The 72,089-nt window shown below is 36.9% G+C and overlaps 2 protein-coding genes across 3 annotated transcripts; both read left to right on the top strand.

The window, feature by feature from the left end:
* The first annotated feature begins 21,538 nt into the window (after nucleotides 1-21,538).
* LOC147391290 (ranBP2-type zinc finger protein At1g67325-like) lies at nucleotides 21,539-51,801 on the top strand. Of its 2 annotated transcripts, XM_086457278.1 has the most exons (8): nucleotides 21,544-21,721; nucleotides 21,994-22,039; nucleotides 37,088-37,200; nucleotides 40,363-40,579; nucleotides 40,700-40,767; nucleotides 42,957-43,020; nucleotides 45,057-45,169; nucleotides 51,286-51,801. In XM_086457278.1, the coding sequence occupies exons 1-8, from the start codon at nucleotides 21,707-21,709 to the stop codon at nucleotides 51,418-51,420; spliced, it is 771 nt and encodes a 256-aa protein (XP_086313404.1). In that variant the 5' UTR covers nucleotides 21,544-21,706; the 3' UTR covers nucleotides 51,421-51,801. The 2 variants fall into 2 exon arrangements, with proteins under 2 accessions (XP_086313405.1, XP_086313404.1); XM_086457279.1 differs by lacking the exon at nucleotides 45,057-45,169 and having other exon boundaries at nucleotides 21,539-21,721.
* Nucleotides 51,802-54,561: 2,760 nt separating this feature from the next.
* LOC147391289 (plasma membrane ATPase 1-like) lies at nucleotides 54,562-68,129 on the top strand. The gene is made up of 23 exons (XM_086458573.1): nucleotides 54,562-54,766; nucleotides 54,888-55,086; nucleotides 56,265-56,354; nucleotides 56,896-57,015; nucleotides 57,129-57,227; nucleotides 57,346-57,483; nucleotides 57,627-57,761; nucleotides 60,082-60,261; nucleotides 60,429-60,635; nucleotides 60,774-60,893; nucleotides 61,247-61,366; nucleotides 61,951-62,073; nucleotides 62,174-62,278; nucleotides 62,384-62,528; nucleotides 63,538-63,702; nucleotides 63,782-64,020; nucleotides 64,124-64,156; nucleotides 64,244-64,325; nucleotides 64,453-64,613; nucleotides 65,533-65,745; nucleotides 66,109-66,291; nucleotides 66,456-66,634; nucleotides 67,288-68,129. Exons 3-23 carry the CDS (start codon nucleotides 56,301-56,303, stop codon nucleotides 67,382-67,384), a joined length of 2,898 nt encoding a protein of 965 aa, XP_086314699.1. The 5' UTR covers nucleotides 54,562-54,766; nucleotides 54,888-55,086; nucleotides 56,265-56,300; the 3' UTR covers nucleotides 67,385-68,129.
* The last annotated feature ends 3,960 nt before the right edge of the window (nucleotides 68,130-72,089 follow it).

Here is a 72,089-nt window from a genome sequence, read left to right as displayed (position 1 = left end):
TATGTTTTTATGGATTTGACACTCTAAACTCATTTAAATATTATTTCTGATATTTGAATATATTGTTTTATTTCGATGGTACATGTACATGATGAATTATGTGAGTATTAACAAGATTTGTCTCTAACAAAGACATTATTGTTGGATTATTATGATATGTCTTATTTATTGGTCATGTTAAGTTTGAAACTAATATTGTGATACATGGAAGGAACTACGTTGAATTAATGACGTATGACCGTTATGATTCTTATTAGTTTTTGCTTGATAATGATTTATGATGTGACCAATGTAAGAAATGATTTAGCTTACATTATACATATTATGATTATATTATTAAATCATGAAGTTAAATAATGTCATATGGGCCAAGTGGGAGAATGTTAGATATTTTTATGTGGCCCACTTGATTTATTTTATTATTAACTATATTCTACTTGATTTTAATAAATATTTATGGTTAATAATATTAAGTGCCAAAAATCATATTGGTCAATTAAAAAGATAGTTTCTAAATAACCGTTTACGTTGATGGAACATGAAAAGATAAAGATCCTATTTTAGACTTGGTCATTTCTCTACCAAAATAACAGAATACAATTTTCTCTCCATCAAGAAATGTGTGTCAAACTAAAGAGGTCAAGAGAAAAAAAATCAAGTTTTCTTTAAAAATTTCTTCTCTGCAAAGAATTTCTTTTCAAGATTAATCTCATGGATTAAGGTACGTCTTCTCCTAAATTATAGAATTGTGAAAATCGTTTTATTCAAAGATCTTAGCTATAAAAATTTATGTAAAATTAGTGTTTGATTTGCATAATAAAGAATTGCTTATATGAAAACATCAAATTGAAGATGAAACCAAATGGTAATCTTGTGGTCGACAATATTCTACGTAATGATCAATATGTATGGAATGAATAACACTACTCTGAAACTAAACTCAATGGGTCATCTATATCTTTTTGATTGAGATGACTTGATTGTCAAGTCGTTGGCTTTGCCTTTGTTTTTGAGACAAGAGGAGGAACATAATGGTAGCCTAATTTACAGAGCAACTAGGGAAACAAATGAAAATTTTCGTTTGTATAAAGAGAAAATCGGGTTTCACTGGTGTAAAACTTTTCTTATATAGGGATCAAAAGACATGATTAAGGAGAAGTGGTTTACTTTTCTTTGGGTTATGGTTGGCACTTTAGTTTTCACTATATGTTTTATGGGTACTATTTATTATGTGGAAAAGTATTATAGAAATTCCCAATATTGAGGGGCATGTTACACACAGATAAGTTATTATATGTTGTTTTGAATTTTAATTTATATTGGAATTTATTATCATCATCGTCATCATCATCACATGTATTTCAAGATGAGTAATAATTTTCTTACTCTCCCATGTGGCATATTCAAAATATTCTCCTAACGTGGCATGTGTTAGAACCATACATCTTTTTCCATCATCACGTGTATTTCAATTTCAATTCAAGAAGAATAATGATATTCTGACTTCCACACGTGACATACTCAAAATACTCTTTTGATGTGATATGTGCTAGAACTATAGATCTTTTTCCTTGGGATACACAATTGCTCATATTTATGGGGATGTGCATAAGTGTATCCCGAGCCATATAAAATCTATGGTTCTAGTAAATGCCAAGTCTAGAGAGTATTTTGAGTATACCTATTGGGGGAGTCAAACAATCACAACTCTTTCAAGAACTTTTTCTTTTAATGCAAATGATTTCCATTTTTCAAATAAGGTATTGGTGGCAGTATTTCCACGTGTGAATTGTGTATGAACACAAGAAAAAGTGGCTTGAGAACTATTTATGATTCTCTATGTTTTTGTTTATGATATTATAGCTAAAGTATGCATCTAATCATAGATTGTAGATTCCAAACCAAATCAGGTAGGATTGCAATCTTGTAATCCTGACCTCCTGAGCTCATTAATGATTAACCTAAGCTCAACCCAATCTTGAGTTTCTAAACTCTTAGGTGGTTGTGGGCGTGTGTGTTGGGTAGGTTGTGCTCTTTGTTTTGGTTTGTAAAGAAATTTTATATCGTGAAAAAAAATATCTTAAACAAGAAATAATTAGAAAATATTTTTAAAATATATGTTTAATATAAAAGTTGGGTTAAGCTTTGGGTTAACCACTCAACTCACTCAACTCATGTTCTACATAACTTAACCTAGGTTCGTCCATCAATTAGGTTAAGCTTGGGTTGAGCTCGAGCCAACCCAATGAAGTTACAACCCTAATCATTATTGTAGCTACGTGATTTTCGTCATTACGACGGCCACAACTACTAAAGATTGGAGTCGCCACCATTCAAGTTGGAAGTGGGTGTGAATGGTCACCCGAGGTACATTTTTCAAAAAAATGGTATTTTTGGCATTTTAGTGACTCACAATGGATAAAGGGGTGGTCAAACCTTGAGATTTGGGTAAGCGGCTCGATTGGAGAAAAGGGAAGGTGTTAGGCACCCTTTTCTCCCCGCCACGTGGCGATAACCTCTACACAACTCGGCTACTTTGATTTTTAAAAGAAAGTGAAAATTGTACCACGTGAGAGCATTTGTTTCCTAAGTAGGGATTTAATTTTGACTTGATCATAGGGTCATTTCATTAATGGAAATGACCCTTATGAACCTTAGCCTTGGGGTCCAATCATCAAAAAGGGTAAAATAAAATAGAAGAAGGGGGTGTTAGAAGAGGGAATAGTAGAAGGTAGAGAGAGAGAGGGGGGGTTTAAGACCCACCTTGTAGCTTCAAGGTTCTCCTTTCTTTTCTTTCCTTCCTTCTTCTTCTATGCTTCTTAAACCCTTAGTATAATATGAGAATGGAATTTCCTTTTTTAGAAGATAGTATGAGAGAGTGATAGAGAGGAGTAGAGAAAATATTTTTCTTGTGAGACTTGGTGTAACCATTTTTGGGAGGAGGGGAGGGGTATTTATAGTTGTTTGGAAGATGTTTAGGGGTATAATGGGGTGAAGAGTTAGGAGAATGGCTAATGGCATTGGTTTTAAAGGTGAAGGGTATGAAATTTAGAATGGAAGTGGGGGTAATTGTGTAATGAGTGGAAATGGGTAGTGTTTAGATCCAAATGGTTTGGATCTTACCCAAACCATTTGGGTTGAGTGTTTGGTGATGTGAGATGATGGGTGTTTAAGAGGGTGTTTGGTTGATTGAGTGGTGTTTGATTTTAAGAGAATGGAGGGTGTAAGAGGGTGGTTGGGAGGTTGAAGGAGATGATGACATGTGGCATGATGTGTGGATGTTAGGAGTTTAGATTTAATTGATGGGAGAGGTTGAGTGTTTGATTTAAGAGAATGGGTGTAGGTTTAGGTTGTAGAGATGGGTTTATAGGAAATGATGATGGTAGATTAGGGGAAGGTATAATGATGATAGGTTAGGGGGAGGTATGGGTTGATGTGTTTGATTTGAGAGAATAGGGGTTAGGGAGTTATGAGAGTAGGTTAGGGGAGATGGGTTGATGGTGTTTGATTTGAGATAATGGAGGTTTATAGGGAGTAATGAGGGTAGGTTAGGGGAGGGTGTGGGTTGATGTGTTGATTTGAGAGAAAAGGTGATGTGGGTAGTTAATTTTTTGGAGAAAAGTGATGGGTGGTTGGTTTGATGAGGGAGGTGAGAGAGGATGATGACATGTGTCACCTTTTGATGGTAAAAGAGTGATTGGTTGATGTGGGTTATGGTTTATGGGTTAAGGTTGTGGGTTAGACATGAATTGGATATGGGTTTGGGCTTAGGGGCATTGGGCTTGGGTTTTAGGAAGGGTTAGGGGTTTTTTGGATTGGGTTGAGGTCATTTTGGGTTGGATTTTTGAGGGTGGGTAGGTTTCAGGTTTTTAGGTGGTGTGGGATTAGGTTTAGGTTAGGTTTAAGATGAGAAATTGATTTTTGGAGAATTGAGGGTTCATGGGCCATAGGTGGGCTTAGGTTTTTTTGGATTCGGAGATGGAGCGGTGAAGTAAAGGAGGTGGTAGGTGTCCCAAGTCTCATTTTTTTTTTATTGATTTTTTTGTGATTTTTGAACTCATTGATTTGATTAGAAATGCCACGTGTTGGCAAATCGGGCTTTTTAGGCCCGTTGAAGGATTTTATCGATTTTTTGGATGTAAGCGTGGAGCAGTGAAGGTTGGGTCATCATGGGATGGGTCCGATCCCTTTGGCGGGTCCCTTAGACCATTGGGTGGTCTTGGGGGCCTTGGTTCAATGAAATTGTCACTTTTTAGCGATTCGGGCCTTTGAGGCCCGTTGTTCCATTTATTTGGAAAATCGATATTTTGAATGGGACGGGGTAAATGGGAGCATGCCGAATCCTTTTAGTGGACCTACTAACCCATTGCGGGGTGTTAGAGGCTTTGATTCTGGCGAAGATGTCATGTTTCGATGATTCGGGCCATCAAGGCCCGTTGGCCAATTTTATTGAAACATTGTTATTTTTGGGCCCTTTCGAATATGGGCCCGTTCAAATTGGGGTGTCTACAGCTGCCCTTCTTTGCAAGAATTGCGTGCAAAGAATAGACTAAACCCCTATTTGTACGAGACAAAAAACTTTGCTGAAACACGACTTCAAATTATCTGTTAAATTGATGACTTTTGTAGAAAATGGCTACTCAAGCACGGGGTCTGAAAGAGTCTTGCCTTATTAATTCCTTGATCTTGATGGCGCGAAGCTCGTGTGAGATTTCGGACTTGATGAAAGTTTGATGAGTTTTGAAATTTGGATATATTTTTTTTTTATCGTGTTTTAACAAATCGAAGTTGAGCGCAACTCGAAAGGATTTTGAAATTCTTTTGATTTTGATTTTTTTGATTTTTGATTTTGATTTTATTATTTTATTATTTTATTTTGATTTTATTTTTTTTTTTTTTTTATTTTTTTTTTTTTTTTTTTTTTTTATTGATTTTTTTTTTTTTATTGATTTTTTATTATTATTATTTTTTTTTTACTTCATTTCTAGCATAAGTTAACCATCTCAATTCATGCATTGTCCCTTGTAATGATGCCTTTGATCCTTTCAACTGTGCAAGCGATAAGGTTGTTAACAGTTGCCACCGGTCCAGGAGAGTTTTGTTGTTGGGCCACAAGTTAGTTTTCTCAATTCATGCATTGCCCCTTGTAGTAGTGTCTTTGATCTTTTCAATGGTGTAAGCAATATAGTTGTTAACAGCTGTCACAGATCCAAAAGAGAGTTTTACTGTTGGAGTCGAATCCACCAAGATCTGAAGGCAGGAAGGCTACATAGTCTGAGTCGCCTCCATTTAGAACACATTTATTGCGACAAGATCAACAGGTGCATAAGTTGCGAATGAGTCTATTGCATCAGTACTACTCTCTTGTAATATCAACATACTCTTTCGCCCTTCTTGATTCATTATCACACCAATATCTCTAGCTTGCATGTCACTAGCCATAACACTCGCAAGGCGTTCACACTGTCGATCTAAGGTAACAACCCATCGCTTTGCTCCAAATCCAAGGTCAGAGTTAAGTAGTGTTCTGTGCATACTATGAACTGCTTTGTTATCCACTTCTACATGTTCGACCCACATAACCTTGGAGTGACCATTTGGCATTTCTTGGATTACACAGCCTGATGGTCTTCTCTGACATCTTAATATCGGGCTAGGACACAAATGATCCAAGGAAACATCGACCACCATCCAAATCCTCTTGGCATGTTGTTCACAATGCCTTACAAAGAAACTCTCTCAAGTCGGAACCAGAGGTGAAGGGACTTGAAATTCTGCTGTCATCACTTGAAGGGCTCCATTGTAGTTTTCTACTACGCTTAGTGAGTCGTGATGCTTTGGATGCTGAGGTGGTGATGAGCCAGGCTACCCGGATTCATGCTTTGGAGGAACGCCTTGATTCATTTTTCATTTCTTACAATGATGCTTGATCGACTGCGTTGTATTCCCACTTTTTGTATTTTCTTGTCATGCAAAATGTTGAGAGATTAATGCAAAGAAAATAAATTTTGTATTTACTTGGCCTCAGGTGTTTCTAATGATTTGAAAACTTGAAGTTTTAATAAGTCCTAGATTTTTTATCATCGGCCAAAATAGTAGTTTTTTTTTTTTGAAATTTTATGAAATGTGTTTGTCAAATGAGTACGATAAATTCAGGATTTGTAAAACCTTTGGCTGTGACGATCTTGGTATTTTTGCCAACCACAGAGGATATAAACGTCAATTGCTCTTTTGGTTCCTTTAGAGTCATCCCCAATGCCCTGGTATTGGAAGACTATTATCTGTTTGGGTCTTAGGATTTTGGAAAGATTTGCCGTTTACAGTTTATACTCTTGCGGGCCAGGAGTTTTTTTTTTTTTTTTTTTTTAACCCTTATTGCCCCTGGTGCCAATTACAGTTTTCACCAGATCCGGTTTCCACATTTTTGCACATCGATGTCCTTTTTGGGATTTTCGTCGTGCCGGTGGCTTTGATCTTGCCATAGTCTGATTCGTTTACTCATAGCGCCCTTTCGGGTTTTCACTATGCCCTTTCAGACTATGCTTGTATCTTTAGATTTTTACATTACAATTCTACTCGGAGTCTCTGTGTCTCTGTGGCTTGGTGACTCAAGTTGAGCTGCGAGATCGGCGATTCTACTCTTGTAGTGGCACTCTTTCTCGAGTAATAGATCTGGATTCCCCTCTCGAGTTTGCTGACGACTATTCGTGGTTTGGCAACTCAAGTTGAGCTGCAAGATCGGCTACTCTACACTTTGGGTACTCTTTTTTTCGAATATCCGACCTGGATTCCCCTCTCGAGTCTTCCAACGACTAATAAGACTTTGGAGGTCCGGACCAAGTCGCAAGATCATTGATGCTGCCATTGTCGTTGGGTTGCCCTAGAACATTCCCTGATCAAAAAGGACTTTTGTTGGGACGAAACGTTGGCTTAGGCTAATGGTAGTGGAAGGTTAAAAAGATTAAGGTCTGGATGGATTTAGAGTGTTTAAGACATGGGGTTTGTCTATTTTTGTTTCGAAAAGGTGATCTGCGTCTCCTTCCAGCGTCTCTCGAACTTGTTTCGACTAGAGATTTGGGTCGAGCTCAGATCAAGTGTCCGAGTTTTTTAACTTTTTTGATTTTTTTTGTATATTTTTAGCCGTTCACAGTTTATCCTCATGCGGGCCAGGAGTACTTTGATACTTTTGCTTTGATGATGATTTTTTTTCCTTGTAGTTGTTGACTTACCCCAGTCTTAGGTTAGAAAATGAATGTGATGGTTCAAAAAGGGTTAACTAAGGTTAGATTTGTTAGTTTAGAATAGCAAAGATGGCCTTTCGTCATCTCAGGGTCAGTTTTTTAGGCGTAGTATTTTTTGACAATGTCAACATTGATCGGTTGCGGGAAGACTTGTCCGTCCATCTCCGTAAGGATCAGAGCTCCTCCCGTCATCACCTTCTTCACGATGAATGGTCCCTCATAGTTCGGTCAGAATTTTCCTCTGGCGTCTTCTTGGATTGGCAGAATCTTCTTCAATACAAGGTCTCCTGACGAGAAATCCCTAGGCTTGACTTTCTTGTTGTAGGCACGAGCTATTCGTTTCTGATAAATTTGCCCATGGCAGATGGCTGCAAGCCGCTTTTCTTCGATTAGATTTAACTGGTCGAACCGGGCTTGAATCCATTCGGTTTCATCTAATTCTGCTTCTTTTAAGATTCGGAGGGAGGGAATCTCAACCTCTACGGGTAAGACTGCTTCCATTCCGTATACCAATGAATATGGAGTTGCCCCAATCGAGGTTCTGAACGAAGTTCGATAGGCATGGAGTGCAAAAGGTAACATGTCGTGCCAGTCTTTGTATGTAATTGTCATCTTCTCGATAATTTTCTTAATATTCTTGTTGGCTGCCTCGACTGCTCCGTTCATTTTAGGTCTGTATGGTACAGAATTGTGATGAGTGATTTGGAAATCTTCGCACATCTTGACCATATCCCTGTTCTTGAAGTTCTTAGCATTATCAGTCACTAACCCGCTGGGAAGCCCATATCTGCAGACAATGTTGTTCTTGACAAACTTCAGGACATTGCTTTTGGTGACGTTGGCGTATGAAGCAGCTTCTACCCATTTGGTGAAGTAATCGATAGCCACTAGGATGAAGCGATGTCCATTTGCAGCTTTTGGTGAGATTGGCCCGATGACATCCATTCCCCAAAGGGAGAAAGGCCAAGGCGTAGTCATGTTATGCAGCTCTGAAGGCGGAGCATTGATCTTGTTGGCGTAGATTTGGCATAGATGGCATTTGCGAACATGCTGATAGCAGTCACTTTCCATTGTCGACCAATAGTACCCCATCCGCATGATCTTCTTTGCTAGCATATGGCCATTCATGTGAGGTCTACAGACTCCACCATGTACAGTCTCGATTAATCGCTTTGCTTCGGCTTCTGCAACGTATCGGAGTAAGACCTCGTGGTGTGACTTTTTGTACAGGATGCCATTGTTGATAAAAAAATTGCCCTGCCAATCTCTAAATGGTTCTGCGATCGTTAGGCGTCGCATCTGAGGGAAGGGTTCGATCTTCGAGATATCCTTTGAGGTCTGAGTACCAAGACTTTTCTTCAGGTTCTTCTACTTCGACGGGTAGACAATAGGCTGGCTCGTCCTGAATTCCAATCTCAATCGGGTCGATGACCAGATCTTCTGAAATACTAATCATGGAAGCAAGGGTAGCTAGTGCATCGGCGAACTGGTTCTTAGCTTTAGGCATGTAGGTGAATGAGATTCTGTCAAAGTGTGAGCTTAGTTCCTCTGGACACTCGTGGTAAGGGACCAGTCTCTGTTCTCGAGTTTTCCATTCTCCAATCGTCTGATAGACCACCAGGCTTGAATCTCCGAAAACATCAATCTCGTCTACCTCGAGATCTAATGCTGCTTTTAACCCTGCTATGCATGCTTCATATTCGGCTTCGTTGTTAGAGCATTGAAATTTCAATCTGATTACGATCGGTACATGGGACCCGTCTGGTTTAATCAAGACTGCCCCTATTCTGTTTCTTTTCTGATTAGCTGTTCCGTCGAAGTACATTTTCCAACCAGGTTCTTCGTCATCATCGTTTTCAATCTCGACAAATAGTATGGCTTCATCCGGGAAGTTTGTCTCTAACGGCTCATAATCAGACAACGGGTGCTCGGCGAGGTGGTCAGCGATGGCTTGCCCTTTGATGACTTTTTGGGTGACATAGGTGATGTCGAATTCTGATAACAATAACTGCCATTTCGCTGTGCGGCCTGTTAGTGCTGGTTTTTCGAATAGGTACTTCATGGGGTCCATCCTGGCGATAAGCATAGTCGAGTAGCTGAGCAAATAATGACGTAGTCATTGAGATGCCCAAACTAATGCACATCAAGTCTTTTCGAGTGTCGAGTATTTTGCTTCGTAATCAGTGAATTTCTTGCTGAGATAGTAGATGGCATGTTCCTTCCGTCCTGATTCATCATGTTGCCCTAGCACACACCCCATAGATGTTTCTTGCACTGAGATGTACATCAGCAGAGGTCGCCCTGGCGTAGGGGGGACTAAGACTGGTGGATTGAGCAGATATTGCTTGATTTTGTCGAATGCTTCTTGACAGTCTTTGTTCCACTTCTTTGGCGTATCTTTCCTTAATAGCTTGAAGACTGGCTCACAGATAGGCGTGAGCTGAGCAATGAAACGACTAATGTATTGTATTCTTCCCAGAAAGCCCCGAATGTCTTTTTCTGTATCGGGTGCCTTCATTTCCAGGATATATTTAGTCTTTGCCGGATCTATTTCAATGCCCCTTCTGCTGACGACGAATCCCAGTAGCTTGCCCGATGTTGTCCCGAACACGCATTTTGCCGGATTTAGCCTTAAGCTGTACTTCCTCAGCCTGTCGAACAACTTCTTTAAATTGATCAGATGATTTTCCTCAATGCCAGACTTAGCAATCATGTCATCTACGTAGACCTTCATTTCTTTATGGATCATGTCATGGAATAATGCAGTCATCGCCCGTTGGTAAGTTGCCCCCGCGTTCTTTAACTCGAACGGCATGACTTTGTAATGGAAAGTACCCCATGGTGTGATGAACGCTGTCTTTTCTTGGTCTTTTTCTACCATTTTTATCTGGTTATAGCCTGAGAAGCCATCCATGAATGAGAACATGTCGTGCCCTGCTGTACTATCGACTAGAGTGTCGATGTGTGGAAGTGCAAAATCATCCTTAGGACTGGCCTTGTTCAAGTCTCGATAGTCGACACACATGCATACTTTTCCGTCCTTCTTGGGTACTGGTACAATGTTAGCTAGCCGTGCCGGGTATGTGGAGACTGCAAGAAACCCTGCTTCGAATTGCTTCATGACCTCATCCTTGACCTTGAGGGTCCATTCAGGTTTCAACCTTATCAGTTTTTGCTTAATCGGCTTACTTCCGGAAGTAATGGGTAGCTTGTGTACAACGAGATCTGTATCTAACCCCGGCATATCTCTGTATGACCATGCGAAGACGTCCTGATAATTTCGTAGGAACTCGACCATTTCCTTTTTCTGTTGTGACGTTAGTAAAGCTCCAATCTTGACAATTCGTGGGTCCTCTTCAGTACCGAGATTAATTGAGTCTGTATCCTCGATGTTTGGCTGAACACCTCTTTCGTGGCGTTCTACCAAGTCTTTGATTTCTTTGGGTGGGTATTCCATTTCGTCCTCAGACTCTTCTTCTATCCCCATGAGGTCGAAGTCGAGTTCAAGATCGAAATCATACTCGTCCCTTTCAAATTCTGTTTTATCTGGGTACTCATTTGATGGAGACAGATCCCTTGAAAACTCTTTTTTTGATTTTTGAAAAATATCTATTTTTTGTAATTTTGAAAGCTTTTTGATTTTTTTGATTTTTGGAAATTTTTGATTTTTTTGCCTTTTGAGAAGTATTTGTTTTTTTGTGATTTTCTGGATACCTGAAATAAGAAGAACAATCATGCAAACTTGTTAATAAAGATAGGGAGCCCCCAAAACAGTTTTTACCCGAGGACGAGGGCTCATTATGATCCTCGGGCAAATTGATGTCGCCTAATGGCATTTTTTTTTGAGGCCTCGACAGCCTCAAGAGTTAATGGGAATTCTTCCCAGTTGTGCAATGTCTCCCCTTCTCTGAGGGGGCGGATGAGATGAGCAAGTGATTCGTTGAATGATTTGGTTGGTGGTTCGGAGATGACCATGATCTCCGATTGATTGTTGTCAGATTGGGGCATAGTCCCTCCCAAACTTGGTGGGATGATGATTGATGCCCAGTCGATACCTGATGGATATGGTGAGTTGTTCTCTTGGTTGGTAATAACCTTTGCTTTAGTGAGTTTTGGAGCAGTCTCTGATGGACTTTCATCGGAATCCCCATTGAATAAAACATCAATGCCTTCTTCAAAGGATGATTGGGACTCTACGATTGAGTCTTCTTGAACGTGTAGTGGTGCGATGTTTACCATTTTTGGCCTCTTTAAGGATGGCAGTTCTGATAAGTCGTCAGGTCTGATATGGGACTTTGGGAAGCTGACACTAATGTGAGGGACTCGGCCTAGATTCCAGATGTTCGGTTCACGATTTTGCTTTCTGGCTAGCCGAAGTTCTTTTTTTTGTCATTCATTTCTGCAATATCCCTCTTTGTGGGTCTAAATCCTAGCCCAAAGTAAGGAATATGCTTCCTGGCTTCGACCGGTGTAGCTCTTCCTCTTCCTCCCGGCCCCAACCCTTGCTTGGGTCGGTTTCCCGATCTTTTCATGACCCGACCAACCATAAGGTTTGCTCTTGATAGCTTTGCCCTTACCTTTTCCTTCCCCTTCTCGATGTGATTGACAGCCGCGAATTGGTACGAATGGTAGAGTGTTTTATCCTTCGTCATCTCTATATTAATGAATGGCACATCTAGAGCTCTCTCAGCTGGAATAAGGTTCTCCACGAATACCGATATCATCCTCTGCCCCATGATAAATTTGACTCTTTGGTGCAACGAGGAAGGTACAGCTCCGCAATGTGGATCCAAGGTCTGCCCAGTAACAGGTTGAATGTCGTTGGTATTTCCATGACTTCAAATGTTTTTTCAAATGTGTAAGGACCTATTGTGATAGGTAAATCCACCTCTCTCAGGGAATCCCTTCTCGAACTGTCGAAGCCTCGGACAACTTTATTATTGGGTTTCATATATGACCAGTCAGCGTTGAGTTTCCGGAATGTTTCAAGTGGACAGACGTTAAGCGCTGAGCCATTATCAATCAATACTCTGGCGACCATCATGCCCTTGCATATGACCATGACGTTCAGTGGTTCGACATGCCCCGTCCCCTCAGGCGTGAATTCATTCTCTATGAAAATAATAGGATTGGGGGCCATGATCTGGCCGACTGTTTGTTCTAACTGTGATGGTATCGTGGTTGAAGGTACATGTGATTTTCCCAGAACTCTCAGCAGTGCCTCCTGGTGTTCTTCTGATTTTTGCATTAGTCCCAAGATACTAATCTGAGCTGGCTGTTTGTTCAACCTGTCCACTGCATTATGCTCACTCTTGAGGATGAGCTTAACGAAGTCTGCAGCTTCCTTGTCGGTGACCTTCACCTTTTCTTCTGTCTTCTCCTCTTTATATAGCTTACCCTTCCCCTTTGCTTTTCTTTTTTCTTCATCTGTCCCCTCTTCCATTGTCTTTTCGGTTTTTGCCCCGATGTTTTCCCCATTTTCTGGCAAATTTGGGCATTTTCCTGCCCTTGTCATATGGTCGATATCTGTCACTACTGTTTCTTTCATTGTTTCGACCCCCGTGGTGGTGGTGATAGTGGTCTCATAGCTCCAGGGAACTGCCTGTTTGGAGCTATAGGGGAACGGTTTAGGTGAGCGTATGATTATGGGGGGTGGATCGGGTTTCATGTTGAGGATGAGGGGTGGCGGTGATGGTTTGGAGGTAGTGGTGGTGTGGAATGACAAGTGGTGGTGTATGGAATGACAAGTGTGGACGTGGGGATGGAGCGTATGGTACGTGAAGAGGGGGTCGAGTTGATCCTTGAGAATATGGTGGTGTGCATGGTATAATAAGGGGAGGTCGAGTTGAACTTTGATGGTTGGATGATCTGTAAGGTATGGCTAGAGGTGGTCGAGTAGTAGCGTTTTGATGAGTGGGATGGATAGTAAGGTCGGCCATTCTGAGAGGCAATTGTGGATTTGGAGGTGGATTGTTTGTGTAGTGGTTGACTGTGTTAACTGACGATATCTTTGGCTCCTGGGTTAAGTGGACCCTAATTTTTGCCCCTACTGGTGCTATCAGATCGGAAGGTTTGAAGTTGAGCTCTCTACAGATGACATTTACCCTATGCCCACTCCCTTCTCCATTGTGAGTGGGTAGAGGGTTTTGATTGACATTTTGTTGCTGGGGCGGGTTGGCAGGCCCATCCAGGATAAGGGTCTTTTTATCAATTAGGTTTTGTACCTGATGCTTGAGCTGCCAGCATTGGTCCGTAGAGTGCCCTGGTGCACCCATGTGGAATTCGCAGAATAAATTGGGGTTGTATCCTGGTCCTTTGTCAGCCTCCGAATTTAGTGGGCGTTTTGTAAGATACTCCCCCCTGAGTAAGAGTGGCAGTAGTTCTGATAATGTCATGGGTAACCTGGTAAACACTCTATTCACTCTGTTGGGTCGTGCCTGCTGGTTCTGCCCGTATAGTGGTGCCTGCTGTGCAACGGGTGGAGGGTTTGCCCTGAATTGATTTTGAGGGGGAGGATTCCATGTTGGCGGTGCTGGTGCCCATGAAGTTGTCGGCGTTGGTAGTTTCGGTGTCGGTGCGGGAATGAAGAGGGGTCGGTTCGGCTGTACGTTATTGACCTGAGTCTCTTCCCTCTTCTTTCCTGGAGGTACTGGCTTTCTCTAAGAAGGGATTCCCGTTGCTGCCCCTAGACTCGTGAAATCGAAGATTAGACCGATTCGGATTCCGTCATCGACCCTATCTGCCACTTGTACTAAATTCGAGAATGTGTTTGTGGTGTGTCCCACCAGATGAGTGTAGAAGGCATGCCCTAGTATTGAGATGAACGTATTATTCATCTCTTGTTCTGTCATTGCGGGTCTTACTTGTGAGGCAGATTCTCACCATCTCTGGGCATATTCCTTCACTGTCTCCCTCTGCTTCCTTGTCATTTTGGCCATGTCATTTCGATCTAGCCCTAAATCAGTATTGAACCAGTAATTTTGCCAGAACATTTCGGCTAAGTCTTGCCAGTTCTTAATGAGTGAGTGATCTAATCAAGAAAACCATTTGAGCGCCGGCCCGGTTAAGCTCCTTTGAAACAACTGTACCAACAACCTATCATCCTCGCCGTACTGGCACATGGAACCACAATACAACTTAAGATGCGACAGCGGACACCCTACTCCGTTATATTTTTCAAACTCCGGGCATTTGAACTTGGCCGGCAGTTGAGCATTAGGGTAGAAGCATAAATCCTTGAATCGGATTCCGCTCATAGTGTTGAGGCCCTTCATCCTCCTCATCTCTTCCTGTAGAGATTCGATCTGCTGAGCCAGTTTTTCGTCTGTTGTGCTTTTGGCTTCCGTAGCTCTGTATTCGCATTCATCGTTGGGAATGACCATTGGGGGCGGTCGATTCTGTGGAATATAGAGCGGAGGCCCTTGGTATTCGGGTACTGCAGGTGGCATCGTAGTCTGGGGTCCCTGCGGAGGTTGTTCAGGTAACTCTTGATTCGACCCAGATGCGTGCTGCTGTATCGTTTGTGTTTGTAGGATGCTGGCGTTGGCTAACACAGTACTGACTATTTTTTCTTGTCTTTCGATTATCTTTAGTAGTGCTGTTATCTACGGGTCGATACCTGATGCTTCGGTTACTATAGGTTGTGTTGGTTCGGAAGAACTCATGGTGACGGTAGATGACCGAAGAAAATAGGGAGGCACTTCTGGTTGCTTGTATTTCTTTCGTTTGGCCACCTGTGGGTACAGACAACCAAGTGTTACTATCTTATTTACAAAAAATGAGGATGCATGATGTTTTATTAGATCAGGTAAAGTTGTTTATTGTGAGTTTTTGACGAAATAGTAATTACTCGGTGCGGAGCCGGTATCAACACGGAGTTGGTAAAATATATTACAAAAGAATTACATCAGCACAGGGCTGGCATCGACACGGAGTCGGCATCAACACGGAGTTTGCATCAGCACGGAGCTGGTATCTACACGGAGTCGGAAGAACATTTTGAAAGCAGAATTATCTCAACACGGAGCTGGCATCGACACGGAGTCGGCATCAACACGGAGTTGGCATCGGCACGGAGCTGGCATCGACACGGGGTCGGGAAAATATTTTGAAAAAGTAATTTCATCAGCACGGAGCTGGCATCGACACGGAGTCGGGAAAATATTTTTTCTTTTTAAAAGTGAAATTATCTCAGCACGGAGCTGGCATCGACACGGAGTCGGCATCAACACGGAGTTGGCATCAGCACGGAGTCGGCATCGACACGGAGTCGGAAAAGTATTTTGAAAGCAGAATTATCTCAACACGGAGCTGGCATCGACACGGAGTCGACATTAACACGGAGTTGGCATCGGCACGGAGCTGGCATCGACACGGGGTCGGGAAAACATTTTGAAAAAGTAATTTCATCAACACGGAGCTGGCATCGACAAGGAGTCGGGAAAATATTTTTTCTTTTTAAAAATGAAATTATCTCAGCACGGAGCTGGCATCGACACGGAGTCGGCGTCAACACGGAGTTGTCATCAGCACGGAGCTGGCATCGACACGGAGTCGGAAAAGCATTTCGAAAAAGTAACTTCATCAGCCTGGAGCTGGCATCGACACGGAGTCGGGAAAATGTTTTGAGAAAATAATTTCATCAGCGCAGAGCTGGCATCGACACGGAGTCGGGAAACTATTTTGAAAAGTAATTTATGAGATTAATCGAGTTGGAACAACCCATGTTTTTGGTAGCCTCCAATTCAGTTATCTGAAATCACCGCCGGCCAGGCAGATCTCCAAGGAAGAGGCGGCGCACAATGGCACTCTTAAATCACCTTGTTCCTTAAATAGATGTAGTCTATCCCCCTCGTATCAACAGGGTAAGATCTTTCTAGGCACCGACTTTGATCAATAATTGCAATTGGTGCCTTTTGAAATCTGGTTTTTTTTTTTTTGAAAGAGATTGAATTCCCTTGGATTTGATTGATTAGTTGTTATCTTTGCTAGATCGCGAACTTGGTTCGAAATTGGATCTAGATCCGGGTCTTAGGCCTAGTCAAAACGGATCTAGGTTGTAGTCCTAATTGAAAAGGATTTGGATCTGGGTCTTGGACCCAGTTGGTATGGATATGGATCTGGGTCGAAGACCCAGTTTGAAATGGATCTGGGTTGTAAATGGATCTGGGTTGTAAACCCAGTTTGAAAACGGATCTAGGTCGTAAACCCAGTTTGAAATGGATTTGGGTCGGGGACCCGGTTGAACGGATCTGGGTTGTGAACCCAGTTTGAATGGATCTGGGTTGTGGAACCAGTTTGAAATGGATTTGGGTCGGGGACCCGGTTGAACAGATCTGGGTCGTGGACCCAGTTGAACGGATCTGGGTTGTGAACCCAGTTTGAAATGGATCTGGGTCGTGGACCCAGTTGGGTTGGATCTGGGTCGTGGACCCAGTTGAACGGATCTGGGTTGTGAACCCAGTTTGAATGGATCTGGGTCGTGGACCCAGTTGGGTTGGATCTGGGTCGTAACCCAGTTTGAATGGATCTGGGTCGTGGACCCAGCTTGAAATGGATCTGGGTCGTGGACCCAGTTGGGTTGGATCTGGTTTAGATGGGTACAAGTGGGGACCCGACTCACAAAATTGTTTCGAGTTGGCAAACCCGCAAACTCCTCCATTCTTTTTTATTTTTTATTTATTTATTTTTATATTTCTATATTTCTTTTGTTTATCTATTTTTTTTTTATTTTTTCTTGCTTTTGAAAACATTGATTGTCAAAATCCATTCTACTCAATTTGTCCCGAAACTTAGGATTTTCTTAAGGGTGCCGTCACCGTTTGATCAATAGTGAGTGGGCCCCTTCAAAAATGGACTGTCGAGTTCATTCAGTAGCGTTGAGTTCACTCTGGTCCGTGTCAATGGCACGGATGTAATTTATCTTTTGTTATCCGTGTCTTGGGCACGGATGAGACATTTTCTGTTTCAACCGTGTTCCCAACACGGATGACACACATTTTAGTCTATCCGTGTCATGGGCACGGACCAGAATGAAATCCAGTTTTTGGAATTTCACAGAACTGTTTCTTTTTGCCCCTGTTTTTCCATGTCCCCCTGTTTTAAGTCCCTTGCTCACTGTTTTTCTTTTCTTTTTTGAACATGATGCAACAAGCATTCCCTCCCCTTTACCTAAGGGGAGATGAGAAAGAAACAAAGATAAATCCTATGGTCTACGTGTGCCACTTTGGGCTTACAACTTGGGCTTCGAGGCCTGAATACATCAAACACGTGCAACTTTGCCTTGGGGGTCGATGTAACATTACAATTTTGTGTCCTAGCTCATCTAGTCGGGCATATGCATGAGTTTAATAGGTGGCTTCACGGCTACCCGATCTTCAAACCTCGATGCATACCGAAATACACACGTCGTTGGTTGGTGATCGGGTTTGATGTGTTCGTCCCCGACACTTGAAATAACGATCTTAAGCCGTAGAACTACTAAGCATCGGGGCTATGTACATGGGGGGTAGGGTGGCTTGGAAGTGAGGCTATGCTCGCAAGTGCATATGTGCATTCTTTTTTCATTTCTTTTCATCGACCCTCTTACAAATATGTAACAAAATGAACGAAAGTAAATAGATATTACAATCTTGATCAAGCAAAGAAAACAACTAACACATAAGCAACTAACAAATAATGTTAGTGAATAATAAAAATAAAATCTGTTTTTTTTTTTTTTTTTTAAACAACCGAGTTGTCACGAGGGATGAACCAAAGTCCCTAGTGGAGTCGCTAGCTGTAGCTACGTGGTTTTCGTCATTACGACGGCCACAACTACTAAAGATTGGAGTCGCCACCATTCAAGTTGGAAGTAAGTGTGAATGGTCACCCGAGGTACATTTTTCAAAAAAATGGTATTTTTGACATTTTAGTGACTCACAATGGATAAAGGGGTGGTCAAACCTTGAGATTTGGGTAAGCGACTCGATTGGAGAAAAGGGAAGGTGTTAGGCACCATTTTCTCCCCGCCACGTGGCGATAACCTCTACACAACTCGGCTACTTTGATTTTTAAAAGAAAGTGAAAATTGTACCACGTGAGAGCATTTGTTTCCTAAGTAGGGATTTAATTTTGGCTTGATCATAGGGTCATTTCATTAATGGAAATGACCCTTATGAACCTTAGCCTTGGGGTCCAATCATCAAAAAGGGTAAAATAAAATAGAAGAAGGGGGTGTTAGAAGAGGGAATAGTAGAAGGTAGAGAGAGAGAGGGGGGGTTTAAGACCCACCTTGTAGCTTCAAGGTTCTCCTTTCTTTTCTTTCCTTCCTTCTTCTTCTATGCTTATTAAACCCTTAGTGTAATATGAGAATGGAATTTCCTTTTTTAGAAGATAGTATAAGAGAGTGATAGAGAGGAGTAGAGAAAATATTTTTCTTGTGAGACTTGATGTAACCATTTTTGGGAGGAGGGAAGGGGTATTTATAGTTGTTTGGAGGATGTTTAGGGGTATAATGGGGTGAAGAGTTAGGAGAATGGCTAATGGCATTGGTTTTAGAGGTGAAGGGTATGAAATTTAAAATGGAAGTGGGGGTAATTGTGTAATGAGTGGAAATGGGTAGTGTTTAGATCCAAATGGTTTGGATCTTACCCAAACCATTTGGGTTGAGTGTTTGGTGAGGTGAGATGATGGGTGTTTAAGAGGGTGTTTGGTTGATTGAGTGGTGTTTGATTTTAAGAGAATGGAGGGTGTAAGAGAGTGGTTGGGAGGTTGAAAGAGATGATGACATGTGGCATGATGTGTGGATGTTAGGAGTTTAGATTTAATTGATGGGAGAGGTTGAGTGTTTGATTTAAGAGAATGGGTGTAGGTTTAGGTTGTAGAGATGGGTTTATAGGAAATGATGATGGTAGATTAGGGGAAGGTATAATGATGATAGGTTAGGGGGAGGTATGGGTTGATGTGTTTGATTTGAGAGAATAGGGGTTAGGGAGTTATGAGAGTAGGTTAGGGGAGCTGGGTTGATGGTGTTTGATTTGAGATAATGGAGGTTTATAGGGAGTAATGAGGGTAGGTTAGGGGAGGGTGTGGGTTGATGTGTTGATTTGAGAGAAAAGGTGATGTGGGTAGTTAATTTTTTGGAGAAAAGTGATGGGTGGTTGATTTGATGAGGGAGGTGAGAGAGGATGATGACATGTGTCACCTTTTGATGGTAAAAGAGTGATTGGTTGATGTGGGTTATGGTTTATGGGTTAAGGTTGTGGGTTAGACATGAATTGGATATGGATTTGGGCTTAGGGGCATTGGGCTTGGGTTTTAGGAAGGGTTAGGGGTTTTTTGGATTGGGTTGAGGTCATTTTGGGTTGGATTTTTGAGGGTGGGTAGGTTTCAGGTTTTTAGGTGGTGTGGGATTAGGTTTAGGTTAGGGTTAAGATGAGAAATTGATTTTTGGAGAATTGAGGGTTCATGGGCCATAGGTGGGCTTAGGTTTTTTCGGATTCGGAGATGGAGCGGTGAAGTAAAGGAGGTGGTAGGTGTCCCAAGTCTCATTTTTTTTTTTTATTGATTTTTTTTGTTATTTTTGAACTCATTGATTTGATTAGAAATGCCACGTGTTGGCAAATCGGGCTTTTTAGGCCCGTTGAAGGGTTTTATCGATTTTTTGGATGTAAGCGTGGAGCAGTGAAGGTTGGGTCATCATGGGATGGGTCCGATCCCTTTGGCGGGTCCCTTAGACCATTGGGTGGTCTTGGGGGCCTTAGTTCAATGAAATTGTCACTTTTTAGTGATTCGGGTCTTTGAGGCCCGTTGGTCCATTTATTTGGAAAATCGATATTTTGAATGGGACGGGGTAAATGGGAGAATGCCGAATCCTTTTAGTGGACCTACTAACCCATTGCGGGGTGTTAGAGGCTTTGATTCTGGCGAAGATGTCATGTTTCGATGATTCGGGCCATCAAGGCGCGTTGGCCAATTTTATTGAAACATTGTTATTTTTGGGCCCTTTCGAATATGGGCCCGTTCAAATTGGGGTGTCTACAATTATATTGCAAGTTAGAAGGAATTTTTTTTATTTCTTTTTTGTAATTTTAACAAAGTAACCAAGATAATTTATTCTTTTTGAGAGGTATGCAGATTGTGATCGACTACATTGTGTGCTTCGAATGTCGAATAAAAAAAAAAAAAAATTAGGTGAGTTGACCTGTTAAAAACAATTAAAATAAAAAATTTAAATTAAGCGGATCATAGTGTTGAGATCCAATTTTATCCAACTAATTTTATAATCGAACTTAGTATGATTTAAATTATTGAGAAGTGTCTTGGGAAGATTTTCAGAATTTAAAGGTTTATGGTATTACAAGTATTTAAGTTAAACTAAAGGGATAAAATAAGCACTCTAATGTTAAATTAATTATTAATGATATTGTATGGTAATTAGTTTTAAAAGAAAGGGGTTTAAGTCAGATTGTATATTGATTGATGAGTCATCAAGGAAGGCCAAATCATTGGAAAAAAGAACGATCTCAATTAGGAGATTTAATGATCATTTATTCCTCCAATTTGTAGTGGATGAATGTCTCATTCAACTACATGGAGTGGGGTCCAATCCTCCCTTTTTTTTTCCGATTTTATTCCTCCAAATTTACTATATTTCCTCCTTTACCTAATTTTTCAAAAATATCCCTTTTAATTTTATCATCTTTCCTCTTCCCTTTAACCTAAAGAGAATCTTCTTTTACCCCTTTATCCAATTTTTAATAATACCTCTCAAAATTTATTATTTTTCATTCCCTTAATAATAACTCTTTCTAATAATACCCCTTTTAATTTTATTTTATCTCCTCTAATCACAAATATGACATAGATAAAATCTAGTCTATATAATAAATGAGTGCGGATCTTATGCACTGAAGGTGAAGGATCGAAGCCCTCCTTCCACACTCCAATACATGCCACCTAAGTCGTGATCCAAGAAATTTTTTAGATGCTAATTCCTTGGATTGTGGCTTACATAGCATGTATTGGGGTGTGGGAGGAGGGCTTCAATCCTCCACCCTAGTTGTATGAGATTCGAACTCATTATAAATACAATTATAAGTTCCACTTTAGCTATAATTATGTGGGATAAATGTCCCCTTCACCTTCACTTTTAGGGTGGAGTCCACATTGCAATTAGCTTTTCCTGATTGCACTTCAAATTTATTATTTTTCCTCTCCTATTTTTTTACTAACCCTCCCATTTTATTCTCTTTTTTAATTTATCTTTTTTTAATAATACCCTTCAAATTTTATTATATTTTCTCTTACCCCCAAAGAGAATGTCTGTGACACCGGCAAACACTAGTTGTATATTATGGCGGGGCTGGTTATACCTCCACCGCACTTTATTCTTTAAAAGCTGAAGAGCTGCCGTGCGTAATCTGCCTTCCCTACCTCTCTTTCTCTCTCTCTCTGGGCGTCGCAGAGAGGGCCGCGCTTCATTAATGGCTTCTGCCAAGGTTGGGGATTCTCTCTCTCTCTCTCATCCCATTAAGAACTCAAAAGCTCGTTACTGTAGGCAAATTATGATTTTTCTTAATTTTCTGTTATACTTAGGGTTTCACCCTAGTTTTACATCTAAGGTTTCGTCTTCTAATGTGTCTTTTCCAACTTTTCTCCTCTATAATAGGGTCTTTTTGGCTTTCTGATTGCGATATTTTTCTTCTTCTATTGCTCTGGTATTAACAGTATTTGGATTTTCCTAATTTTTATTGTTTATTTTTCCGTACAGGTTGATAATCGAGGCTCCTTCGGGTCGAAAAGGTCTCGTAATGATGGTGAGTTTTTTATGTGGGTTTAGGTTTAATTGAATTGGTTATTTTATTTTTTCTCTGTTCGGAAACATTTTCACAGAGGAATAATTGCCATTTAACACTTTTAGAACGTTAAAGAACCAAACAATGTTTCTGAAGCATATAGTGAAACAGTGTCTAATGTTTATCACATAATTAACTTTTAACTGGGCATCAAATTTGGCTTATCCGATGCTTTATAACTTGAAAAGTTTCATATTGCCTCGTCGGTGTTAATGGTTATGTCTAGATATTAGTATTTGTTGTACATTTAGATTTTCCAAAAGAATCTTACTTTAGGGTTGGTGACGGGATTTCTAAGGTCTTTCCTATAACCAAATGACATGGAAAACTTACTTTTGCGGCAATTCACACCCTTCTTTGTATGCTCGTTTTTTGGACCAGATAACCATGGTTTAAACGTTGATCCTAACATAAGTATGTTGTGGGATTGTCTTGGATTGTTTAAAAATGTGTCAATTGAGATAGTCTTGGTTTTTCTCTAGACTGAAGATAGCATCGAGATGAGATTTTAAACCCTAGGGATAACATGGTCTTTTTGTAAATGTCATGAAGAGCTCATTGAGAGCAGCGTTGGTTTATTGTGCTATTTGATTTTGAGCTATAAGAGAGTTTCAATGGCAGAGTACTAGCTTTTAGATTTAATTGCATTGAGAGGTTTTGCATTTAAGGAAACAGATTTTGGTTCTTCCTCTCTGGTTGAATTTTGATATTCCCTTTGTCTACAATGTCATAATGTGGGTGCATAAATCCTCTATTCTTTGGTACATTCTCCTTAAGTTACGTGTGGGAATATACTTTTTTTTTGGATAGGTATATGTGGGAATATACTTTTGTAGATGTGAATATAATTGCACATGTTTGTTTTCACCTTTTTTTTTTTTTCTCGAAAAAGAAAAGAAATGTAATGCCAAAGTGTCACTCAATTTTTTTTCCCCTATATATCTTGCATCAAAATCATGTCTAAATCATTTGTTGTACAGTTTTTGTCAAAACCAAATACGTGTCCAATTTGACCATCTTTTCTTAGGGGTTTTTGATTTACATTCTCCAACATTAGAATTTCTTTGTTTACTTTTCATGGGATAGGGACAAGAATTTTAAGGAATTAATAGAAAATAATATCACATGGAAGGGCTTGTATAAGTGATGGCAAGTTTTGAAGTTGAAATTCACCTATGCGATAAAATTTACTAAATTGAAAAACTAAAAAGGAGGAATTTCATGTTCAATTGTGATAGTTAATTTGACTACACTCACAGGAAGTGTCCTTATTGGAATCCACCTTCATGTTCAACAAGTTACCTCACTTTTAAAGAGGATAAATCAATCAATAGGGAAACATCCAACTAAATTGTTGAAGTCAATTTTTCTTTGGCTAGGTCACAATTCTCGAATTTTTGGGCCCCTCTACCTGGTGAGTTTGTAGAAGTCCACCAAAATTACACTTTAATCATCTCTAATGAGCCAAATGGTGCTTATGTAATATCACATTTTTAAGAATTTGTTGTTTGGAGTAACCACGTTGATCCCATTTGTTAAATGCATGTTGTATCAAAGTCACCCTAGTGTGTTGGAGGGGACTTCAATGCTATTAGATTTTAAATTGTAAGTATGAATTGGTAAAATCCTTAGTAGTTTGAAGTTTTTCATTTTATTTTATTTTATTAATAGTAATGACGTGATAGATCTTCGATTTGCAAGTTAAAAATTTAAATAAGTCCAATCATGAATAGAGAGGACCGCTTTCTTACTTCCTACCTTTTGGAATTCAACTTCCCTAATGTTTCCTACGAAATGATTTCTAGACCCGCCTTAGACATTTTGATGGATATATATGGCGTGCCTCTTCTTCGTGCTTTGAGGTCATTTATTTTTGGGACCCCTCGTTAATTGATTGACTCAAAATTGGGGTGGGAGTTCTCTTATTTCACTGAGAGGCCTAGATATGTCTTTTGAATAAAAATGAAAGTTTTAACGTACCATTTAAAGGATTGAAAACAAGAACACTTTTTAGTCGTTTGATCCCAAAATGGGTTTTTTCTTGAGAAGATTGTGAGCATCGATAGGAACTAATAGAGGTGTTTTATCTCCGTGGACGTGAATCTTAAGGTTGCTGCTATGGTGGAATATCTTACATAGAGGGGTTTTATCTCTATGGACATGAATCTTAAGGTTGATGCTATGGTGGAATATCTTACATTGGCTAAAATGGAGGAAATTTGCTAGAAATGGAAATTCTGAATTAAGTGTCACAAGGAAAGCGATAAAATTACCAAATTCTTTCACATGATCACCAGTATTAGGACAATGTGGTGGTGGATGATGTAGCCGTAGATGAGGTTGATGATATCAGTAATGCCATTTGAACTTCTATGAGAAGTATTCAAAACAACATGGCTTCAAACCTATTTTGTATGGTCTTGCATTTGATAATTTTCCTTCGGATCTTTGTTTTCTTTTTGAGGGACCTTTTACGAGGAAGAAGATTCTTAACCTATTTATAAGTAAGATGGGGATAAAGCTCCTTATCTGGATGGCTTCACACTTATCTTCTTTATGAGACACTATCATATCAATAAGACTGACTTAGTGAATGTGAGTTTTACGATGTTGGCTTCTTTGATTAGATAATCAACACTATCATTACTCTTATTCCAAAAAGGGAAGGGGTTGTGCAACTCAGATTGTAAGCCAATTAGTCTTTCAGTTATATTATAAGAAACGCTCCAAAGTAAACAACCAATCAAAGAAATCCTCGATGTGGAGAAGGCCATTGAATTGTGGCATGTCCATTTTTAACTAGTATTCGACCTGATGGATTCGGGTAGGTGGTGGAGTAGAGTTAGGATCTAGTTTATCAAGATAATCAATATAAGGGGCTGGTTGGATTTGGGAAGGTTTTTGTGAGTTATCTGGAGGGTTGGGGTTATGAGAAACATTTGTTGGCTGATTTGTGGCTGCTGGAGGGTGAGGGTTTTTTATTTTGAAGGTATAAGAATTGAGTAGTATGGCTAGAAGATTGAGGGAGGGGGGGGGGGTATTAGGGGGGCTAGAAGGTTGAGGGAGGGTGGTATTAGGGGAAGGGAGGAGAGAGGAGGGGTTGGAGAAGGGGATTATTGAAAAGATTTGTATGGGGTGGTAGTGGAAGCTAGGGTTGAGAGTTTAAGGGAGCATGGGATGCAATTTAGGTATGATTAAAATTCTAGGTAGTGTTTTGAAAATTGATAGGTTTGGTGTCACTAATTGGCTCCCTAGAGGTTGAATTTTGAGGGGAATTGTGGGAGGGATGGTGGGTTTGGTGTCACTAATTGAAAATTGATAGGTTTGGTGTCACTTATTTATAGGTTTCTCCTTCTCAATGGTGTTAAGAACCATTTATTGAACAAGAGATTCCAACTTAGCCATAATTCTGGCTTCAAACCTCTCAAATGGAGCTTCTAGATAAGCTTTTTGTGACAAAATCACCTTCCCTACCCATCTTTTGTAGATCGTAGTAAGAGTTTTGATACCACTTGGCATAGCGAAGCGTGTGAATGAATAGATTCGAAAGGAATTGAGAGATTGTATTCAATGAAACACACAATACAAGAAAAATAAATTGAAAAAAAGGGAAAACCAGAAAAATAAATTGAAACAAGAGAAATAGCTAAATTCGAATTTTATTGAATGAATTATTTTCTCAAAATTCATATTTGAAGCTCCTTATATAGATAACTTCATCATAACAACTTAGAAACCTTTTAAAATACTAAAACGTACTTTTCTAATCTATCTATAACATAATTGCAACTTTCTAAATGTATCATGACTCAATTTTGATACTTCTAAGCATTTCTAATTATAACCTAAAGAATAAAAACGAATTTAGACAAAAAAAGAATAGAATTGAAAACAAATTAAAAAATAACAAGTAATAGTACTCCTAAAGTAACTATGAAATAAAAAATCTTACTAGAAGTTGAAAATTGAAATCCTACTAGAACTAGAAAATATAAACAAATCCTACTAGAATTAGAAAACTACTTAAGACTCTCTAACTAAAATTGTAGATGTCCTACATCAGTATGTGATGTAGAACATAGATGGAAGAAGATGAAATATGGTGTAGGGTAAGGAGTTTGGTCTAGGATTTAGGTTTAGGATTTGGCTTATATGGAAAATGAAAAAAGGAAAAGGATTAAGGGTTGAAGAACAGGGTTTCAAGGAAAGATTTCAGGTTCAAAAGGTTTTATTAGCCAATGTGAAAGATTTCAACAAAGACCAATTGATATTTAAAATACAAAATTTTGCAATTATGACATTTTGCACTAGGGTGTTGTAATTAGGTTTAGGGTTATGAAATAGGGTTAGGTTATAGAATATATGATAGGTTTAAAGAAGAGATTAATGGTATAGGTATTTATGGTTTAGGAAGGATTTGATGGGTTTCTTGTGGACTAAGTAGTGTTTGGATGGGTTGATTTCTTACAAATAAACGAAAAATGTAGAGAAAGATGGATTGAAGAAGATAAAGATAAAAAGAAGATTAAAGAGAAAAAGATTGTAGATTTACCTTGGAATTACCTTAATGATTTTCATGGTATCACCATGTTAAATGCATCAACTTTCAATCAAGAAAAAACTGAAACTTCTGCAATATTTTTTGTTATTCCATTCACATTCCCTATGAAATCAGTTACAATAGCCATATATAGAGTCTAGACTCAAAAATCCTAATCTTACATGACTTAAAAATTAACATTTTTGACCTTGAGAAGTCAATCCTGTGTAGAGTTGATACCTTATCCTTATTTTGGGCATGACTCGCTCGGAACTTATCGAAAAAATCTTGGTCTCATAGGATAGGTAATTGAATAATCTTTCAAACGACACAAAAATCAATGTAGTATAAAAAATTTTGACCCCTCAAAATGAGGTCTAAGTAAAAGTGACGTGAATAGTACCCAAACTTAAATCAAACATCCAAAAAAGATCCTAATTCTAAACTTTTAAAATAAATAGGATTAAAAAATGAAATTGGGCTGTAACTAATGCCCAATAACTAAAATAAAATAAAATCCTAAAACTAAAATATAGCCCAAATATGTTAGGCCCATGAACTCTGATGTCCCTATAAATTTGGTTTCCCAATACTTATAAAAAAAATAATATATATATATGGTTTCCCAACGTACCTAAATCCTCATGCAAAGTAGAAATTTGGATAGGAATCTCTAATCTCAAATGGTGTCTTTTTAATGGCGATGTTCGACATGGATGCCTAATCTCAAGTGGTATCTTTCTTTGGAAAGATCAGTGGTGTGGAAATAAATCTACATTTTGGATTTCCCTTATATTTCATATTGGATTATGAAAGTGCCACTATTGACCGTTGCCAAATCAGAGAGCAAAGCTTCACCTTTGTGGAATTTCAATCAGAGAAAGCCTAAAATTGTAGGGGAGTAGACATCAAGTCTTCCTTACTTCATAGGCTTAATTTGATCACCTTAAATGCTAAGGAGTTGGGTACAAGGGTTTGGGAATGGTGCTCAAATGGAAAATTCTCAATCTCATCTTTACTGGACAATTTGATTCACTCTAATTAACTTTCCTTTCATGTGAAAGTTTTTCCCATCTAAAGTGTTTTTATAATTGGGTTGACATATTGGATAATAATCTTACTTTTGAATACTTGATTAGAAGGGATTGGCATTTTAGAATAGTTTGACTATTGCTAGTCAAATTTTGGAGCCTTTTGCAAGTTGGTTTGTTAAATCCTTCTCTTCTCATAAGGGAAACTCTCTTTGGTAGTTGCCTTACTTTGCCATCTTCTGGTCTACTTGGAAAGAAAGAAACAATTGTAGAGCTCGTGGGTCCTACAGTCGAGTCTAATTAATTTTAGTTAATTTGAATTGGTGACTATTGAGTTAATTATCCTAATAGAGTAAGGAATTGGTAATCACTTCCAATCTTTATCTTATTGCGTCATCCCTGGGAGAGGGGTGCTCTTTACTTATTAGAAAATAAAAATCCAAGTGTGTGTAAATAGAAAGTAATAAACAAAGGCAATGAGTAACTCACTAACAAAGGAGGCATGGGTGTTGTGAAATTACCCCTGTCCTAGACGATAGAAGACGAGTTAAGTCGACTTAGGTCATCGACTCCAGATTTGGTATGCAAACCTAAGGAGCCGTGACGGTATCGTCCAACTGTCGTCCTTTCCTAGTCTATTACAATCCAAGTCGTCTTGGTTAATTATGAACTAAAAGAAAGTTACACAGGATCTAATACAGAGTATCTAAAATAGAAAATTAAACCTATCTAAAATGAAAGAAAAATAGAAAATGAAATGGTTTTAGAGCTTTGATGATCTTTTAAGCGTTTTCTCCAAAAAAAGAGAGGCTGTTATTACAATCAGGAAGTCAACAGAGAGTTGCTGTAAAATTAGAGGACTGAAGTCCTAAATTTTACCGACGCGCCATGATGACTCATCGCCGTGTAGTGACATCAGCACTTTTGGTCACCAAATTTTTACAGTGATCTCCTTCTAGTTCACTGATTAATGGATATTTTTTTTAGATCTACAAAAACTAAAAATAGAAAAATAGAAAGAAATAAAAAGAAACAAATTCACTCAAAACCGAAACTACTACACCTTTCCCCAGTAGCGGTGCCAAAATTCTGATGTAGAATGAATAGAACTTAAATTTATAATCGAACTTGGAAGGTAAGTGAGGGTCAAATACTAGGAAAGCGAGTATAATCAAACAAAGAGTATAAAATTTCTTTCAAACCAAAACTATAAAACTGTTTTTAAGGTTTTGAAGTCACCAAAATAGAATTAAAGGTTGCTGAAAATTAAACTAATAGAAATAAAAGTTAAGCTACAGACAATAGATGGAAATCACCAATAGAGAGAGGATCCACTTAGAGTAACTATTCTACCAAACTTAGCTTCTATTTTCTTTTTTAACTCAATCCAAAGGCTTGGTGTTAGCTCCTTGGTTTGGAACATTTAGTAAAGAAAAGCTTAATTTAGAAAATCAAATGTAGAGCTTCTTCACTCCCTAAAGTGTGAAGCTTCTACCACCAAACATCTAAAAAAGCATGAGAGATCTTGATCTTATCTAAACATGATCCATAAACTCTAGCATATAAGGTGTAGGAGTCCGCTATAGCCTTGATCCATAGGAGTTGGACAACCCTTGAAGTGAATAAAGTAGATTTGAGAGTTTTAGGGTTAGGGTTTTTTCTGGAGAAGAAGAAAAGAGATGAAGAGAGAGTTGTTTTATTCTCTCTCTCACTCATATATATATTAACATCATAAGAGTATTACTAATAATAAAAGAACCCTTGGAAGATTGTAAATAACCAAGAAACCCTTACAAGAATTTCTACACTCCCTCACAAGTTGGTGCATATATATTTTTCATGCCCAACTTGTTAACAATGCTATGAAAAAGTAAACCACCCAACTCCTTAGTAAGGATATCAGCCAATTGATCTTTAGTTTGCACGAATGGAGTACAAATATGTCCAGACTGCAACCTTTCTTTGATGAAGTGCCTATCTACCTTAATGTGGTTAGTTTCATTGTGTTGAACTGGGTTATGAGCTATACTGATGGCTGCCTTATTGTCACAATACAAACTCATTGGCCCATGAATAGGAAGGTTCAATTCGGTTAATAGGACTTGAAGCCATAGAAGCTCGCACACCCCATGAGCTATAGACCTAAACTCAACTTCTGGATTGGATCTTGTAACCACTGTCTGTTTCTTACTTCTCCAAGAAACAAGATTACCCCCAACAAATGCGCAATACCCAGAGGTGGAACGACGATCTGACATTGATCTTACCCAATCAGCATCTATGTAGGTTTCAACACGCAAACTACTATGACAAGCATACAATAAATCTTGTCTAAGAGTGGATTTTAAGTACCTTAGGATTCTATAAACAACATCTAAATGAGTTGCAGTTGGTGCATGCATAAACTGGCTTTACCACACTAATTGCATAAGCAATATTTGGATGGGTTAAGGTGAGGTAGATAAGCTGGTCCACAAGTTTCTGATATCTCTCAACACCAATGCAGGACTTACCATTGGACTCACGAAACCTATGGTTTGACTCAATGGGAGTATCATAAGGTTTGCAACCCATCATACCTATCTCATGAAGGAGATTCATAACAGACTTCCACTACGAGATGAAAATACTCTTCTTTGATCTAGCAATTTCAATCCCAAGAAAGTATTTCAATTGGCTCAAGTCCTTAATCTCAAACTCCTTTGCTAACTGGTATTTTAATTTTTTCATTTCATCATGGTTATTACCAGTCATTACAATGTTGTCAACATAGACTATGAGAGCAGTAATTTTCTTATTGGAATGTTTAATGAATAATGTGTGGTCAGCTTGACTCTATTTGTAATCATACCCCATCATGGCACAGTGAAACTTTTCAAACCATGTTGTAGGAGACTGTTTCAAGCCATATAACGCCTTTTTTAGTTTACATACTTTCCTTTTAACAGCTGGACATTTAAAATCAGGAGGAGGTATCATATACACTTCTTCTTCTAAGTCACCATGCAAAAAAGCATTCTTCACATCAAATTGTAGCAATGGCTAATCTTGATTGGCTGCAAGGGATAACAACACTCTAATAGAGTTCATTTTTGCTACCGGAGCAAATGTTTCACCGTAGTCAATGCCATAAGTTTGAGTGTAACCCTTGGCGACAAGTCTGGCTTTATACTTGTCCACTGATCCATTTGGATGATGCTTCACAGTAAAGATCCATTTACATCCCACTAATTTCTTTCCTCTAGGAAGAACAACCATATCTTAAGTATTATTCTTTTTAAGGGCCTGCATTTCCTCCTCCATTGTCTTTTTTCAATTTGGTTGAGACAGGGCATCGACAACACTACGAGGAATAGATATTAAGGACAAAACAATAGCAAAAACACGATAAGAGGAAGACAAAGCATTATATGAAACAAAATTGGAGATAGGATGTTGAGTACAGGACCGAATACTTTTTCTAATTGCAATGGGAAGATTAGAATTATCAACTTTTGGAGTAGGGATATTACCTTTGATGGATGGGTTTGGGGAGGATTCTTGGTTGGGCTCATGAGGACTCTCTTTAGTGCCTTTGTCACGTCGAGAATTCATAGGTAATTCTTTCTCTTCTTATATAATAGGAATCTCTCCCTGGTCACTATTATTGCCGACTTGTAATTTTTTCTTTTGTATAATAGGAACTTCCCCTTGGCCATCATCACCACTGTTATGACCACTATCAACATTGTCAGAGGGAAGAAGAAGAGGACAAGACAACTCTTGGGGAAAATACATCTCTCTACTTTTATTTGTCTCCCCCTGGAGTAATGTGTTCCAAGAGGAATAAAAATAAGTAGATTTAAAAAATGTTACATCCATAGATACAAAATATTTATGAGAAGGGGGATGATAACATTTATAACCTTTTTGATTAGAAGGATACTTAAGAAAGACACATTTGATGGCTTTAGGGTCAAGTTTGGTGCGGTCGGCTCGAGAAACATGAACAAAACACACTCACCCAAAGACTTTGGGGGGAATGAGAAACACCTTATCAGGAGAAGACAAAACCTCAATGGGAATTTTAAATCCCAAGACACGCGAAGGCATGCGATTAATAAGAAACGTAGCAGTTAAGAGAGGATCCGACCAAAACACTTTCAGTACGTTCATAGTAAATAAGAGAACTCTAATAACTTCTAATAAGTGACGATTTTTCTCTCAGCCACGCATTTTGTTGAGGAGTACTTACACAAGTGGTTTGGTGAATGATACCATGCTCACTAAAAAATGAAGCAAGACCATCAGATATGTATTCTCCACCATTATCAGATCTAAGAATTTTAATTTTTATACAATTTTTGTTTCAATCATTTTGTGAAAGAGTTTAAATGCATAATACACATCACTTTTAGCTTTGAGTAAGTAAACCCAAGTAACACGAGAAAAATCATCCACAAACGTAACGAAATAATGAAAATCACGTAATGAGGTAACTGGGGAAGGTACACATCAGAAGGAACAAGAGAAAAAGGTGAACTATTTTTGTTACCACTGGCAGGATAAGAGGTTCTACAATGTTTAACAAATTCACACATCTCACACTGAAGATTTGACACAGAAATAAAACAAAATAACTGAGGAAACAAGTGTTTAAGAAACAAAAAAGAGGGATGGCCAAGGCGCCTATGCCACTGTAATAATTCCTCAAAACGATGGCCATTCCGAACAATAGATGGAAGCTTTTAGACTGAAGTAGCAACCTGTGATGGAGGATCCAAAAAATAAAGTCCTCTTTCCTCATGCCCCGTACCAATCATCCTCTTCGTATCCAAATCCTGGAAAATACAGTGAGAAGGAAAAAATGACACTATAATTTAATGATTTCGTGATATGACTCACAGAAAGGAGGTTTAAAGCAAAATTAGGAACATGAAGAACAGATATGATAAGATGGATGGGCAATAACACTACCTTTGTCAGCTATAGAAGAATAAGAACCATCGGCAACTTTTACTTTGTCCCTACCAGAATAGATATGATAAGATGAAAAAAATGAAGACATACTAGTGATATGATCCTATGCCCCTGAATCAATAACCCAAGAGTTGTTAGGAGTGGAAGTAGATGCACTGAAGGCCGAAGTACCTGAGTAAGCGACTGCAGATGTAGAAGCCGTACTAGGAGGCTCCAATTGAGCCATAGAACGCCGAAAAGCCTCAATATCACCTCGAGAGAGGTTAGTACTATCAGATGCTGGTGTTAGAGTTGGAGTAGGCTCTAATATCTTCATTGAAGTAATAGAAAGAGCGCTTGAACCCCTTCCACTATTATAACGACTACCTCATCGGCTAACGGCGAATGAACCTCTATGTGATGGACAATCATGAAGATCCCAACAAGTATCCCTATATGGCGAGTACGACCACAATTGTCACATTTCAACTTATCTTTATCATCAACAGTTGTCCTGAATGACCACCGCCTCGAGCACGACTACCATTGCGACCTCCTCTTTGGGACATCAAGGCTAAGGCTGATCTCTCATGAATAGTAGGTTGGAGCATGTTATTATGACGACACTCCTCACGATGCAAGTAGGAATATACTGTAATTAATGATGGAAGAGACTACTTTCCTAGAATTTGAACCTTGACTAGTTTGTACTCGGAGTTTATACTGGCAAGTAACTCAAATACACGATTTTCTTCAATCAACTTCTTATACGCAATAACATCGATAGAACAATGGGTCTGAAATGTCTGATAATGATCCAACTCTTCCTGTAGACGTCGGAGAATGGAGTAATATGTAGGCAAGGGCTTATCACCTTGCCTCATCTGCCAAATATTATGGCACAACTCATACACACGAGCTGTGTTGCCTACTTCTGAATATGTCTCTATAATTGCATTCCATGTCTCCTTGGCGGTTTGCAAAAATAAGTAATTACTGCTAATGTCGGGTTGTATAGAATGGAGAACCCAAGACATAACAATAGCATTCTCTGCATCCCATCTGTCAAATGTTGGATCTTTAGAATCAGGAATTGGTAAATTACCGGTCAAATATCTCATTTTGCCTTTTTCTTTAATGTATAGTATGGCCGATTTAGACCAAGCAAGGATATTATGGCCATCTAGCTTCACTGTAGTGATCTGAAGATTAGGAGCAATACTTTGAGGATTACGCATACTCCCTTCACCATTCAAAGACACATTCGAAGACTGACTAACCTCAGACATTGTAAAAAAGCATTTTGAAACAAATAACAAACACCTTGTGAGTACGAAATACACTCCACTAGATACCCGAAATTGATGTATACTTCACCCGATGGAGAAACACACTTATTATCCTTTTTAACAACACATGACAAGCATTAGAATATGGAGAACAAGTCAATCCAGATTAGAAAATAGCAAAAGAGATCAGATTTGCATAAAAAACATCATTTTCAACAACAAAAAAAAAAATCAGAAAATGGGTCTAAAGAAAGGATCACCTAAGCTTCAATATTTGACCAATCGATCAACAACCACCACCATTAGATTCCTCATAAAAAAATGACCAAACTGCTCAAGTCCAAACTCAAAAGCAAGTAATTGAAATGAACAGACGGAGTGAAAATGACAGATCTTGAATTTTCGTTATTTTTGTTGATTTTTTGCTAAAAACATCATAACTTGCTCAAAACAACTCTAAATCACATGAAACTTGTTTAAAAAATTCTCTAAAATCACCTTCTCTTAAAAACAATCAGAAAATATCAAAATATTCAACAAAAACAACGTCAGATGACGTCAGCACGCTGATTGCTGACGCTATCAGACGCACGTGCTGACGTTATTAGACGCAGTAAGTAAGAGAGTCTTCTTGTCTCTCTCATTTTTTTTAAAATTTGTTTCTAAGGTCCTTTTTGATCTTGAGCTCTGATGCCAAGTAGATTTGAGAGTTTTAGGGTTAGGGTTTTTTGTGGAGAAGAAGAAAAGAGATGAAGAGAGAGTTTTATTTTCTCTCTCACTCTTATGATGTTAATATATATATATATTAACATCATAAGAGTGTTACTAATAACAAAAGAACCCTTGGAAGATTGTAAATAACCAAGAAACCCTTATAAGAATTTCTACAAACTTATGAATATTAAAATAAGATAAGAAAATTAAACTCAAATAATAGCAGAAAGTAAGTTTGTTTTAGGTTTCTCCACTCTCCAATGAAGGGGAGATTAACCTAAGGTCATTGCAAGTAATAGAGAAAGATAGATGGAGAAGAACAAGCCTTACTTCATTGGATAAAGGTAATTATACTCTCTTTTTCACTCTCTCACTTACAAATTTATAGAACTTTAATGGAAAACCTAAGCTAGAAATAGAAAATACAAGAGAAAAGGCCAAGGGCCTTAGGTTAAAGGACTAAAGAAAAAACCCTTTTTCATTGGAAAATGGGCTATTTATAGAAATCCTAGGTTCTAGAAGGATCTTGACAAAGAGGTGGATGTAAATGGGGTGATATTGAAAATTATATCATTTTAGAAAAAAGAAGGTTTCTGTCTGCAATGAGCTTAAGGGCATTTGATCTAATGATTTTGTATTTTTTGAGATCTTGCTTATAGGTAATTAGTTCAGTTTTTTTGGGAGATTCAATTTTGTTGTTTATCTTTTGTTCCCTTTTCATCATGTGTGTCACACCTCATTTAGATCTTTGTGAGTTCTCTTTGACTAGGTCTCTTGTTTATCTTTGGGGCATTTTTAGTCCTTTTTCTCTAAAAAATTCCCTTTTTTGGTAAAAAAGTCTATGCTTTCCCTAGTTTGCAGTGGTTTGGAACTTAGCCAAAGCCAATTCTTTTATGTGTTGGCGTTAGTCAATAATTTTTAGCTAGACCTAGACAATGTGATGATACATGCTAATATGCATAGATAGAAGGTCAAATATCTATGGCAGAAAGGATCATGCGGTTTTTAGGGTTAGAACATGCAAATCTCTTTTCTTTTTAATGGAGATGTAAATAGAGATGCACCCTTTAGCAATGTCTGTTAGCTACTTCTTGTTTTCTTGGCTTGTGGTAAGAACTAAAAGTTATAATGAGTGAGAATTTCCCTACTTGTGCCCAAAAATAATGAAGCAATACAAAATCAAGAAACTATGTTTATATATTCGATTAGTATAAAATTTAATACAAAGAAAGAAGGATGTCGAGCTGCTCAGCCTATAAATGGATACCAAGAGAAAACATAGCACCTTGCTTTCTAATATTACATATCATATCCCATGTAAACAAAAATTATTCAAAAAAGTCCCCAGAAACTCCTTAAAGACCTTGCATCAAAAGAACATGAAATCAAGATATTGATGATATCCTGCAGAGAATGCTTCTACCTTTCAAAAACATTACTGTTTCTCCTCTTCCATATTCTCCAACAAATGGCAATAAGACTTACATTCTAAAGAATTTTGTTAGGACCATCAACCTAACAGAGATGACTGATAAAGGGAGACACACTCATATGGAAGAGAAATAAGACGTGGGACCAAATTTCCCAAGTGACACCACAATTAATGAACAAATGGTTTACAGACAGACTCAACATCCTTTACAAAGAGCAAATCAAGAGACGTTGTATGGAAATTTGTGAGAAGAATTATTCTGTGGTTATTAGGAGGGACCTATTGATAGCCCTGCTTCAAACTTCAATGGTGTCTTTGGCCTATCTATCTAAAGGTTGAATGGTTTCTGTAGGTGTTAATGTGTTATACTCGAAGTGGTTAATGATGCTTTATTGGATCAATAAACAATCAAGGTTTTGGGGGACCAATGTCTTGACTTGGATTGTCATGTGTCAATTCAAGTTAGATCGCCTATCTGAATGATCCCAAGCCAACTTTGAGTCTTCTCAAAGCTTGACTTTGTTTCAAGTGAGTCTAGGACGATCCTAACCTTGTTGATGACTTCAAGCTTGAATCATTCCAATTTATGACTGAGTCTGAGTTGATTACAAGTCATTTGGGTATCTGGGGTTGCTAAGCACTGATCCCTTAGAGCATGTAACAACACCAAAAATATGATAAATGTTGAGAACTTCAAACCTTGTAAATTGTTCAAACTTGAATTTGTATTGTGCAAGACCACCTCATTTGATTTTTTCTCATCTAGTTAGCTTTGATGGCTTACCAATGATAGAATGAAGAATTTAATTCTTTTTCCTTCATATTTTGACTGAAAATATGGGATTTGGACTTGATTGTCATTGTTAGGATCGGGGTGATTTGGAGCTGGTATATCTTTTCATTTGTCCCAACTACAAGTTCATCATCGTTGCTCCCTTGTACAAAAAAATGCTTTTTGCTAACCTTGTGATATTTTCTTCTATCATTGCCTATAATGTTACCTATTATGCATATTTTCTTGCAACGTAATTGTGTTATTCCTAAAAAGGTATTTCTTCATGCTAGCTTCACGAAGCGATGGAGATTGGACGTGCCCTCAATGTGGAAATGTGAACTTCAGCTTCAGAACTGTTTGCAATCGTGGAAAATGTGGTGCTACTCGACCGCCAACCACTCCGGTATGTTAATATGGTGCTTTCCACTGATTGTGTTATTTTCTTGTCAAGGTCAGAGTTGTGTAGATTTGAGTTTCTATGAGCCCGTCTAATATGGGTAGGATGTCTCGTATGAAACATTTCGGTATTTTCACATACCGAGACGAACCAATTGTGAAAACGAAACTTACCTTATTTTCAGTGATTTCTCTAGAAAATTAGAGAAATAGAAACAAAAAGGGGGAGAGAGAGGTACCTGGAACTGGATGAGGTAGCTTAGATTCTTCTTTTTTCTTCTTCCTGCAGTTTCTTTTTTTTTTTTTCCTTTAGAAAGCGAAAGGTGATAACATGCCCTTGACGGGACTACATTATTTACATAGAAAACCCTATATTTTGGTAAGCATTTAAGATACCCTGTGTTTTCAAACTGATGGCATGTCCCTTTTGCGAATTTTGAAAAATTTGAAACATTATATCGAAATGAGATTTTAAACCATGGGTCTATGTGTCTTGCATTTATGTTGAAGTGAACAGATTCATTTGAGATGTTTCTTGTGGCCAGTAATGAGATGTAGTTAGATTCAGGTTGTTGTAACTTAGTTTTCTTGTATTTTTCTTTGTTTCGTTTAGAATAGTTTTCTTGTCCTCTTGTTTGTTTTTTTTTTCTTCTTTTAGGGCTAATTAAATCTTACAAAAAATATATTTAAAATACAATGTCAAGTCCATGAATCCTACTTTGGGGTTTGCCAAATCATGGTCTAACAAGGAATTTATCTGGTTGGAAATTGATGTTCTAACTCTCATGGACTAGGCTATCACCTTGACTTTTCAGCCATTAGACGTGATTTTGATCCCTAAGGGACCCTTTTAGTTCAATCCTTTTACACCCATCTCATATCAGTATCTCACAGACCATCCCTACTAAATTCTTGTGGAATCATAACGTTTTATCTAAAGTGGCCTTCGTTTCTTGGACAAGATCCTCATTGCTGACCACCTCATTAGTAAGGGATTCCAAGTCTGAAAAATTGGAAGAGACAATAGAACATGACCACTTTCTTGGTGGTTTGAACGCAGTTGCATTTATTTGGTGTTTATTGGTCTATGCCTAAGAGCATTCTCATCCTAATCAGGATCTGGTCTATGGAAATTTTCTCTTCCAAGGGAAAACTTTTATAGCACCTCATTCTGTTTGCGATTCTTTTACCCATTTTCAAGGAATATGGTGAGTACACCTTCGACAAGAAGGAAGGATAAGCTTAAGCATTGATGATGGAGGTCAAAGCTTGCTTTCTTATTGTTCTTCTATTCTTGGCAAATTCAGAGCTCAAAGGTTTGACAATTTTGTAACTCGGTGGGATGTTTAGAAGCTTGCTTCTCATCTTCCTATTTGCTTGATCTTATATTTCTCGAGGCATTATGAGGATCTCCCTTCACCTTCTCATCTTGATATAAGTCTCTTCCCACTAATTTTTTCTTTTTCACCACTAAAATAGTTAAGTTAATTTTTTTTTATGATTCAAGATTTAAATATAGCCAAAAAAATATTAAGTGAATTTTATTTTATATAATAGTTAGGAATTAAGGAAAATAAGGGATTATGTGATGGGATATCTCATGATATTCTTATTAAACCTGTTGACAAGAGCATAAATATTTAGTATTTATTTTTTGCAAATAAAATTTCGACAAGGGTGGAACTCGTAATCTATTATCAATGTTAATCAATATCTTGCAACAAGGAAAGGGAAGAAAATAGTTTGGGAGTGTGTCATTAGTCACTGGAGTGCAGGATGTTGGTTTCCAACACGGATGCTGTTTTTTTGTAAGCAATTTTTTTTTTTTTTTTAAAGAGAAAAGAAGGGAGATTGAAATGACTATCCGGAGACAAAGACCTCTGCAATGAGCACACCATATAAATTACAGACCTTCTTCCATCTAACAAGAAAATCTTCAAAGAGCGTACCCTTGAATTTTTTTAGGAGGACCTTTCTCTAGAAAAACAAGAAACCCAAATAGAAATAACCAATTCTTGCAATGAATGATCCTTGCCCTCAACTATCCAACTATTCCTTTCCTTTCGCAAGCCCCAACAAATTACAAATGTGTTGAGACCCCAAAGGATTCTTTTGGAAACCGAAAAAGGAGAACACCCCCCTCCCCCCCAAGCCAGCAAACAAAGAATGAAATAATGACTGGACAAAATGAGGAAAACATTCAGACATGCCAAACAACAATAGGAAATGAAACGGAATCTTCTAAGCCACCAAGCAATGAATAAGAATACTATCTGCTATTCCCCATTCTCCTTACATGCCAAAAGTTTGGTGATGGAAAACCTCTCTAATAATTTGATCTAAAGAAGCAATTTTCCCCAATGCCTCCAACAAAATAAAAATTGAAACAGACGAAACTTTTGCACCCATGTGGAAGCTTCAGGAAAAACATCGTGGTTAGCCTGGAAACCTGAGAGATAAAACAATCACATAGGGAATGACATGGATGCTTAACAATTTTAGAAGAGTGCATGCAATATGGCTTATGGGCCAGTTTGGAAGAATCCAGTGTAGTTCTCTTGGGAAGTTGCCACTTTTTTTCTTTTATTATTATTAGTTTTTTCCTTTTTTCCCCCAATAAGATCATCACTGTGTGAACAGTTTCTGTTCGCTTTCTTTAAATCAATTGAAACTCATATCCTGTAGGCATTCAAAAAGGCCCTACGGAGTAAATGGGGGATTCTTTCCTTTGAAAGAGTGCATAGTTTAAGGCAATAAAAAAGGGGTGAACATGCGCGCATTCAAAGCTAAGAGGATGCTGTAGTAGCTGATGGGAGAGAGGTGCTGATTTTCCAAAATTGTGTCTTAAACCAGCTCTTTCTCTATCACAAATACAAGGAGACTTCAAACAATATTTTACCAGTTCCAGTTATTTTTGTCTGTGTTATGAGCACCTGTGGTTAAAATAATTTCCATCCAGCCATGATTTCATATCTGGTGGTTCATCAGCTGTGGCCAAGTTAAGCATAAAGCATTTATTTGTATATTGTAGGGACCCTCAGTATAAGTCCGGTTTAAGCAAGTCCTCAAAAAAAAATTAATGCATGAAGACAGTCCCAAAAAATTCAATTTTTTAATTTGGTAAGTAACTTGATTTTCATTCTGGTGGTTTGTGGTTTTGATGTGGCAGAAAATGGGATTTGTCCCTACACCTGTGCCTTTCGACCATCCTCATCCTTTTTATTTTGGAGATATTGGGGGTACTCCAGTTCCACCCTTGCCACCTGTAATACCCAGCAGCTATGGTGCCCCATTTTCAGTTTCTGGGATCCATTATGATTATGGACTTCCTGGGAGTGCTCCCAGACCGTACAGTCTTCTATCTGCTTTTCCGGGATCCTTGGGGGGTATGATTTCCTCTCTCTCTCTCTCTCTCTCTCTCTCTCTCTATATATATATATAATGTTTACTGTTTCATATTTATTTACGATGTCTCTATGTTTGACTGATTTCTGTCGGTGGAGCAGGCATGGGTTATGGTCCAAGGGCTGCTATGGAGGGATATGGTTTTGGATTTCAGGGCTCTCCATTACCAGTATGCCTTTTCTATCTCATTATAATTATATTTTGAGGTCACTTGCTATTATTTTTATATTTAGGAAGCACTATTTCATATTGCGGATGTGCTCTCTCTCTCTCTCTCCACACACACACTCACACACTAGAGTTTGCCCGTGTCTACTAGCATGACCTCTTCACTGAGGTTTACGGGTAGAAGAGGGAAGGCAATATACAAAGTTGAAGGGTATTCTTGAAAACAGGGGTAGAGGAGGAAAGACAATAAAGTTGGAGGGGTATTCTTGGAAAGGGGGGAAAAAAAAAAGGAATAAAATTCAAGGTTTTCCTCGAGAGGCGTGGCAGGATTAAATCACAACCCTTCTTTATAGGGGGAATAAACATTGGGAAGACAACCATTGTGCTTTATTATATGTATATATGTGGTCAAGTTCAATGGCCAATTACATGGCCAACACAATAGCCAACGTGTTTTGTCCCTATATGGGTTAGAAGTTTTGGAATGGGTTGATTTTTTGTGAGGATGATCCCTAGGGTGAGGAGATCATCCTTACAAAAAATCAGCCAATTCCAAAACTTCTAGCTCCATCAAAAGTGGTTTACAAATTAACGGTAAAAATTGACAGTCCACGATTCTTCAACTTATAAAATGTGGTTAGAAGTTTCAGAAATGGTTGATTTTTTGTGAGGATGATTTCCTCACCATAGAGATCATCCTCACTAAAAATCAGCCCATTCCGAAACTTCTAGCCCATATAGAACAAATACGTTGGCTAAGTTATTGGATCTTGAACCCGATACGTTGGGAAAAGGTTGCATGGTCCGAAGGACCTTTGGCAAGGCCTGGACCGAATGAATGAAAATGTGACATGTGGCTTTAATTAACTTGAGGTTAATTATGGTTAACAAGATAAATTGTGAGAGTTAACCATGTTATTATTCTACCTCATTGTAACTAATTCCTAAAACATTGGGAGAGAGAAAGATGTAGTTTTCTCGGTAGTTTTACTTCCCCTGTGAGAAACGAAGTGTAAGTCTAGTATTACTAATTTAGTAAGATTTTAAATCTTACTAATTTTGTTGAGATCACTTTGTAGAATCCAAAAACATGATCAGATGCAATAGGGATGTAGAAGTTAAAATTCTATGAACTTTAAAAGTAATAAAAAAGGTTACTTTTCAACATTTAAATTTAAATTTTAGGAGCTAGTAGCCATCCAATTTCAAAACTTTGAATCAAGCCCCAAAAGGTTATTTCTTAAATTTTTTTATTTTATTTTTGGATTAGAGTTTTTTCATTAAATCTAAAGGGTTGTGGTGTTGGATTTCCAATTTGATGATCCATTTGAGCTGAACGATTGTTAGTAAGATTTCAAATCTTACTAAGTTAGTAAGGAAAGTGTTCCTAAAGTCTAAACTGTGCGGAACGCTTGGAAATACAAAGGGTAATATATTATATTATGCAAACACTTTTCTTACTGACATAGTAAGACTTTAAACCTTACTAAGGATCTATTTGCTCAAATGGATTACCACATCAGCAATCCGACATGATAGCTCTCTAAATTTCATTGAAAAACTTTGATCCAAAAAAAAAAATTCAATAAAAATTTCTTTTGAGAGCTTTGAAAATGGACGGCTACTGAACTTCCACCTAACTCCCCAACTTAAAATTCAACGGTGAAAAATAATTTTAGTTTTCAAAGTTCATAGAATTTTTTTCCCTACAACCAGAAGCCTCGGATCATGTGTTTGGATGCGAGAAGATGAGCCCAAGGACCCTTAGTAAGGTTAGTCAGGCCCTTACATTTTTTCTCATGAAATTCGGGATCCACCAATCACACATGCCCTCGTGTATTGAATGTCATCCTCAATTTACAATATTACCCTCATTAGACTTGACCTGGCACGTGCTAAGAATAGTGTGACATGAATTACTTTTAGAAAAAAAATCATGAATCAAATCCTATCTATTCCGTAATTAACTGAAATCTGCTTCTAACTCAAGTTAACTCAACTATCCGCATAGCACATTTTCATTGGTGCGGTCCAGGCAACTGCCTGATCCCTTGGTCCAGGTAACCAGGATTCTCTCTCTCTCTCTCTCTCTCTCTCTCTCTCTATGTATATATATACATAAACCATGGTTTAAAAAGCTATTCATTTTTTTAATGAATCTGAACATTTATTTGCTCTTGGATAATCAAGATTCCAGGTCCGTGGTCTGAAGGAGGTATGGTTGATAACAATGCTTCTCGGAAACGTCGTGGAGGTGATTATTCTATCCTTTAACTATGTTTATTAAACTTTCATCGTCATCTACATCTTATCCCAATTACTGATGTTAGCAACATGATTCCTATTTCGCCATTTAGTTCTCTCACATACCATATCTATGGCACGGGATATTCATATCTTTTCTCACTGCCTCCATCCATATCATTTTCCATCTTTTCGTGCGTTTTGGAGCCCTTAATGTGCATCATTTAAGAAAGGAGTTTGATTGGTACATGTTGATCACTTAACACTCTATACGTGTCTTCCACTTTCTTTACCCAATACTAATACTAGTGGCAACATTTCTCCATCTTTGTGCATACTGCTTAGTTGTACCTAAATGATGGAATCCATCTTTGGGTTTTTTATTTGTCCTTCAATCTTTACTAGTGCATCATCCCGAGAGTTTTTTTTAACTAAAGTCAGTACTGAATTTACTTTTTCTAGGTCCTACTTATCTTAGAACCCTTTGTTTCTAATATATCTTTTACAATTCCAGTTTGAATTCACTCCTCCGGTTTCATCTACCAATATTACATCATTGGCAAATAACATACACCAAGGGTCTCTCCATGAATATGAGTAGTTAATTTATGCACAACTAATGCAAATAGTAAGGGCTTGGTGCATATCCTTGGTGTAAAGCCATTGTTTCATCCTATCGTTTCATCCTATCGATTATGATGCTAGTTACAACTCTATCATACATATCCTTAATAATTCACTGGTGGTGTTATTTGAGCTATCCCAATATTTCCTCCAAGATACTTATTTCTAACAGTCATTCCTACCTATAGAAAAAGGTCTTTCCTAGTCGTTCCACTTATCCTTTTCAATACTCATCATACTTAATATGGTCATTCTATGAAGTACGAACATGTTATTTCTTGATAAGCTAACATTCAGCTCCATAAAGCATGGACAATGTTACTTATCAAAAAACATAAAGCATGGATGATGTTATTACTTTTTATATAAAAAAATAGATAGATAAATAAATAAAACAAAGACCTAGAACCTATGTAATGCTGAGACTCCCCCTTCTGTTTTTTTCTTTGCCTTGTCTACCATATCATACATGTGTAACACTAAAGCCTTACTAAAGATCTTTTTTTTTTTTTTTTTCAATTAGTCAAATTTTTTATTTTCAATTATTGCTTATAGAATTTTGAGGTATGTCTGTAGACCAACTTTTCTAGATTTATTTTTCTTTCTAGATAATGATTAGCATTGATTGAAGTATTCAAAAAATATCTGTCAACATTTTAAGTAGCTTGTATGGACATGTCGGTGGATTTGTTTTGTGGGGGAAATGAGCTGGACACTTTGTACTTGTGTTGGACACAAACATACGTGCTCATTCCTTTGTTACGTTTCCTATAACTAAATTTTACTGGATGTGTACCTTGTTTGTCATTTTGAGTTTTATGCAAGGTTTGAAATCTCAGTTTTGTTCAGTGTCTCAACAAGTTGATGGAACAGGCTTTAACAGAACAAAATGTTGAATTTGAAAAATAATGATACATTTTGGTACTCATTGATACAAGGATACATACAAATGATTTTTGTACTTCAGCTAAAATATGATGTTCAGTGGAAATACTAGTTTTGATAAGGCACTACTAATAACATTGGCCAAACTGGGCTTAGACCCATTGCTCAGTTGGTTTGACATATTGCAAAGCAACTTTGAGGTCATGGGTTCAAGTCCAGTTTACCCATTAAAAAAAACATTGGCCAAACTACAATGGATATGGTTAATTTATAAGAAAATGAAGTTTCCAGTATTGGTTCCCATTATCTTTCCTCGGTTTGACAGGGTTTGCTAATTGAGGATAGGATATATGTTCTTAGAGTTAGCTCTAATCTGATATTTTACGCACTTGATGAATTTGCTAGCATTTGAATTATTTTCTTGTGAAAAAATGGTTTAACTTCAAACCAGTCTTCTCATGTTTTGTACTTCTAGTTTGCCCGCAAGTATTCCATCTTAGTTGGATGGTTAACCAACTGATTCTGAATGTTTTCCAGGACCAGATGGGCTGTCTCAAGGGGATTGGATCTGTCCCAAATGTGACAATGTTAACTTTTCCTTTAGAACCACATGCAACATGAAGAAATGTGGAACCGCCAGACCCTCTCCTGTGAGTCTTGTTTGCAGTCTTGCCTGCATATGTTTTGTTGTCCTTTCTTTTCTGTGTTTTTTTCTTTTTTGGTTGATTTTTTAGTAGGGTCACCCTAGAAGCTCACTTCAGGGGTAAAATATGGAGGTAACTCCCTTCCATTTTTTTTTTTTTTTTTTTTGTGGACATTCATTTGCACACAGTGGAGCATGCATAGGCTTCAATGCTGCTTTTGCACCACAGTTGTTGAGCCCTTTTCATCACATGGGTGTTAGTGTTAACCTTGAGAATGCTTTTTCTTTGGATCAATAAAAAATATAATTTCATCAGAAAAAAGAATATGGGGAAATAGGGAAGATAGATATACAAAAATCAGAGATTCTCACTAGAGCAAACCAATAAAACAACAAAAAGGGGTGTGTTGAATAAGCAGGGATTTGGCGGTTTGGGGAGGAGGTATATGACCCATGGAAGACACGGTTGAGAGTGTGGCTGCACCATAAGGGGGTGGAAAACTAACTGGATAGATCTTCTTATGGAGCACACACACACTCTCCTCTCCTTTTCTCAAATGAAGGCAAATTTGAAGGGAATGACTGCTCCCACACCTTCTTTACTAGAAAGTCTATGTAATGAATCATTATGATTTATCCTTCCCAAAGAGGAGATCACACAATAAAACAAGCAATCCAAGAAATACTCAATAATAGTTCATTACCAAATTATCTTGTTTAAACCATGACCAATCTTTGCTCAGGACAACCATTCCAATTGAAAACCATTAGCATTGATTTCCCAATAGTTTTAACATTCCTTGTAAGATTCAAGTTTCAGACAACATCATTCATACACTCATTGATAAGGATGTCTTTTCTTCCTGGTATAGCGTAGGTAGATGGAAAAGCAACAAAAAGAGGACTGTTCCCAGACCGTTCTTCCCAAAACTTGACCTTTTCCCTCATCCTACTCTGAAGCAAATGCCTCCCTTGGAGCACCTGCTTACCAGTTCCATTGGAAGCCAGCAGATCCTTAGAGTACTATCCAATTCATGAATACCATATTTACGTTCAATCACCCACAGTGACAAAAATCTGCGATTTAAAAAATTTTCTGTGATTAAATGACAATTTTAAGACTTGTAGATTAAATCATGTTTTGTTTTTTTCAAAATATCTTTGATTTTTCAAAAAATCATGATTATTTGTGATTTAATCGATGATTTTTTGAGAAAATCACAGATTATTTTTATTTTCAACATTTTTTTAAAGTTTTGTTTTATCATTTAATACATGAAATACATATGATATATATTGTATATTATTTTTATTTTTTAATTTATCCGATGGTTTCCCTACTTTATCGCTCTTTTGTCAGCTTTTTCCTAAGCTTTCTCTTGCCAAATTGTTCCCGGACCCCCACTTTGTCACTATGCTATCACCTCTGTCCATATGCTGTCTCTTTTCCACCACCACTTTCCCAACAAAGCCACCTTCATGACTTCGAAATGTTTGAAGACAGGACCACCCATGTTCTGTAACAGACAAATTTTATTCCAATGGAAAAGGAGTTTAGATGTCTCATTCTTCCCCTCTACTCAAAGCACAAACATAAAAAATCTCTAACCATTATCTCTATCCTGTTTGCACATATAGGATTAGGTAGCAAAGATACAAATATGTAGGAAGGCTCGAAAAATGTACTTTTTGTTAGTATTATTCTCCCCTTTTCCAAGATGCTCATCTCCTGATAAAATTTTCCACCGCTGGATCCCATGTCACATAGGTTATATATGTTGTCTACATCAGTGAATTGACATGTGTCATAGAAATCATGCATCCTAGGTCAGTTGACAAGACCCCAATGTTCTCTACTTCCCCTGCACCAATCACTTGACTCTGCCAAGTTACCTTGAAGCTTTGAGATTGCCACAAAGTATAAATAATACATCTCAAAAGTATTAAAGCTGCTCTGAAATATTGTTCCCTACTTCCTCTGCACCAATCACTTGATTATTCGCCAAGTTAGCATGAAGCTTTGGGATCTCAAAATATTAAGCTTCTCTAAAGTAGCCCTGAATAAGATGGTGTCATCTACAAATTAAAAATGGGTAATATGTGGCGATCCCTCACCATCTTGAACCCTTCAAAAACCACCCTGCTTTAGCTGCGCATAAGGTTAGACGACTCAAAGCTTTTGAAGCTTTCCTGAGACCCCTTTATATGAAGCCAATATGAGATTTGTTAACCAAAATAGACAAAAGAGGACATCGACCAAACAAGGTTTAATCCATTTCCACCCAATCCTTGCAACATATAGGCCCTGCTTGGTTTCCTGTGAAAACCCGCAAAATGCAAAGTTTCTCATTTCTTACTTTTTGCAATTACATTGTTTTGCTGTCATATGTATTGTTCCCTATAAAATGGACATGAATTTCACATGTAAATAAAAAAAATAGTACTTGTTTGACATCCACGTAATAATAAAACAAAAGTAATGACTGTATCTCATCCACATAATTAAGATAATACATGTTTTCTCAACTACACATGTAGCAAAAGAGATCTTAAATACTTACTAGTCCAAACCAAGGTACATGAACACATAAATAAATAATGCTAATAGAAATATCACTACACAAATATCTATGAGACTATAAAGAACTTGTAATGTTGATTCCATCTAATTTTTTTTCTATTTCATTCTCTTTTGATCTAGAGAATTATTTTGTAAATTCAAGATAGTCTTTTCGGTATGCGTGGGAATGCCTTTCTGCTTCATCTAAAGTCTTGAATGCTTTATGTCTTGCCCATATAACCGGTTACATATTAATGATATTACTCCCATGTTGAATATATCCTAAGTCTACGTCTTACAAATATTACATAATACTTCGCCATTAATACAACGTATAAAATAGTAACATCAACCAACAAATCAATATCAACTTATAACATGAGATTATATCCATTCAACATGAAAATATAAAAACTAATATAAGCTCAACAAAAGATGACACACACATATATGTCATATAAAAACTACTAAGTTCAAGACGATTCATGCACATCAACATGTCATGTAAAACAAAGTTTTAGAACCCACCATGAAGGCATTATTGTACCGTAAGTTCTGAAAATAAACATGTCGTCAAGAAAACATATGTAACAGTCTTGTATATCTAATAAAGGCTAACCCAACCACCTCTAACAAAAAGATCTCCTATCTCCACACGCAATTCCTCCAACATCCTTTTCCTTATTCAATTAATCATCTTGCACTACAAACATATTCGTTGTAAATGAGTCATTCACTATAATCTTAATAGTCATACTCAGAAAATCATTATGGAAGCTCTCGGTACTCATCACCACTTCGTACAATCTCATTGAAATAGAGAAGGGATCGATTATCTTGATAATATTATCGAGTCGAAAAGTTGTTCATTTGACAATTACTCTAATCTTACTGGTTGCACGTGATTTCTTCCCAAGTTTCTTTTTAGGTATGGAAGATGTCTTCTTGCCTCTACTTGTAGTTGACATGTTTAATCCTTCTTGAATATTATCCAAATTCTTTTTCCATTGTTTTGACTGGTCATCCTTCTCATCTACACCATCATTCTTCTCAAGATCAACATAATTGATACCCCCACATACGTATTCTCCAAATATGCAATCACTATCTTGACTTGTTTCCTAAATGAGTAGGACTCGGTTGATATAAAGGGGCAATGATTCTTTAGAACTCCAAACTCTTTCTCAATTGTGTTTTTAGTAGTTATTGACGTTTGTTGAACAATTCATTTTTGTTCTCTAGGATGTGCACTCTATGTTCATTGATGTGATACTGTGTGGATGAGAGTCGAGTTAAGTATTGATGATGTAAATGACAAGGATGACCAATCAGAAGAGTATGAAAAGAATTTGGAAGATATTCAAGAAAGAGCAAGCATGTCAACCACTAATGGAGATAAGAGGACATTTTCCGTACTCAAAAGGAATCATGGGAAGAAGTCACATGCAATTGATGAAATTAGGGATATTGTCTAAGGAATAACTTCTTGACTCGATAATATTGTCAATACAATCGATTTATTATCTATTTTAATGAGTTTGTACGAAGTGGTGATGAGTATTGAAGGCTTCAGTTATGTTTTTCTACGTAAGGTTGTTGAGATTATAAGGAAAGGCTCCTTCGTAATGAATATGTTTGTGGTGCAAGATGATGAATACAAGAAGAGGAATTGTGGAAATAGGAGATTTGTAAGGTTGGAGGATCTTTGAAGAAGTGGAGTTGAAGGAAGCTAGAGTTATTTCTGTTGGAGGCAGTTGGGTTAGAATTTATTATATATGTGGAACTATTACTTATGTTTTCTTGGTGACATGTTTATTTTCATAACTTACGGGGTTATGTTGACTTAATGGTGGGTTCTAAAACTTTGTTTTACATGACATGTTGATGTGCACGGATTGTCTTGAACTTAATATATTTTTATTATATATGTGTGTGTGTGTCATCTTTTATTGAGCTTATATTAGTTTTTCTATTTTCATGTTGAATGAATATAGCTTCATGTTACAAGTTGATATTTATTTGTTGGTTGATGTTAGATTTTACTACTTACATGTTGTACTACTGGCAAAGTACTACATAGTATTTGTAGGACGTAGACCTAGAATATATTCAACATGGGAATAATGTCACCAATATTTAACTGGGTATACGAGACTTGTAATAAAATATTCAAGATTTTAGATGAAACAAAACAATATTTCCATGCATACCGAGGAGATTGTCTTGAATTTATAAGATAATTCCCTAAATCAAAAGAGAATGAAATAGAAAAAAAAAATGATGGGAATCTGTCTTGCAAGTTCTTGAAATCTCATAGATGTTTATGTGTTGTGATATTTCTATTAGCATTATTTATTTATGAGATAATGTACTTTGGTTTGGATTAGTAGGTATTTATGATATCTTTTACTACATATGTGTTGTATTTGAGAAAACAAGTATTATCTTAATTATGTAGATGAGATACAAGTATTAATCTTGTTTTATTATTATGTGGATGTGATACATGTATATTTTTTTTTATTTACATGTAAAATTTATGTCCATTTTATAGGGGTTATTTTGTTGAATTTTCAATAAATCTATCATCGATTCATATTTTGAAGAATTTTTTATGAAAAATCTAAAATGGATTATTTAAAAAAAATCATTTTCGGATTTAAAAAAGTATATTTTATGCATTTTTTTAAAGGTTTTTTGTGTTTATATTCAACCAAACAATACCAAAGCGTTGCAATAATGATCAGAAGTGTACCAAGCAGCGCAATGCATATGATCATGAAATAATGCAATTGCTAAAAAAAAAAAGGAAATGTGAAACTTTGCATTGTGTAGGTTTTCATGGGCAACCAGTAGGGCCTTAGTAACTCTTTTTCACAAATGACTACATAACAAAATATCTCAAGAAAAAAAAAGAAAAAACATTTGGAGTAACATGTATATGAAAGACTAAGAATTTGAGAGGGAATTATACAATGAATTGCTAATGATAATCTCATTTAGGAAGCTTAGTGGGAAAAAAATCCCATTTAAGTAAATAAAATTAAGTACATTACATTTACATATAACCCTAGATATACTTGTGTAGGATGAGAAGGGAAATGGAGTTCTGCCAATTTTTTTTTCTGCCCCTAAAAATTGTTGGAATAAATAGTGAAAATGCATCTTAGCTCAGCAGTTCTACTCAGTTACAGATTTGTAATGCTAATATAACTTAAAAGTTGGATTGTTTTTTTGAAGAAACATGGAATTGTACTGATAAATAATTTTAACCAAAGTGTGACTAAGTAGTGCTTGACCTTGATTCCAACCCCAATGTTTTTACTCAGAAAACACTTGACCTTTGTTGAAGTTCCAATAACAAACGTGAAGGTCAACTTCATTTGACAAAGTTACAGATTGAAAAAAAAATTGGCGAACTTCACCCGAAATTCAGCTATTATATATAATACTATGTATCTATATAGGCAATATTTCCATATTTTTCTATGCATCCTGTACGGACAAATACACAGTTATGTGCCTGTGTGGATATCTGTCTAATCAAGTTTGATTTGTTGTAGGGTGCAAGCCAATCAGACTCAGGTGTCCCAGAAGGCAGCTGGACCTGCAGCAAATGCGAGAACCTGAACTACCCTTTCCGGACAGTGTGCAATCGGAAGGGCTGTGGAGCTGAGAAACCGGATACTGGAAACTAGTAGGATTAATCATCCTAATAATCGGATGGCTAGTATTAAACCTTCTCTATGTGCATGTTATCATGTTGCCATCGGAGGGCTGGAAGAGTTTTATGAGAAGTATGGGTGGTGAGTGAATTGGTTATGGTGTGATTATGAAGTCTACTGTTGGTTAATATTATCATCCTACAGTAGTAGATTTTTTGTTCTTGTGAGTTTTACACCAAGTAACAGTGAAATCTTTTCTGCAAATACTAGATTTATCTCAAGCAAGATTAATTTCCAGAATATTTGGAACAAGTGCAGATTAGTTATTGTTTTTGTGATGATGGCATCCATTTACTTGTTGGAATGATGGAAATATTGAATATTTCAAGAATCATGGTTTAAATTTTTGTACCATTTCCGAAGGTTTTGATCTGGATATTTTTTTATTTCAATCAAGATCAGAATGATTGAAACAATGAATATTTCAAAAAAAATTCTGTAATACAGACCGAGTTTTCTCCTGATTCTGTAACATTTTTTGATAGGAGTTTTAAACCTTGGATAGAACTAAGCATATGTGCTTATGTAAATGAGCTCTTTTTAGTTTCTAAACGAGACTTCATGCTCAGAAAGTGGGTTTATATCCGAAGATTTGGGTAGAGCTTCAATGGTGCGGTGAAGGGGGTGCTTGAATCACTTCTTCTATCTTGCATGATCAGGTGAAGGAAAGAGATAAATCGGATCTATCTGACCCAGATCGTTAAGTGATTCATTTACCACCCTTCCTTTCAGGGGAGTAGACATGACAGCGTATCCGTAAGTTTTAAAACTAGAATCAAGTGACTAACTCACGAGTTGGTTCTTCTCTTCTTATGTTTGCTCTTCTGTTACTTCCGTCTTGATATTGATAGTTTTGCACCGTATTTTAGTTGCTGGCGTAGAGTTAGCCAATGCTTATTTTCCAGATATCGTCATTGCTTCTTCTGAAAAAGACATGACTTGTGGACCTTGGAGTGAGTGGTTACATGAACTCAGGTGGGGGATACTTAGTTTTAAAACAAGTGAATTACTCACAAGTTGATTCGGAAAAGTAAAATAAAAATATGCTAAATTTATATCATAAAAAATATATTAAATTTATAAATATAGTTACAAATAGTTTTGAAGTATTGTTTGAAGTAGCTAAAAGTACTTGGAGCATAAGTATTCCCAAAAGTATTTTTTGAAATATTGTCTGAAGTAGATGGATGATGGTTGTGTGTTTGGATGCAGATTCTTAGAAGTACTGTGAGAAATAGAAATACTTTTGATTTGTGTTTGAGAACTATTCTGGATTTTGTTAAAATGATCAGAATGCCCTTATAAGTATCATTTATTATTTTTACCATTATAACTCAGCAAATTATGCTTCGGAAAAAAAAAAAAGTAAATATTGTTTTTATCCATAAAAACTTATATAAACACCCAATAATTCTAAACAAATGGAAGATATTGTTAGCAAATATATACATTCATTAAAAATATGAAAAAGTTTTCACCAGATCAATGGATAGTAAATTTGTGTGTAATTATTCACATCAATCTTGTAAGAAGAAACTTTCAACCATGGTTGGAATCCTCATAGATAAATCATTGAGTGAACAATTGGGAGAGTTAGAAATCCAAATCTAAATATTACACTAAAAGGCTATCACCACATCAATGGATAGTAATATAATATCATTCAATTGCATTTTTGAAGGTATATTTGTAATTTTCAAAATTTATGAGGGGCATACTTGCCTCAAATGTTATACCAAAAGGTTACCACCACATCAATGAATAGTAATATAATATTATTACAATTGCATTTTTAGGGTATGCTTGTAATTTTTAAAATTTATGAGGGGCATATTTATCCCAAATGCTATACCAAAAGACTACCACCACATTAATGGATGGTAATATAATATTATTCCAATTATCTTTTTGAGGGTATGTTTGTAATTTTTAAATTTTATGAAGGGCATACTTATCCCAATCACGTCATTTTGACGGTGTTTTGTGACTCTGTGCAAGAATAATTTAGAGAAGTAGCACCATTGATATTTCGTGAAAAAGTACCAAAATAACTTCAAAGTAAAGTAGTTTTCACCATGAACTATTATCCAAACACCCTTAAAGTGCTTCTGATTCTCCATAAGAGTTAGAAGCACTTAAAAAAGTCAATCCACATAAACCCTAAATTTCTAGTCTAAAGTTGGTGCTTTTTCATTTTATTCTTACTTGAGTTTTGCAGTCAAGTTACCCTTGAATGACAATCAAGCCTCCTCTTCAACCCAATTTCAAGTTGACACGTAACTCCTGTATATGTAATGGTGCAAAACCCAAATAGCACTTGTTTTCTTCCAAGAGCACTCAACAAATTACGTGTAGTCTCTTGAGACTTTGTCACTTGGCCATCTCACCAACCCCATTATTCTTTAATATCTTCTATGTACAAACATAATGTAATGTATTGTGATATGTGGCATTTAGAGAAAATCCATTTAAACAATCCCATAAGAATTTTTGCCAGTATGTCAATGAATTAGATAGTCACGATGAGAATTAATTCCTCAGGGCCACCCTCGAGGGCACACCCATACTTATTTGGGATGTGTGTGGCGTTGCATGTGCCATATGCTAGTCCTTGGATTGAGATACCCTATTATAATAGTAAAAAATCAACAACAATAATCTTACATTTTTTATTTTAATTATGATTTGTGGTGTTGTAATTTCATTGGTATTTTGTAACAACAACAATCTTACATTTTTATTTTATTTTATAACGATTCCAAACTCGTAGACCCGACTAGTAGGGATGAGGCAACTTACCTATTAGAGCAGCATATCTTGCTGAAATTCTCCTGAGGTACCGATTAAGTAGAGATACAAGTCTCTTTATTAACATAGAGTGGAATCAGTGTGAATCGGAGGTCATAACTCAATAGATTGAGGGAATCACTTGCTTGATAACCCATTTAATAACCTCACCCCACAACAAAAGTTCTAAAATACCAAAACTACATCTTTCTCACATAGTTAAAAGGAGATAGCAATCTATTAACGATTTGCATAGTTAACGGATAGAGAATAATTTCAAAGAATAAGACACGTGGCAATTTATAATTTTTTTCTTTTTAAAAAATATGAACAATAATATCCATTATTTTGTTTCTTAAACGTTGGATCCAACGGACAAGAAAAAATAATATTTTTCTGTTTTTGGCGGCAAAGTTAAAACCAGCATTTGAAAGCAGTTAGCCAGCAGTTATTCTAGGCCGGCCAGCGGAGTTGGAGAAGTTAGGGCTTCGTCTTCTTGCGAATGGAGCTTTCATCGATGGTTATTCCAATGGTGAGCATCTCGTCATCTTCAAGCTCTCTACCCTTCATTTTATTCTATTTTTTTTTTTTTAAATTTATCCTCCTTGTAATTTGTCAAACTCGAATCGATGAAGATTTTGGATTTCTTGTAGGCTATAAATTCCCATTTTGATTTGATTCCGGACACAAAATATTCGAGAAGGGGAAGAGGTTCTTTTGGGGCTCTTGGCTTTCTGAATCTAAGAGTGGAGCTTTGGAGAATTGTTGAAAGAGTTTTTGGAGATTTGGATGTTGGATCTAGGGTTTTGAAGGGGATTTATTGTGAAGAACGGATTGTCGGAGTTCGTCAAGGTACATATTTTGAATTTGAATTTGAATGTTTGTTTGTTTATTTCTTGAAATTTAGCAAGTTTGGGAGATTAGTCCTTCTTGGATGTTCCTATGGATTGAAATTAGTTGAAAAATTGGCCTTTTATGTTTCCATTTTGATTGTGCTAGTTCATATACACGTCACGATTTAGCCATTTATGAGAGAAACAAAGAAAAAAGTGATCCCATGGTTTTCAATTATAATTGTATGAGTACAGATTGTAAAAAAAAATTTGAGTTAAAAAAATAAAAATAAATAACAAGCTGTACTCATACAGTTATTTAATTTGTGTTTTTTTAAAGATATTTTTATTTTGCTGTTTTTATCTACAATCACCTCCAAATTATGGGTTCAATGTTTTGGGTAAGATTCTATCTAGATTTGATCCAATTATTAGTTAAGTGATTAGTTTAGAAGGATAAAATCTTTGAAGAAAAAATTGATTGGGTCTATCGATCAAACAACCTATCCATGGGTATTTGAACCCGAGTCTCGGGGAAAAAAGTAGAATATTTGATGGAAGAACGGGAGATCCTTTAGCACAACCTGTTGTAATAGCAAAGTCCTATATCCTGAAATTAATTCATTGAATAGTTACATTACCAAGATTTTGCTGGGCTATTAGTCACGTTCAAAAGACTGAACTGAAACATAACTTTGTGACATGAACCCATTTTCTTTTTTGATAAGTATAATTTTATTAGAGGAAAGGAGAATTTACAAAGGTAGTAGAGGAGACCGACCTAAAGCAAAAAAGAAAAACAGAAAAACTAGCTTGAGCAAACTAACTCCCACCTAAAAACAAACTCTTTTACTTCAAACTCTTCCACCATGCACCCATTTACACAATTACCAGCCTATTTGTTCTTGGTAGTTTATTAGGGATTTTTTTTTGTAAGATTTTCTTTATAAGTATTTTCGTAAGTTTTTCTTGCTATTTTGAATTCACTTTTCTTGAAAACTTTTAGTGGTGATGTTAACTGTTGATAAGTGCTTAGCCAAAAATAAAATGAAGCAAACTTAGCAGTAAAATACAAAGGAATTTCTAAACCAAACTCTTGAGTATAAAAAGTGCAGAAATTGTAATCCAAGTACTGATTGGAGTTTTGTAATTTAAAAATGTAACATATGATTTGATAACAAGTTCCTGACTCTGCAGATTCTCTACGAGTGTGGAAGCTAAAGGAGATCCAAAATGGATGAGAGATCAATTGCCCTTGAAGCTGTTAGCAAGGAAGTTGTTGATCTGGTACATAATTTTGAACCATCTTGGTCTTTTGTTTAAACTTTTGGTTAAGTTATAGATACAATTTATCAACTAAGTGTTCCTAGAACTGCCATGTTTGGTAAAACATGTGTGACCAAACCAAAGTTGTACGCTTATTATTAGATTTAAGTTTAGCTCCCAATTTGGTTCCTCTATGTATTATTAATAAATTACTCCTTAGCTACAATTATTGTTGTATAGATATTATTGGGGGAGGACATTTTCTCATAAAATTTGTCAGTAAGTGATTTCAAATGTTATTCTGTTAAAACTATTTATAAATATTTTTATTTGAATTTAGGAATAAAATAGTTGTTTTATGAAAAATAAATTGCGTTTAAATTTTAAAATATTTCTTTATGATATTGTTGTTTTACTAATTTTCTTCTCCAATAATTTGTTTTTAATGGAATCATGGTTTTCTCGATTGGAAAGGAAAAACAGAAAAAAAAAATGGAAAAATGTTCCTTTATTGTGAAAATATTGCTCCAGAGAAACTTACCAAGGTAACTTAATTTTGCAGGAAAACATCCCCCTTGAAGAAGTTTTTGAAAATCTTAAATGTACACGAGAGGGGTTGACTTCTGATGCAGTTCAAGAGCGACTGGACTTGTTTGGATTCAACAAGCTTGAAGAGAAAAAGGTCTGATGCCACATGTTTTAGTTGACATTCTTATCTTATCTGTGGCACTTCTCTTTTTCTACATTTTTGCACCTTTTCCCTCCTTAACTTCTTGTTCTATGGTTTCTTTACAGGAAAGTAAAATATTAAAATTTTTGGGATTTATGTGGAATCCTCTGTCATGGGTCATGGAAGCAGCTGCAATTATGGCCATTGCTCTCACACAACCAGGGGTAAGTCTATAAAACTGTCTTATCTTTGGTCTTCGATTTTGATACGGCGACATGTCATGAAATTACAATCCAAACCTCGTTATATGGATTCTTTGTTGAAATAATCTCAACTGTGCAGCACAAAGACCCGGACTACCATGATTTTGGTGGCATTCTGATTCTACTTATTATCAATTCTACCATTAGCTTTATAGAGGAAAATAATGCAGGCAATGCAGCTGCTGCACTTATGGCTCGTTTGGCTCCAAAAGCCAAGGTCTCGTGCTCCTTAAACTTTTGTTTGGATGAATTACTTCTTCTTTGAATCTTCAATTTTAACTTAGAAAAATTGTTTTTTTTTGGCAATCTTTTAGCTGAAATTTTCTTTTGATTTTTTTTTTTTATAACTATTCTGACCAGGTCTTACGTGATGGGAAATGGAGTGAAGAAGATGCTTCTGTGTTGGTTCCTGGAGACATAGTTAGTATTAAACTTGGAGACATTATTCCTGCTGATGCACGTCTTCTTGAAGGAGATCCTTTAAAAATTGATCAGGTATAGAGTCACTAACATTATGAGTAATCAACTAAAGAATGCATATGTTTCGATCTAAACTTGAACTATTATTTCATAGCCACATATTTGTGGGGATGGTTTCATTATCATCATCTATGTCCTATCCCAAATATTGGGGTTGGAAGCGTGAACCTCTTTCATCATTCAACTCTATCTTGAGCCATATCTTTAATCAAAGCATGTTTCTTTGTATCTTTTCTTTCAAACTGTAACCACACTATTTTCTCACCCTTTTAGAGCCTTCAACTTCCACCAAAGAGATTTTTCACATTGGTGCTGTTATTGATCTTTGCCTTACATGGCACACACCATCTCAACTAATTTCTTATGTATAGCTATTCCTAATTTCCCTTGATGTACTCATCTCCTATTCTATCTTTCGTAGTATCAACACGCATCCATCTCAACCAAGGTTTAAGAGCTCGTTCAGTTCTGTTGTTTCAAAGATTCCAAATGTTTCTGAAAGTTCAAAACATTCTGAATTATTGGCTTTAAAAAGATAGAACATAGTTTTTATTCATAGATAATTTTAGAAAACTGTTTTTTTAGAGTGCTTAAATGAAAGCTAGAATTAAAAATCACGTTTTTCACAATGATATACACTTGAAAAAATTTCGATGCATTTCAAATATCATTGGTACCTCAAAATGCTGCATTTGATGCATATGTAATGTTGGAAAAATCTTTTTTGTATGATAGTGAATGTTTGAAGTTACAAATTTGTATAATACTTAATTTATTATGGAATACCCATGGCCTAATTGTAGGGCATATTTTTTATATGTGCGTACAGTATGTTTTGGCGTGTTTCATGAAACATTCTGAAACATCTAAATTTCAGTAAATGAGTTATTTTTATGCACATACCCACATAGTTTGCAAAAGATTTAGCAATGCTTGGTTATGGTATGTTAAAAACGGGGAATTTCTTGGGCCCAAACATTCTAGAATGGAAGGAAATTTTGAAGTATGATTTCATCATTTCTAATTACATATTTCATACTCTCATTCTATGTACATATTTTTTTACTTCTGAGCAGTCAACTCAAAAATGACATGGCTAGTCTTATTGTTACTTGTAAAAAAGTTTCCTTGAATTAGATTAGTGCATTTTGATCACTTTGTACACCAGAAGCACTCTTCCACTTTATCAACACAGTATGAATTTTATGGGTTACATCCTCTCCAATATTCCTTTCTCTTTGGTTAACTGAACCTAAATGAAGGAAGTGGTCTATTTTGGGATATTTCTTGCCTGTCAATCATACCCATGTCTCATCCCTGGGAGTGTCCTTACTAAAGTTCATTTATTCTATATATTTTTTTTTAAATTATTCCCTCCCTAGTTCCATTGACCAACACTATATCTGCAAATAACTTACACCAAGGGAAGTCTTTTTGAATATGAGTAGTTCATCAATAACTATACTCATTGGGTTGGTACCCATATATGCATTTAGAGTTTGAATTTGATGGGAGAAAATGTTGCAAATTCATAGGAGAATTTTATAATGTAGAAGGTAAATGAATTGAATTTAAAGGAAACATGTGGTGAAATTTGAAAATGTTAGCCTTTGGAATTCTAATGTTGACTATGTATTACCATTTAGTTTCTTTGCTATCAAAGATGCCAAAATCAATTGTAGAATTCATATTTGCCCGTTGTAATTCTGTTACTTGGTAAGCAAAGTTATCATACAGGCAAGGAAATATTAATGACATGGCCATAGAATATGTTACTTCCACCCAATTGGGCATCTTACATTGGCACCTCTAACTTCTCAATAGTCGGTTTTTTGACAATCCAAAAGAGTTTGGTGTTTTCACATTTCAGTACCTGAATTATAAACCCCCCACCCACCTAGGCCCTTGAGAAGATCAAATTCCCTTAACTATAAGGGTATTGTAGCTTACACTAGTCTCTGTTACTCTATTATGACATCCCAATTGAGTTTTGCCCCCAAAACCTAGTTGAACTTCACATTACTGGAAATATTCCTCCACCATCCTTTGGTGATCATGTTCCATACTATCAGTCTAATTTGAAGGGAATGATTTATTGGACACTATACGAGGATTTATTTTTATATTAAAATCTGGCAATTTCCTTTTCCCTTATACGAATTCAAATGATGATTATTTTATGGGTAATAGTGGAGCTCCTCTCTAATATAGTAATTATTGTCTACAGAAACAATTCCATCCATGGTTGCTAACATTTTTGGGAAAAGATTCTTCAGATAATTGATTTGCATGTCTTTTGGTCCTTGAGTTTAATATAGTTTGTTGTTACTTTCAGTCTGCTCTTACTGGAGAATCATTGCCTGTGACCAAGCATCCCGGAGATGGGGTTTACTCAGGTTCAACATGTAAGCAAGGTGAAATTGAAGCAGTTGTTATTGCAACTGGAGTTCATACTTTCTTTGGAAAAGCAGCTCATCTAGTAGAAAACACGACTCATGTTGGCCATTTCCAACAGGTTTATTTCAAAAACTATTTTTCCTTTAATGAAGTAATACTCAAAACCAGAAACCCCATGAATCTGAAGAACAGCTGATTCAGCATTAGCATCATAGAACACTCCTACTTTAGTGCTAATGTGCACATATATTTAATGGGCCATAAATTTCGTTTGATTGTGTGCAGGTTTTAACAGCAATTGGAAACTTCTGTATTTGCTCTATAGCAATCGGGATGTTTATTGAAATCATTGTAATATACGGGCTTCAACAGAGAGCATATCGTGCTGGTATTGACAACCTTCTTGTGCTACTCATTGGTGGGATTCCAATTGCAATGCCAACCGTTCTTTCTGTTACAATGGCCATTGGTTCACACCGCTTATCTCAGCAGGTTTATAAAGCCACACTTGAAATACTGATCAAGAATGTCATAATTACTATAGAATATTTGAACCTGAACTCCCCACAAACATAGATTCAAGCTTACTTATGAAATTCATGTAAATAAATCTATATCGAATGTGTGCAGGGTGCCATAACAAAGAGAATGACTGCTATTGAGGAAATGGCGGGGATGGATGTGCTATGTAGTGATAAAACTGGCACATTAACTCTTAACAAGCTCACAGTTGATAAAAACATGATTGAGGTTATACTTTGATTCCATCTTTTTTATAGCTTTTTAATTTGCATACAAATCATCCACGTCATAGTAGATAACTTTGTATATAGAAATTAACATTTTTGGCAAAGTTGCATAGTTTGCCAAAGTTATAGGCTGTGCAAGCTAGTTTTTTGAGATCACTTGCATGATTTCATTCACAAAAGTGCTCAAATAATGTTAAAAGTGGCATAACAAGCTGCACTAACTATTGATCCAAAATTATGATGTAATAGTTTAGTTTATTCTAGTTGATTTTTCAAGAAAAGAAATTTAAAGATCTTCTATTGAAAATAACATGTCACAAATACTCTTGACTGATGTTATCCATGTCACTGCAGGTTTTCGCCAAAGGTGTTGACAAGGATATGGTTGTACTGATGGCTGCAAGGGCTTCAAGATTAGAGAATCAAGACGCTATTGATGCTGCAATTATTTCAATGATGGGAGACCCTAAAGAGGTATTAGGTTTAAAAGATGGAAAAAATATTCAAGTGATTCTTGTCTGGGTAGATACTTTCTTCCCTCCTACAACTGAAGATAGGATATTCAAATGTAGGCGTGGTCGCTAAATTCAGTTTCTGATGGAAGTTATATTATACAGACTTCTTATGGCCTTATTAGAACCCTGCTATTTGGGTTAAGGATGTCTATGGGTACCCAATTACCCGACGTACCAGAAATCGATTGGTCGGTTTTGGGTCTACCATTATGGACCCAATCAATTTGGGTCCGGATCTAGTTAGCTATTTAAGGATCTGTTAATAATCGGGTCTCATTCGGGTACCCGGCAGGTATCCAATGGGTACCCGACTAATAAATTTAGTTTAGTTATAACATTTATAATAAAATTAATAGTTTAATTAGATATTAAAAAGTAGATTTCTTGAAGTAAATGTACTTGAACTAAAATTAAAATATAGAGATAATGTGAAGTGATTGATGATAAATCAATTTTTTCACCCATGCATATTTCGATTCCTTTCCTTCATTCTTGTTGATTTTCTTTATTACTCAACTGACATATTCATTGATTTATTGTAAGGCACGTGCTGGAATTAAAGAGGTTCACTTCCTTCCATTCAATCCAACTGATAAGAGGACTGCACTTACATACATAGACAATCTTGGTAAAATGCATAGAGTAAGCAAAGGTGCACCTGAGCAGGTACAAAAACATTTTATGGAATAAAGCTTCTAAATTTGATTACTTCACCACAAAATTTTATCTGAAACAAGTTGAGCTCTTTTGCTCTTATGCTTTGTAGATTCTCAATCTAGCATTGAACAAATCAGAAATAGAAAAGAGGGTACATGCCATAATTGACAAATTTGCTGAACGGGGACTTCGATCTCTTGGAGTTGCTCGACAGGTAATTAATTAGACTTTTATGGGCTTTTTTTTTTTTACCATCTCCTTAAAAATGTTTCTATCCAAGAAAATTTTATTTTATTTGATTGAATTTCATTTTCTTTAGGTAGTACCCGCTGGTACAAAAGACAGTCCTGGAGGACCCTGGGAATTTGTTGGCCTTCTCCCTCTGTTTGATCCTCCTCGCCACGACAGTGGTGAAACAATTAGAAGAGCTCTCGATCTTGGTGTGAGTGTTAAGATGATCACAGGTGTGCATCAGTTCTGATTAAGTCATTTTTTTTTCCTTATATTTGATGTGACAAATTTTAATTTGTGCTTAAATTATCATCTGGACATAAGTTGTCGGCTAAATACGTATCTGTGTGTCAACTGATGCTATCAATATATTATATATGAATGTAGTCAACCGCTTTGTTGACTTTATCCCATATGCTTCACGTATAAGGATAGAAGGAGACAGATAGACATACAGACAAGCATGCGTGATCACACCAACAGAAACACATCAGATTAGACAGAATCTTCTCTGGTCAACCAAATGTTAAAAGTTGATGCTTGGTGGATTTTACATCCCTATATTTTTTTTCAGTTAAATACCAAAATAATTGTTCTTTATAAATGCCATGCATCTCTAATTTTCAATTTCAAGGTCTTTCTCAAGACAATGGAAAGTTCATGTAACTTTTATTTTTTTACTGGTGTTGATGAAAAATGATTCATAAGTCATTTTGAGGCTGTATCCAACTAAATTTTTTTTTTTTGGACATGGCACTCTCTTAGAGATGGAATGGCTTTTAATAGTTTTAAAGTCAATTGTATCTTCTGAAATATAGATCTGTAGGGGATGATATGAGGTTATTGTACTCTTGAGTTATATATATTCTAGTGTTCTTTGGGTATTTGAGTTGAGGCTCGCCTTGGATGCTGGCTTTCCCAAAAAGCAAAAAAGTTGTGAGAATATGGTCATGCACTAAGGCTTTGAAAAAGGAAAGTAATTCACTGCTTTTGTAAGTGTGCACCGCTAGTAGTAGTAGTAACTTAAAAGTTTGATTTTATTTTGTCTTTTGTTTTTTCCCCAAATCCTTAGTTAAACAACAATAAGCTATTACAAATTAAATTACATCAACAAAAATGTATCCTTCTCTCATATGAAATAAATAGATTCTTTTTCAGAATATTTCCTAAATTTCTTATCCAAGTTGTTGCCACGATTATATGAAGTTTTCATTATGATTGACCTTCATGGGAATGTTGCAGGTGACCAACTCGCAATTGCGAAGGAAACAGGGAGACGGCTTGGAATGGGCACAAACATGTATCCCTCATCATCTTTGCTTGGTGAAAATAAGGATGAGTCAGTTGCAGCTCTACCAATTGACGAGCTCATTGAAAAAGCTGATGGTTTTGCCGGGGTCTTTCCTGGTAACGTGTGGTGGTTATAATTTCTAAGCTCTAGCAATCTAATGTTTATACTTATTTCTGATTTCATGTTTCCTTTCAGAGCATAAGTACGAGATTGTGAACAGACTTCAAGCTAGAAAGCACATTTGTGGAATGACGGGTGATGGGGTTAACGATGCACCTGCCTTAAAGAAGGCCGACATTGGAATTGCTGTCGCAGATTCCACAGATGCCGCTCGTAGTGCTTCTGATATAGTTCTAACTGAGCCTGGGCTGAGTGTAATCATTAGTGCTGTTTTAACAAGCCGTGCAATCTTTCAGAGAATGAAGAACTATACGGTAATAAAAAAATTCCTTTATTCAACAAAAAAAAAAAAAAAAAGTATTCTTGGGAAACCTTGGTTGAGTGGCAATAAATGCTGAAAATCTGTCTTTTTGTCAGATATATGCTGTGTCGATCACTATACGTATTGTGGTAAGCTTCCCTTTATACTAAATTTATTTATGAGAGAACCTTTTACAAATGCACTACCTTATTGGCACCTGGGCTTTTGTCTAACAGTTAGGGTTTATGTTGCTGACCATATTCTGGAAATTTGACTTCCCTCCTTTCATGGTTCTTGTCATTGCCGTTCTTAACGATGGTAAGCATTACTAATCTCTTAACTTGTAGTTTCTTGATCTTTGTGTTTCCCATTACATGGATTTCTCTTTATTTCATGTGTTACATCATCTTCCTCGTATCGTGCTGACTCGTGGACTTGTTTTTAGGTACTATAATGACCATATCAAAAGATAGGGTGAAGCCTTCTCAACTTCCTGATAGTTGGAAGCTCAGTGAAATTTTTGCAACCGGGATTGTCCTTGGTGGTTACATGGCTCTAATGACCGTCATTTTCTTCTGGGCTGCTTATGAGACTAACTTCTTTAGGGTAAATGCACCTCTCTTTTTTTTCATTCTTATATTCTTTTCTTTTGATGGATAATAGAACGCTTACTCATTTCTGTTAAGCGTTTGTACTTAGTTGGAGGCTTTATGTCACTGAAACTTTCAGGGTTTTTTTTCCCATGTTGACATGTATCAACAAATGTGGACAAGTCCTAAACCACATCCCGACCTTCTTGAAGTATTCTTCATTTAATTATTGTAATAGAATAATTTAGAAGAAGTTTGGTTTGCGCAACTCATCATTCTATGGTAAACAACCATTCAAAGTTAAAAACATGAATAGTATTCAATACATATTTTACTGAGTTACCTGAAACTCAAATTTTGGGAGTTAGACCTGCACATTTAATATTCATATACACGTAAATACAGAAGTGCAAAACACAACTTATAATATAAGAAGATCATAACCACATGGACCCTTGACCTACAACTCCATATTTTATCTTTTTTCAAATAATAATAATAATAATAATCACACCTAAACTAGAAGGAATGAAGCCTGATGACAGCCCCAACTAAAAGGAAACACAAATTGAAGGTTCAAAAAGAGTTGTAGGAAGCCGAAAAGAATGTACAGTGAGGTAGTGAAACCAACTCCAGTTTTTTTAGGATATAGCTTTGATTATAATCTAAAGTAGCATTTTAAATTTAAGATGGGTTTTTAATGACAAACTAATATTATACATGTAATGGATTGTTTAATGAAAACTATATGTTCCTATTATGTCTAATTACTGTAAGGTATTAATATATTGATTTTCTTATAATATTCATAATTCATAATTAATTTATAACAAATAAAATGTTTGGAAATGAAATTGGTTCACATTCACTAAGCTTTGCACTTGAACAGAAACACATGTACTGGCTTCTGATTGTTACTTGATTTTCTGTTTCAGAATGTTTTCGGGGTAAAGAACTTCAATAAGCACCACTTCAATATGAAAGACCCGAACGTTTCTGCTCATCTCAATGAAATGATGGCATCCGCTGTGTATCTTCAAGTCAGCACTATCAGCCAGGCCTTAATCTTCGTTACTCGTTCTGGGGGCTGGTCTTTCTCGGAACGGCCTGGTTTTTTGCTTGTTATTGCCTTCATCATTGCTCAATTGGTATTGGGTTTGAGACTTACTCTCATTTGTCCGCATTTCAGTAGACTGAGTTAAGGAAGAGTTATAATAACAGGGGCTTAGACCCATATCTCAGTTGGTTTGACACATTGCGAAGCAACTTTGAGATCATGGGTTCAAGTCCAGCTTACTACAGATGATCTTTGACATATTATGTCTTTTAAATCCTTCTGCTTTCTACATTTCATTTTGTTCTTATATTATGAAACACACATTATAACATACTCGTGAAGTAGTTTTCACTTCTTATCTTGTTTTCATAAATGAAGCAAATCTGTTTTAGAATCTTTGATTTGTAGTCTTGAAACAAAGATGCCTCCTCTTTTTTCTTTTTCTTTTTTGTAGATTGCAACTGTGATATCTGCTACGGCAACATGGAAATTCGCTGGAATCAGGAAAATTGGTTGGGGTTGGACCGGTGCTATTTGGGTGTACAATATCGCAAATTATATGCTTCTTGATCCCATCAAATTTGGAGTCCGATATGCACTCAGTGGAGAAGCCTGGGGTCTAGTGATGAATCAAAGGGTGTGGAAATCTGAATTTCCATTACACAGACATTCTATTAAGAGTTCCTGATTAAATATACGTGGATTGATCTACCACATAAGTGTTTTATATTTATGCTTCTCAATGGGAGTCTTCCCTTTTCTCATTTTTGATGGTTTTTCCTTTTTTGTTTTTTTCACCAGACGGCATTCACAAACAAAAAGGACTTTGGTAGGGAAGCTCGAGAAGCTGCATGGGCATCTGAGCAGCGGACACTGCATGGCCTTCAGTCTGCAGAGACGAAGATGTTTGGCGATCGGCATACTTTCAGAGATATTAATATCATGGCTGAAGAAGCTAAAAGGCGTGCAGAGATTGCAAGGTTAGATCTGAAATCTCTCTCTCTCTCATGTGTTACATAAGTACATGCATAGATATTAGGGTGATTTACTAAACCATGCACTGAAAATTGAAAAATTACCAACACGGTACATTGTTCATTTTAATTCCATAAAAAAGTGGGGAAAAATTTCACTGTTTTATAAAACACCACTTTTTAAAACTGTTTTCTGAAACTAAAACAGAGAAAAGTATCTGCTGTTTTATACAATAAGGAAAAAAATCACTATTTATTTAAAAATTTACCATTTTGGTATAAAAAAAAATCCAAAAATGGTAATTTACCATTTTTCAGAATTAAAATGGCTAGTGTACCATTTTGGTAATTCTCCCTAGATATTACCCATTCCCATCCCAACATAGAGAAGCACACACTATTTATCCATTTATTGGAGGTGGTCATTACATGATACTTGATGCTTTACTCATTCAGGTGGAAGTCTTTATCCAATTCAAATAACAAATAATGCTTCTTGATTCCATAATCCAAATTTAGACCTTAAAGAAAAGAAGAAAAAAAAATTAATTGAATGAATGAATAAAAATAACTTCTGCCCTTTCATGAACTATCCAGACAGATCCTTTAATCTTGAACAAAACCATTAAGTATAGCTAACGATCTGTTCTTCCCTGCAGGTTGAGGGAGCTTCACACTCTTAAAGGCCGGGTTGAATCATTTGCCAAGCTGAGGGGCTTAGACATCGACACTATGAATCAACATTACACTGTCTGAGAGGCATTTGAATGAGCTCTTTATTCTTTTGTTGTTAGTTTTGTGAGGGGGTTCTTCTTCTTTTGTCTCCTTTTATCTTCTAACTGTTTATTATATATACTTGTTTGATGTTATAATCTTATGGAGAGATTTGATTGTTCTTGCAGTTCAATTATTCTATAGAGTTACATAAAAGAATTAAAAGAGGATTAACTATCATCTGTACCCTGTCACCTTACCTTCTTTGAAGATACACCAAGGCGTGAGATCTCAGAATTGCACTTAGGACTTAATTTAGGGACATTACATATAACTCTTTCCCTTGGACTCTTATGGTTACTTTCACTCCGATACTCTTCTTGGGTCAGCCCTTTCAAGATTCAAAGCCGAGGCGTGGTTCCACCCTTACAAGATTCGAACTCGAGATGTGGTGATAGCTCTAATACCATCTGATATGAACTTAACCAATATACCAAAAGCATCTATGCATTAATAGTGAAGGAAGGTAAGCCTTCATCTCCTTTGGGTCGTTACCCAAACCAATGTAGACCACTTCACCAAATTACTTCTCATTCTATCATCATCTTCGGCGTAGCTGACCCACTTACCACTCTTCAACATCAAAATCACTGAGATTAACACATTTCTTCTAATTTCATGATCAGAGCTCGTGTTTTTAATCACCAATGCAGAGAGTCCATTTGATGCAATCAGATATGGAAATTTAGACTAATTTGTGTGAAAACTTAAAGAGAAGAAGTTAAGTTCGAAGAGAAAAATCTCTCTCGAATCTATTTTATTAAACTGAAACTGGTTTACAACTACATTTGAGGGCCTATTTATAGGCAAAACATAAACATAACAACTAACTTCAACAATTAACTAACTAGCAACAACAATGAACTATTTCAGGTTGTTACTAACAGAAATAACAAACAATTAATTAACTGACTCCTACAACAAATTAACTTGGACCACATCATTCTCTCATCCTTAAAAGAACTCGACATGTGTTAAGCAGCATAATAAAGTGACAAATGTTGTACATTAAACATATTAGATACGTTTAAACACTGATGAAACTCCACCATGTAAGCATTATCATTGATGCACTCCAATATCTTGTGAGATCACACTTTGCAAGTCTTACACCCGCTGCCTATCTTTGCTTAAAACCACCCAAATCAAGTCGCCTACATTATATACAGCTCTCTTCTTGTGAAGATCAGCAGTTTCCTTATATCAAACTCTCAATTTGGAATTTGATTTGTGCATGAAGATCCTTCATAAATGCTGCCATATCTTTAGCCCTAGCTTTGGTCTTCTTGTTAGTAGGTCAAGAAACCAAATCAACAACACTAAAACGTTTTGAACCATAAACCACTTAAAAAAGGAGAAGTATTAGTGTTGAGGTGGATAAAGACTTTAATATATATATATAGGGAAATGTTCAGCAACAAACATTTTGGCAAAACATTTTTCAAAACATGGGTTAGAGGTTTTGGAATGGGCTAATTTTTGGTGAGGATGATCTCTACGGTGAGGAGATCATCATCACCAAAAATCAGCCCATTCCAAAACTTCCAACCCCATCAAAAATGGTTTACAAAAAATGGACGGTCCACGATTTTTCAACTTGTAAACTGGAGTTAGAAGTTTTGGAATGGGCTGATTTTTGGTTAGGATGATCTCCTCACCGTAGAGATCATCATCACCAAAAATCAGCCCATTCCAAAACCTCTAACCCATGTTTTGAAAAATGTTTTGCCAAAATGTTTGTCAAAATGTTTGTTGCTGAACGGGACCCATATATATATATATATTCAACAATCGAGGTTACAAGACTCCAAAGCTCCACTAAACTTGTAAATTGGCCATGTGAGCTTTGTTGTGTGTTGATGAGAGAGTATTACAATAATTATTCGCAGGGGGTCCGCCCTTTCAATGGTGACCCTGAGATCCTTATATAGTGGCAACAAGGTGGTTTCTCTCAAGTCAACTCCCCTGCCATCGTTGTTACAAGTTGTCACCATCAAGTAAGATGAGCGACCCCTCCTGGTGCGATTGCAATGACACATCTCTGTAAATTCTGAGGAGGGACCGTATTCTTGACCTTGTTGGTCGTCTGTCCATGTCAGTCTTATCGGCCTTTTGATTTCCTTAGCCACCCATGAGCCCTCAGTAGGCCGTGGCGTTTGCCTCTTATATGCGGTTTTGCACAGGGCGCCTCGTTCGAGAAGTCAGGGTGATGATTTCCATGTGCCGACAAAGTCAAATATGTTGGTAGGCAAAACATGGCGATTTTGGTGTTGTCATGTGGTGAACCTGACAGTGCCACGTGGTGCATTAGGGCGTTGGCACGTGGCAATAAACGTGGTGTACACAACCCATTCCACATGGCGCTTTAAGCAACTTGTCGACAGCGCCTCAAATGTAATAATAGTAAATGGCGCCTTAGACATTCTACACATGGCGCCCCGAACGCTGTAAGTGAACATGGCACCTCGAACACCCTAAAGGCACATGGCGCCTCAAACGTTGAAGGACATATAACGCCTCGAACGTCGAAAGACATATAACGCCTCGAACGTCGTGAGGGCACATGGCGCCTCAAACGTTGTAGGGGAACATGGCATCTTGAATCAACTTAAGGGCACATGGCGCCTCTAGCTTCATGTACACGGTGTCCCGAGTAGAGTTTATAAATGTTCCACAATGCTTCAAGTAGAGCATTATGTACGCAGCACCTCGCAATCTAGATACTCATTCGATAGCCTTGGATGTGCATAAACTCCGACATTGGTGCTTAAAACATTTATACATGGCGCCACGAATTCTATAAGGGCACATGGCGCCTTGAGTATAGGTGGGCTTTATGCACTAGAAAACCTTTATAACATTCCAATTATTTAACAAACTACCTATAAGTAGTCCCTTTCACGCCTCACCCTATACATAGAAAGTGAGCTCTCTCTTCACTTTCTCTCCATTTTTCTTTTCCTTCTCTTCCAAACAACATGAGGAATCTTATTAGTTGTAATGAAAACTTCTTTGAGTGCATCGCCTCTAACCAAACTGACAATTTTCCTTCAAAGCATTCTTGGGAATTTCTTCCTTTTGAATGAAATGAGTTTTTCTCATCTCAAACGGCTTTGGTTTCTCAGCTCACCCCTCCGATTTATTATTTATTTATTTTTTATTATTATTATTTTTTTGGGGGGGGGGGGGGGATGACCGAAACCTTAAGTGATGGAAACAAGTTCGAGCTACTTGATCGCATTGGGCTTGTTAATGCTTTAATCACTTCACAGAAGTTATAAGTAGAACGAGACGTGGAAGGTTTATTAGTGTTGATGTATGGTGGGAGTAGTCAACGCCATACTTTTGTCTATGTTTGGGGAGAGGCGAGGGTGTCTTTAGAAGACGTTCATGTACTTCTTGGTATGCCTATTCATGGTTATTTCAAATCTTCCGAGCTAGGTACATTCTCCACGGATGAGCAGCACCTAGTCAATGGATTGGTAGTCGGTATCGCAACATTGAAACGAAGCATCAATCCTTTGAACAAATGCACTAAGAATGACCACTCGATTCGCCGTGTGGATTCGTCACTTCTACAGAAGATGGCTTCACACGAGGGGTTGGTTGGGACGACCCTGCTGCGTTAATTGTGTTGTGGTTATTGCGCCACGTAATCGAATGTTACCCTTCTTAAAAGGTTCAGCACTTCATTTTTCCCTTAGCCACCAAGATGTCATTTGGAATTGCCCTCCTTGTAGGAGTCATTTTCTTGGGGAGTTTGTATAGGAATCTTGACTTGTTTGTGGAAAATGTTAGGCAATTAGATGGGCGTCAAATTATTCAGAGTTTTTCTAATGTCTCTATTTTACAAATGTGGTTATGGGAACACTTTTTAAAGTACGCTCCTTGAGCGGCAAAATTTTCTAAAAATATTATAAGAGAGGGGATGCTTAGCTCAGGACTGACTGCTACTGAAGACATTCCTAATAGCATCCCTCGAACTTGGCGACAGTATAATGCAAAGAGTGGTTCCGAGCTAACTCCATACTTGGACTTATGTTCTTCTTTCACCTTTTGCCCCTAAAGACGAACGCCTAAAGGTGTTTCTCCTACTAACGTATATCCCAACGCGAGTAGTATTATTAACCTCAAAATTCGAGATTCTCTTGACTGTACTGAGCTTATTTTCTTGTTGTACACCACCCCTTATTTTGTGGTAAGCTTTATCAAAGGTATATGGGTACCTTTATCATATAACCTGGATCATTTTGTACGTCAGTTTGGATTTGATCAAGGCGTCCCTATGAGTTTTCGTACAAGTCCTTTTGTTGATGATATATTAAATGCATTCTCCTGCCTGTAAATGTACCGATTTGTCCAACCTAATGAATCTACGCTATTTTTTCCTCATAAAAAGCTTATTGGTTTTCTTAGTCCTTCAGCTCAGGCATACTGGAGAGATGCATTATTAGCATATCGCGAGTATGTTTCAACGACTTGTTGTGAACATGTACATTTAGATGATGAGATTCTTAATCTCAACTCTCAACTTAAGCATTTTTCGGGATATCCTAGGGTTCCGAGTTGAAAAGAAAAGACAGTAGGTGATATAGAGAAAGGCAAAGCGCCTATGGCAAGACTCCACGAGTGGTTATATTCTCTCCTATGTCACAAACAAACAACGTTACCTAAGCGTTGTGAGTAA

This window comes from Akebia trifoliata, chromosome 11 (genome assembly GCF_017979445.1).
Source record: "Akebia trifoliata isolate Shusen 1 chromosome 11, ASM1797944v1, whole genome shotgun sequence".
Taxonomy (NCBI): Eukaryota; Viridiplantae; Streptophyta; class Magnoliopsida; order Ranunculales; family Lardizabalaceae; genus Akebia; species Akebia trifoliata.
Note: the sequence above shows the minus strand (reverse complement) of the source record. Positions and strands in the feature narration are given on the sequence as shown.

Coding starts and splice junctions, on each gene's coding strand:
- LOC147391290 (XM_086457278.1), top strand. Junction 37,201..40,362: donor CTCGACCGCCAACCACTCCG/GTATGTTAATAT, acceptor TTGATGTGGCAG/AAAATGGGATTTGTCCCTAC. Junction 43,021..45,056: donor TTCTCGGAAACGTCGTGGAG/GTGATTATTCTA, acceptor AATGTTTTCCAG/GACCAGATGGGCTGTCTCAA.
- LOC147391289 (XM_086458573.1), top strand. CDS start 56,301: ATGGATGAGAGATCAATTGCCCTTGAAGCTGTTAGCAAGGAAGTTGTT. Junction 63,703..63,781: donor TTTTGCCGGGGTCTTTCCTG/GTAACGTGTGGT, acceptor GTTTCCTTTCAG/AGCATAAGTACGAGATTGTG. Junction 65,746..66,108: donor CCTTCATCATTGCTCAATTG/GTATTGGGTTTG, acceptor TCTTTTTTGTAG/ATTGCAACTGTGATATCTGC.